Raw genomic sequence first — 71,196 nt, forward strand, 5'->3', positions numbered from 1 at the left:
ACAGCAGTATACACACACATACTAGCCCTATATATATATACACACACACACAGCAGTATACACACTAGCTCTATATACACACACAGCAGTATACACACATATACTAGCCCTATATATACACACACACACACAGCAGTATACACACTAGCTCTATATACACACACAGCAGTATACACACATATACTAGCCCTATATATACACACACACACAGCAGTATACACACTAGCTCTATATACACACACAGCAGTATACACACACATATACTAGCCCTATATATACACACACACAGCAGTATACACACTAGCTCTATATACACACACAGCAGTATACACACACATATACTAGCCCTATATATATATATACACACAGCAGTATACACACTAGCTCTATATACACACACAGCAGTATACACACACATATACTAGCCCTATATATACACACACACAGCAGTATACACACTAGCTCTATATACACACACAGCAGTATACACACACATATACTAGCCCTATATATACACACACACAGCAGTATACACACTAGCTCTATATATACACACAGCAGTATACACACACATACTAGCCCTATATATATACACACACACACAGCAGTATACACACTAGCTCTATATACACACACAGCAGTATACACATACATACTAGCCCTATATATACACACACACACAGCAGTATACACACTAGCTCTATATACACACACAGCAGTATACACACACATACTAGCCCTATATATACACACACACACAGCAGTATACACACTAGCTCTATATACACACACAGCAGTATACACACACATACTAGCCCTATATATACACACACACACAGCAGTATACACACATATACTAGCCCTATATATACACACTAGCTCTATATACACACACAGCAGTATACACATACATACTAGCCCTATATATACACACTAGCTCTATATACACACACAGCAGTATACACATACATACTAGCCCTATATATACACACACACACAGCAGTATACACACATATACTAGCCCTATATATACACACTAGCTCTATATACACACACACAGTATACACACATATACTAGCCCTATATATACACACTAGCTCTATATACACACACAGCAGTATACACACACATACTAGCCCTATATATACACACACACACAGCAGTATACACACTAGCTCTATATACACACACAGCAGTATACACACACATATACTAGCCCTATATATACACACACACACAGCAGTATACACACTAGCTCTATATACACACACAGCAGTATACACACATATACTAGCCCTATATATACACACACACACAGCAGTATACACACATATACTAGCCCTATATATACACACTAGCTCTATATACACACACAGCAGTATACACATACATACTAGCCCTATATATACACACTAGCTCTATATACACACACAGCAGTATACACATACATACTAGCCCTATATATACACACACACACAGCAGTATACACACATATACTAGCCCTATATATACACACTAGCTCTATATACACACACACACAGTATACACACATATACTAGCCCTATATATACACACTAGCTCTATATACACACACAGCAGTATACACATACATACTAGCCCTATATATACACACACACACAGCAGTATACACACTAGCTCTATATACACACACAGCAGTATACACACATATACTAGCCCTATATATACACACACAGCAGTATACACACTAGCTCTGTATACACACACAGCAGTATACACATACATACTAGCCCTATATATACACACACACACACAGCAGTATACACACACATACTAGCCCTATATACACACACACACACAGCAGTATACACACTAGCTCTATATACACACACAGCAGTATACACACACATACTAGCCCTATACAGACAGCAGAAATCACACACACTAGCAATATATACACACACAGCACTGCAGTATACACACACAGCAGTATACACACACATACTAGCCCTATATACACACACACACAGCAGTATACACACACATACTAGCCCTATATATACACACACACACACAGCAGTATACACACTAGCTCTATATACACACACAGCAGTATACACACACATACTAGCCCTATATATATATACACACACACACAGCAGTATACACACTAGCTCTATATACACACACAGCAGTATACACACATATACTAGCCCTATATATACACACACACACACAGCAGTATACACACTAGCTCTATATACACACACAGCAGTATACACACATATACTAGCCCTATATATACACACACACACAGCAGTATACACACTAGCTCTATATACACACACAGCAGTATACACACACATATACTAGCCCTATATATACACACACACAGCAGTATACACACTAGCTCTATATACACACACAGCAGTATACACACACATATACTAGCCCTATATATATATATACACACAGCAGTATACACACTAGCTCTATATACACACACAGCAGTATACACACACATATACTAGCCCTATATATACACACACACAGCAGTATACACACTAGCTCTATATACACACACAGCAGTATACACACACATATACTAGCCCTATATATACACACACACAGCAGTATACACACTAGCTCTATATATACACACAGCAGTATACACACACATACTAGCCCTATATATATACACACACACACAGCAGTATACACACTAGCTCTATATACACACACAGCAGTATACACATACATACTAGCCCTATATATACACACACACACAGCAGTATACACACATATACTAGCCCTATATATACACACTAGCTCTATATACACACACACACAGTATACACACATATACTAGCCCTATATATACACACTAGCTCTATATACACACACAGCAGTATACACACACATACTAGCCCTATATATACACACACACACAGCAGTATACACACTAGCTCTATATACACACACAGCAGTATACACACACATATACTAGCCCTATATATACACACACACACAGCAGTATACACACTAGCTCTATATACACACACAGCAGTATACACACATATACTAGCCCTATATATACACACACACACAGCAGTATACACACATATACTAGCCCTATATATACACACTAGCTCTATATACACACACAGCAGTATACACATACATACTAGCCCTATATATACACACTAGCTCTATATACACACACAGCAGTATACACATACATACTAGCCCTATATATACACACACACACAGCAGTATACACACATATACTAGCCCTATATATACACACTAGCTCTATATACACACACACACAGTATACACACATATACTAGCCCTATATATACACACTAGCTCTATATACACACACAGCAGTATACACATACATACTAGCCCTATATATACACACACACACAGCAGTATACACACTAGCTCTATATACACACACACACAGTATACACACATATACTAGCCCTATATATATATATACACACACACAGCAGTATACACACATATACTAGCCCTATATATACACACTAGCTCTATATACACACACAGCAGTATACACATACATACTAGCCCTATATATATACACACACACACACAGCAGTATACACACTAGCTCTATATACACACACAGCAGTATACACACATATACTAGCCCTATATATATATATACACACACACACAGTATACACACATATACTAGCCCTATATATACAGTATATACACACACACACACACACAGCAGTATACACACATATACTAGCCCTATATATACACACTAGCTCTATATACACACACAGCAGTATACACACACATACTAGCCCTATATATACACACACACACACACAGCAGTATACACACTAGCCCTATATACACGCACAACAGTATACACACGTACTAACCCTATATATATACACACACAGCAGTATACACACTAGCCGTATACACACACATATACTAGCCCTATACACAGACAGCAGTATACATACAGCAGAAATCACACATAGCAATATATACACACACAGCACTGAAGTATACACACACATCAGTATACACACACGTACTAACCCTATATATACACACACACAGCAGTATACACACTAGCCGTATACACACACAGCAGTAAACACACATATACTAGCCCTATATACACACACACACACTAGACAGATCAACATCCATCACATGGACTATGTACAGTACCTACAGAGAGTGCAGTTGCAGGGAGCTGGTCAGTCCCAGAACACAGCAAATGAGCAGGGGAGACATGGAGCCTGTCCAGACTGTCAGCTCTCATCCCTGCAGACTCCCGGCGGCCAGGCCTTCTCCTATCTCCTACCTAGAGTAGTAATTCCTCCTCCCCTCCCCCTATTTTCATGTGTATCCACTATCCCAGTCCTGCCGATCACTGGGGCTCTGGGTAGAATGTGCACCTGCACAGCAGCGAGTCAGAGACTCATCTTCAGTGACTCCCTCACTCGTCCTCTTCCAGCGTCTGCCGCCCCTCACCACACTGCACCAGTGACAGCCGGACAGCAGCGTAATGTCTGCTAACAGGAGAGGTCAGGCAGGGGGCCCCTTTTGACCATCATATCACGTGTGCAGCAGAGCGGGCCCCCTGCTTCTCCTGTTATCAGTATTCCTGCCGCCGGCTGTCATTCACCGCCCTGCTTTCTCGGTCCTTCAGGGGCCCCCTCCGGCTCTGGGCCCCGATGCAGTTGCACAGGTTGAACCGGCGGTATGTCCGCCCATGATAGTAACATAGTTAGCAAGGCGGAAAAAAAGACATTTGTCCATCCAGTTCAGCCTATATTCCATCATAATAAATCCCCAGATCTACGTCCTTCTACAGTACCTAATAATTGTATGATACAATATTGTTCTGCTCCAGGAAGACATCCAGGCCTCTCTTGAACCCCTCGACTGAGTTCGCCATCACCACCTCCTCAGGCAAGCAATTCCAGATTCTCACTGCCCTAACAGTAAAGAATCCTCTTCTATGTTGGTGGAAAAACCTTCTCTCCTCCAGACGCAAAGAATGCCCCCTTGTGCCCGTCACCTTCCTTGGTATAAACAGATCCTTAGCGAGATATTTGTATTGTCCCCTTATATACTTATACATGGTTATTACATCGCCCCTCAGTCGTCTTTTTTCTAGACTAAATAATCCTAATTTCGCTAATCTATCTGGGTATTGTAGTTCTCCCATCCCCTTTATTAATTTTGTTGCCCTCCTTTGTACTCTCTCTAGTTCCATTATATCCTTCCTGAGCACCGGTGCCCAAAACTGGACACAGTACTCCATGTGCGGTCTAACTAGGGATTTGTACAGAGGCAGTATAATGCTCTCATCATGTGTATCCAGACCTCTTTTAATGCACCCCATGATCCTGTTTGCCTTGGCAGCCGCTGCCTGGCACTGGCTGCTCCAGGTAAGTTTATCATTAACTAGGATCCCCAAGTCCTTCTCCCTGTCAGATTTACCCAGTGGTTTCCCGTTCAGTGTGTAATGGTGATATTGATTCCCTCTTCCCATGTGTATAACCTTACATTTATCATTGTTAAACCTCATCTGCCACCTTTCAGCCCAAGTTTCCAACTTATCCAGATCCATCTGTAGCAGAATACTATCTTCTCTTGTATTAACTGCTTTACATAGTTTTGTATCATCTGCAAATATCGATATGTTACTGTGTAAACCTTCTACCAGATCATTAATGAATATGTTGAAGAGAACAGGTCCCAATACTGACCCCTGCGGTCCCCACTGGTCACAGCGACCCAGTTAGAGACTATACCATTTATAACCACCCTCTGCTTTCTATCACTAAGCCAGTTACTAACCCATTTACACACATTTTCCCCCAGACCAAGCATTCTTATTTGTGTACCAACTTCCTGTGTGGCAAGTTGATCTTATTCACATTACCTTTAAATACTAAAGGAAACTTGTTAATTATAAAAAGAGGTGATATGTCTGTGTATAGAGAGACAGAGATTCAGCCAAGACATCCAGAGTCATTCAACAGGATGCCAGCTTAGGAGACCTCGGTCCGGCTGGAATACAGTTCTGCTCCATTGACCATGGTGAATCTATGGATACGTTTGGAGAAAGCCAAGATTGGGACCCGCCAGTCACCTGGCTCCATGGAGATGCTCTGAGAAGCCAGGTTGTGACCCTCCGGTCAACTGGCCTTGTACCTGAATTCACTGTCATCTTCCTAAGCTTGTCGTTGCCTTCGCTTTGTGCGTGCCACAGGTGTGGGTATTTGGCCCTGGAAGCAGCTCTAATCCCGGCGACCCAGCAAAAGGGTGAGACTCTGCAATTTGCACATTCTTGGGTATTTGTGGGGAACATCCAATACGATATTGTGTGTTGGTGGTTCAATAAAGTATTGCCACACTGTTTTACCCTCACCCTGTGTTGTCTGAGTAGCAATCCCTGGTCCATGCAGTTTCAACTAGCGGACCGGGGCGCCCACTGACCTGGCATGTCTCCACACTTCCTATACATCACACTGACTACACAGCTCCAGCACTTACCTATAATTCATAGTGAGTGACTATATATCACACTGAATGATTATACAGAGCCAGCACCTTCCGATACATCACACTGGACCTGTGTAGTCAGCATTTCCATATACGTCTCTTGAATTTTTGGATTATTCTTCACAAACTGAGACTACTACTCCCTTTTTCTATATGCTTGAGCACTGACGTAGTACATCACAACCAGATTGTGGGATGAGCTGTGTGCTCTGACCTCTTACCAGTCTCCATCTTTAATTCTGCCTGTGATAGTCCCCCCTGAGTGGATGTTCTTGAACATGTGATGCTTCAGGGCATTATAGAGAAGCCTGCGCTATTTTGGGGGCTGATCCTCTCTGGTTCAATCACAGAGTTTTCAAATTTGAGGGAAAATGTGCAGGAAATGTAACTGTAAATTGATCCTCCGAGGATCGATCCTCAAATCTCTAGGCTGCAGTGTAGGCTCCTTAGCTCACAGAGCATTATAGAAAATACGGGCACTATGACGGTCGGCATTATCAGGGCCACTCTGCCATTCTTGTCATGACGCAGCATCACTTTACTGCAGTTTATATTGTTAGAAAACATGCTAGCTTTCATCAGATGTAATTTATAGCAGCGGCTGGGTGGGTTTGGCGCCACTATCTTCGCTTTCCTGGCATCCACGCTTTTTTCTTGGTTTATTTTTAAGCAATATGAAGATATTTTTCATAAATAGGATGAGGCGAGACCACCCGGCGAGCGCTGAATTCCTCCACAGCCGCCGTTTTCTTAGAGAAGAAAGAATAAGACGATGATGGATTTTCTCTTTACAGTTCAAAGATCTGATCGACGTCCAAAAAAATAGAAGCATTTATTATATTCTCTGAAAATAGGATGTAACGTAATAAACCGAGCGGCCAAAAGATATACAAAAATAAGGTAATAAACAGAGCGGCCAAAAGACATGCAAAAATAAGGTAATAAACAGAGCGGCCAAAAGACATGCAAACGGAAAACTCGAGATGATTAAATCTTTTCTAATTCGAGTTCGCCAGTTTCACTGAATTTTTCTAATAAATTTGGTGCACAGTGAATCTCAAATAGTGGAGTCTCTGATTGCTCTGAAAACACAGAATGCTGAGGTCTTTGCGGAATTATCCAACACCTTTTGAAGCTTCTTAATACATTCTCAGCCTTAGTGATGTCCAATCGGCCTCAACATATAAACGTGTGGTTATCGGTGGCATCCAAAAGGTCCAAAAATTATCCTATCTTTTGCTTCCTGTAAGACCAGGAGAATGATTGGAATTTTATGGTCTCTGGTCCCGGCCACTTCTGATGGATCCCGCATTTTATTTACATTCAGGGGCCACAACTTCTCTCAGGGACCGGTCACTTTTGATGTTCCTGATCCTCTGCAGGGTTCTAGCAGGCGATTTTCACACCAGCTGAAACACAAAAATCACTGAAAATTGTAATAACGGACGGTTATGAATTTGTGTTTAGAATGTTTTCACCTTCTGTGCACGATGAAACTAAGGACACGTGCCGGGCAGCCAGAACGTTACTTTGCTCAAACACACGGCCGCCATTATGTTTGGGGCATTGTCACGAAGTTGCCCAGTTGTAGCTGACGAGGAGCAGTCCGAAGAGGCACACCACACAATGTTCGGCCCAGTTGCTCTTGGGGACCAGGAGACGTCCGGTGAAGAGGTGCATAAGTGCAGCAATGGTGGATCGCTGGAATTCCATCCATTGACCCAATGGTCCATGACAGAGATGGGATGTCACCGGCTGTGGCTGCTACTGTCGACGGTGGAGCGCAACTTGCAGCACTTTCTACAAGATATTATGACTGAAAGCAAGTCATTTTACAAAATGCAGTACAATCCAGGTGGTGCCGCAGCGACTGTGATGAACGTGGACATGTGGGAGTTGAGTTTCCACCAAACAGACGACTGAATGCATGTTCTTCATCATATGGATCACTGACAACGCTACGGAGGGAGCGGAGAAAGAGTGCAGAAAGCAGTGTATGAGGATGATGATGATTATGACGGGGCAGATATGGACGGTCCACCATGACTACAAGGAGGAGAACTTGTGGCTAGCTCTGACTGTGGCCGGCCTGCGTCTCTCACACGGGGAGGTGATGTATCTTCATCTGCTGATGGACGCCGCAGTCCTAGTGTACTCCAGCCTGCACCGCTGTTTAGTTTATTGCTGGAGAACCTGAAAGTTTCATCTGTTGCTGGATCGCCCCCAGACACAGGGCCACGCGTTCTCGGTACCGGGCCTCTCTGGTTCGGTTCTGAGGCTGTCACGGTGGCTAGACCCGGTCCGCGACCCTGCTAAGGGGCGTCCAATAAAGGTGGTGCAGTCTGTCAGGGGTTCGTGACGCCACCTGTGGTGTTCAGTCAGGGCGACCGACGCTGCTGTGGAGTCCGCTGGGGTGATGGAATGGCAGCTGGATGGTATACCTTCCCACAGGTGAAGTATGTCCCCAGGGCTTCCCAGTAAGGTGGATGGTGATGGTGTGAGGTGCAGATAATAACGAGGACACAGGGTTGCAGTCTCTTTACCTCTTTACCGAAGACTTCAGGATCCTCAATCCAGAGTACGTTTAACAGGGCTATCCGAGGCCGGCCAGTCCGACGGGCACTTCCAGAGTTTCCCTCGCAGATGGAAATCGTTGCCTACCACTAGCGCCTGTGTGTTGTAGTCCTACCCTGCTGAGCATTCGGAATAGTCCTCACAACTGCTGTTCTCATTCGTTGTTCTCTACAGCTCTCTCTTCTCTCTTTAGTTCCAGATATTGCTAATTTCTCGTCCCCCAGTATGTTTTGGCTAGGACGCACCCATATGACGAGAAGGCCTGGAGGTCTTCCGGGACCCTAGAGACGCCCCTCTCCCAATGTTGCCCCCTATGTTTTCTTAGTCAGTAGGATGTTGCCTCGGTCTCTCGGCACGACTCCTACTGGATCTCCTTTTTGCTTGATCTCGTTTACACTCTTCCACAATATCCTTCCCTTCGTGTCACTTTCTTAGGATACCGCCGCAGGGTGTGCAGGCGCGGCTCCGTTACGTTCTGTTCGCTAGGCACCTGCCAGGTTCCCACGCCTGACAGGGACCCCCCTGTGTCTTCTCCCTACAACACCCCCTGCCACGGGATGTTGCCTGAATCCAACCCAGTCAGCTTCTGACTAACTTTCTATCCAACCCCTAGTTTTACCAGTGTGAGGAGGGGCCCAATAAATAAAGCCTTTTGCTCCCCCTAGTGGCCGGAGTGTGAAGTGTAATGTGTGCTGGTGATACCTGGTCAGGAGAATTCCTTCAGTGCCATCAGACGTACCATCACTCCCCTTAGTGGCAGAGCATCATACTGCAACGACCAGGTCTCTGGGGCGCTGCATTGCCAACATGGAACTAAATCCCAATTCCAAGCTGCCTGATGTCCAGCATGTAGAGCTCGCCACCAGCAGAGCAATCAGGCACCATTCTGCCCCCTCCATAATATGGTAAAACATGCTCCTGAGGTTAGAGGCATATCTGGGGGAGACAGCCGGAATATGTACCCTAGGCGCAGGGCATATTCAGGCCGCCTAATGCGGTGGTCCGATGTGTTTCTCCCGGCGGTTGCAATCTGCCCACCCCCCGAACTGGCAGTTCTCTGAGCCGGCAGTCAATCCGACACCCAGAACACAGAAGCTGCAGCGCCAGCTCCCAAGAGATCAATTGTACTTGCATCTTACGGACATAAGTACAATTAAAGCTCTGACCGCCAGGTCACAGCGACGCCAGCAGAGTGATCAGGTCATGTGATCAGGTCATGTGCTGCTGATGCCACTCGCCGGCGCTGCAGAGGCGCACACTGGTGCTAAGTGTCAGTAGAGCTGAAGACACCGAAGATTAAGTGCATGGAGGGGATTTAGTGTGGGGATGGGGATAGTTAATGTGGGGGCGATTTACTGTAGTGGGATGGGAAAGATTTGAGGACACAGTTTGGGGAGCAAGGAAGGGACAGGTGCAGGCACAATATGGACAGCTGGAGAAATCTGAAGATACAAAATGAGGAGCAAGGGGTTGATGGAGGGCATGTATGAGGAAACAGTATGGGGAGATGGGTGCAGACACAGTATGGTGAGTGGGCGGATAGGTGCAGACACAGCATGGTGAGTGGGCGGATGGATGCAGACACAGTATGGTAAGTGGGCGGATAGGTGCAGACACAGTATGGTGAGTGGGCGGATAGGTGCAGACACAGTATAGTGAGTGGGCGGATGGCTGCAGACACAGTATTGTGAGTGGGCGGATGGGTGCAGACAGTATGGTGAGTGGGCAGATGGGTGCAGACAGTATGGTGAGTGGGCAGATGGGTGCAGACAGTATGGTGAGTGGGCAGATGGGTGCAGACACAGTATGAAGAGTAACGGGAAAAAATGTATGTGGACACAGGACACAGTATGGGGAGTGAGGGTGATGGGATGTGTACACAGTATGGGGAGTTGGGGGGATGTGTGAGCAGGCAGTATAGTGAGGGGCTAAATATATGTGGAGACTATTTGGTGAACAGGGGTTTGAGAGTTAAAAAGTGAGTGGGCACAGAATAGAGATTGAGTAGTGGGGGCGTAGCATGGGGGGACAGTATGCCAAGGAGGGGGAGTGTGATGAGGGGGCATAATATAGAGACTGGGCCCTATAGGGAGGACACAGTGTGAAGAGGGGGCCCAGTATGGAGAGGAGAGGGCAGTGTAGTGAGCATTTACCATAAGAGGGACAGCTTGGGGTCTTATTTTATGCAGGGAATATAGTGAGGGGCAGTTATTTTTTCAGGGGATCAGAGCAGGGCGGATATTTAGTCAGGAGCATTCTAATCACGCTGCTATCTCTAAGGGCGTTGTGTGGGGATGTGCTGCAGAAGACCGGAGAAGATGGAAGTCAGTAGAGACGTGCTGTGGATGAGAAAAGTCATCATCACTGCCCTATGACCCCGCAGCACTTCTTTTCCCTGAAAACCATCTCTCCCTGCAGCACTTCTTTCCCTGCAGTTTTCCTCTGCAGCACAACTCTCCCCGCAGTTCTTTCCCCTGCAGCTCATCTCTCAGCGCTTTTCCTCATCTCCCCCAGCACTTCTATCCTCTGCAGCACATCTCCTCCATTACTTCAATCCCCTGCAGCACATCTCCCCCAGCACTTCTATTCTCTGCAGCACATCTCCCCCCGCACTTCTATCCTCTGCAGCACATCTCCCCCAGCACTTCTATCCTCTGCAGCACATCTCCCCCAGCACTTCTATCCTCTGCAGCACATCTCCCCCAGCACTTCTATCCTCTGCAGCACATCTCCCCCAGCACTTCTATTCTCTGCAGCACATCTCCCCCCGCACTTCAATCCTCTGCAGCACATCTCCCCCAGCACTTCTATCCTCTGCAGCACATCTCCCCCAGCACTTCTATCCTCTGCAGCACATCTCCCCCAGCACTTCTATCCTCTGCAGCACATCTCCCCCAGCACTTCTATCCTCTGCAGCACATCTCTCCTAGCACTTCTATCCTCTGCAGCACATCTCTCCTAGCACTTCAATCCTCTGCAGCACATCTCTCCTAGCACTTCTATCCTCTGCAGCACATCTCCCCCAGCACTTCTATCCTCTGCAGCACATCTCCCCCAGCACTTCTATCCTCTGCAGCACATCTCCCCCAGCACTTGTATCCTCTGCAGCACATCTCCCCCAGCACTTCTATCCTCTGCAGCACATCTCCCCCAGCACTTCTATCCTTTGCAGCACATCTCCCCCAGCACTTCTATCCTCTGCAGCACATCTCCCCCAGCACTTTTATCCTCTGCAGCACATCTCCCCCAGCACTTCTATCCTCTGCAGCACATCTCCCCCAGCACTTCTATCCTTTGCAGCACATCTCCCCCAGCACTTCTATCCTCTGCAGCACATCTCCCCCAGCACTTCTATCCTCTGCAGCACATCTCCCCCAGCACTTCTATCCTCTGCAGCACATCTCCCCCAGCACTCCTCTCCTCTTGCAGGACATTAGTACACATTGTCTACTTCTTCCTTTCCTGTCTGCCCCTTCATGTTGCGTCAGGACAGCAGACATTCTCCCCACAATCCGTCCGACAATCTGTTCTCTCCTGGGAGCATCGTCCTGCGCTGTTCCATGATGTCTCTGCCCACAACCAACATGGCAGCCGCTGCTCTGTCAAGTGACCGGAAGCGGAAGTCACTGCGGGGGGCGGAGAAACATGGCGGCTCCGTGTGCGCTCCTGTCCTCTATCTCCCGGCGGCTGCTCCGAGCACCGGGAATCCTGAGAGCCCCGCAATGGGGGACAGCGGCGCCGGGGGCGCAGAGGAGAGGACTGCGGGAGTGTGAGTGCGGGAGAGAGAGAGATAGAGGGAGTGTGAGTGCGGGAGAGAGAGAGATAGAGGGAGTGTGAGTGCGGGAGAGAGAGAGATAGAGGAAGTGAGAGTGCGGGGGAGAGAGAGAGGGAGTGCGGGAGAGAGAGAGAGGGAGTGTGAGTGCGGGAGAGAGAGAGATAGAGGGAGTGTGAGTGCGGGAGTGTGAGAGATAGAGGGAGTGTGAGTGCGGGAGAGAGAGAGATAGAGGGAGTGTGAGTGCGGGAGAGAGAGAGAGATAGAGGGAGTGTGAGTGCGGGAGAGAGAGAGATAGAGGGAGTGTGAGTGCGGGAGAGAGAGAGATAGAGGGAGTGTGAGTGCGGGAGAGAGAGAGATAGAGGGAGTGTGAGTGCGGGAGAGAGAGAGATAGAGGGAGTGTGAGTGCGGGAGAGAGAGAGATAGAGGGAGTGTGAGTGCGGGAGAGAGAGAGATAGAGGGAGTGTGAGTGCGGGAGAGAGAGAGATAGAGGGAGTGTGAGTGCGGGAGAGAGAGAGATAGAGGGAGTGTGAGTGCGGGAGAGAGAGAGATAGAGGGAGTGTGAGTGCGGGAGAGAGAGAGATAGAGGGAGTGTGAGTGCGGGAGAGAGAGAGATAGAGGGAGTGTGAGTGCGGGAGAGAGAGAGATAGAGGGAGTGTGAGTGCGGGAGAGAGAGAGATAGAGGGAGTGTGAGTGCGGGAGAGAGAGAGATAGAGGGAGTGTGAGTGCGGGAGAGAGAGAGATAGAGGGAGTGTGAGTGCGGGAGAGAGAGAGATAGAGGAAGTGAGAGTGCGGGGGAGAGGGAGTGCGGGAGAGAGAGAGAGGGAGTGTGAGTGCGGGAGAGAGAGAGATAGAGGGAGTGTGAGTGCGGGAGTGTGAGAGATAGAGGGAGTGTGAGTGCGGGAGAGAGAGAGATAGAGGGAGTGTGAGTGCGGGAGAGAGAGAGAGATAGAGGGAGTGTGAGTGCGGGAGAGAGAGAGATAGAGGGAGTGTGAGTGCGGGAGAGAGAGAGATAGAGGGAGTGTGAGTGCGGGAGAGAGAGAGATAGAGGGAGTGTGAGTGCGGGAGAGAGAGAGATAGAGGGAGTGTGAGTGCGGGAGAGAGAGAGATAGAGGGAGTGTGAGTGCGGGAGAGAGAGAGATAGAGGGAGTGTGAGTGCGGGAGAGAGAGAGATAGAGGGAGTGTGAGTGCGGGAGAGAGAGAGATAGAGGGAGTGTGAGTGCGGGAGAGAGAGAGATAGAGGGAGTGTGAGTGCGGGAGAGAGAGAGATAGAGGGAGTGTGAGTGCGGGAGAGAGAGAGATAGAGGGAGTGTGAGTGCGGGAGAGAGAGAGATAGAGGGAGTGTGAGTGCGGGAGAGAGAGAGATAGAGGGAGTGTGAGTGCGGGAGAGAGAGAGATAGAGGGAGTGTGAGTGCGGGAGAGAGAGAGATAGAGGGAGTGTGAGTGCGGGAGAGAGAGAGATAGAGGGAGTGTGAGTGCGGGAGAGAGAGAGATAGAGGGAGTGTGAGTGCGGGAGAGAGAGAGATAGAGGGAGTGTGAGTGCGGGAGAGAGAGAGATAGAGGGAGTGTGAGTGCGGGAGAGAGAGAGATAGAGGGAGTGTGAGTGCGGGAGAGAGAGAGATAGAGGGAGTGTGAGTGCGGGAGAGAGAGAGATAGAGGGAGTGTGAGTGCGGGAGAGAGAGAGATAGAGGGAGTGTGAGTGCGGGAGAGAGAGAGATAGAGGGAGTGTGAGTGCGGGAGAGAGAGAGATAGAGGGAGTGTGAGTGCGGGAGAGAGAGAGATAGAGGGAGTGTGAGTGCGGGAGAGAGAGAGATAGAGGGAGTGTGAGTGCGGGAGAGAGAGAGATAGAGGGAGTGTGAGTGCGGGAGAGAGAGAGATAGAGGGAGTGTGAGTGCGGGAGAGAGAGAGATAGAGGGAGTGTGAGTGCGGGAGAGAGAGAGATAGAGGGAGTGTGAGTGCGGGAGAGAGAGAGATAGAGGGAGTGTGAGTGCGGGAGAGAGAGAGATAGAGGGAGTGTGAGTGCGGGAGAGAGAGAGATAGAGGGAGTGTGAGTGCGGGAGAGAGAGAGATAGAGGGAGTGTGAGTGCGGGAGAGAGAGAGATAGAGGGAGTGTGAGTGCGGGAGAGAGAGAGATAGAGGGAGTGTGAGTGCGGGAGAGAGAGAGATAGAGGGAGTGTGAGTGCGGGAGAGAGAGAGATAGAGGGAGTGTGAGTGCGGGAGAGAGAGAGATAGAGGGAGTGTGAGTGCGGGAGAGAGAGAGATAGAGGGAGTGTGAGTGCGGGAGAGAGAGAGATAGAGGGAGTGTGAGTGCGGGAGAGAGAGAGATAGAGGGAGTGTGAGTGCGGGAGAGAGAGAGATAGAGGGAGTGTGAGTGCGGGAGAGAGAGAGATAGAGGGAGTGTGAGTGCGGGAGAGAGAGAGATAGAGGGAGTGTGAGTGCGGGAGAGAGAGAGATAGAGGGAGTGTGAGTGCGGGAGAGAGAGAGATAGAGGGAGTGTGAGTGCGGGAGAGAGAGAGATAGAGGGAGTGTGAGTGCGGGAGAGAGAGAGATAGAGGGAGTGTGAGTGCGGGAGAGAGAGAGATAGAGGGAGTGTGAGTGCGGGAGAGAGAGAGATAGAGGGAGTGTGAGTGCGGGAGAGAGAGAGATAGAGGGAGTGTGAGTGCGGGAGAGAGAGAGATAGAGGGAGTGTGAGTGCGGGAGAGAGAGAGATAGAGGGAGTGTGAGTGCGGGAGAGAGAGAGATAGAGGGAGTGTGAGTGCGGGAGAGAGAGAGATAGAGGGAGTGTGAGTGCGGGAGAGAGAGAGATAGAGGGAGTGTGAGTGCGGGAGAGAGAGAGATAGAGGGAGTGTGAGTGCGGGAGAGAGAGAGATAGAGGGAGTGTGAGTGCGGGAGAGAGAGAGATAGAGGGAGTGTGAGTGCGGGAGAGAGAGAGATAGAGGGAGTGTGAGTGCGGGAGAGAGAGAGATAGAGGGAGTGTGAGTGCGGGAGAGAGAGAGATAGAGGGAGTGTGAGTGCGGGAGAGAGAGAGATAGAGGGAGTGTGAGTGCGGGAGAGAGAGAGATAGAGGGAGTGTGAGTGCGGGAGAGAGAGAGATAGAGGGAGTGTGAGTGCGGGAGAGAGAGAGATAGAGGGAGTGTGAGTGCGGGAGAGAGAGAGATAGAGGGAGTGTGAGTGCGGGAGAGAGAGAGATAGAGGGAGTGTGAGTGCGGGAGAGAGAGAGATAGAGGGAGTGTGAGTGCGGGAGAGAGAGAGATAGAGGGAGTGTGAGTGCGGGAGAGAGAGAGATAGAGGGAGTGTGAGTGCGGGAGAGAGAGAGATAGAGGGAGTGTGAGTGCGGGAGAGAGAGAGATAGAGGGAGTGTGAGTGCGGAGAGAGAGAGAGATAGAGGGAGTGTGAGTGCGGGAGAGAGAGAGATAGAGGGAGTGTGAGTGCGGGAGAGAGAGAGATAGAGGGAGTGTGAGTGCGGGAGAGAGAGAGATAGAGGGAGTGTGAGTGCGGGAGAGAGAGAGATAGAGGGAGTGTGAGTGCGGGAGAGAGAGAGATAGAGGGAGTGTGAGTGCGGGAGAGAGAGAGATAGAGGGAGTGTGAGTGCGGGAGAGAGAGAGATAGAGGGAGTGTGAGTGCGGGAGAGAGAGAGATAGAGGGAGTGTGAGTGCGGGAGAGAGAGAGATAGAGGGAGTGTGAGTGCGGGAGAGAGAGAGATAGAGGGAGTGTGAGTGCGGGAGAGAGAGAGATAGAGGGAGTGTGAGTGCGGGAGAGAGAGAGATAGAGGGAGTGTGAGTGCGGGAGAGAGAGAGATAGAGGGAGTGTGAGTGCGGGAGAGAGAGAGATAGAGGGAGTGTGAGTGCGGGAGAGAGAGAGATAGAGGGAGTGTGAGTGCGGGAGAGAGAGAGATAGAGGGAGTGTGAGTGCGGGAGAGAGAGAGATAGAGGGAGTGTGAGTGCGGGAGAGAGAGAGATAGAGGGAGTGTGAGTGCGGGAGAGAGAGAGATAGAGGGAGTGTGAGTGCGGGAGAGAGAGAGATAGAGGGAGTGTGAGTGCGGGAGAGAGAGAGATAGAGGGAGTGTGAGTGCGGGAGAGAGAGAGATAGAGGGAGTGTGAGTGCGGGAGAGAGAGAGATAGAGGGAGTGTGAGTGCGGGAGAGAGAGAGATAGAGGGAGTGTGAGTGCGGGAGAGAGAGAGATAGAGGGAGTGTGAGTGCGGGAGAGAGAGAGATAGAGGGAGTGTGAGTGCGGGAGAGAGAGAGATAGAGGGAGTGTGAGTGCGGGAGAGAGAGAGATAGAGGGAGTGTGAGTGCGGGAGAGAGAGAGATAGAGGGAGTGTGAGTGCGGGAGAGAGAGAGATAGAGGGAGTGTGAGTGCGGGAGAGAGAGAGATAGAGGGAGTGTGAGTGCGGGAGAGAGAGAGATAGAGGGAGTGTGAGTGCGGGAGAGAGAGAGATAGAGGGAGTGTGAGTGCGGGAGAGAGAGAGATAGAGGGAGTGTGAGTGCGGGAGAGAGAGAGATAGAGGGAGTGTGAGTGCGGGAGAGAGAGAGATAGAGGGAGTGTGAGTGCGGGAGAGAGAGAGATAGAGGGAGTGTGAGTGCGGGAGAGAGAGAGATAGAGGGAGTGTGAGTGCGGGAGAGAGAGAGATAGAGGGAGTGTGAGTGCGGGAGAGAGAGAGATAGAGGGAGTGTGAGTGCGGGAGAGAGAGAGATAGAGGGAGTGTGAGTGCGGGAGAGAGAGAGATAGAGGGAGTGTGAGTGCGGGAGAGAGAGAGATAGAGGGAGTGTGAGTGCGGGAGAGAGAGAGATAGAGGGAGTGTGAGTGCGGGAGAGAGAGAGATAGAGGGAGTGTGAGTGCGGGAGAGAGAGAGATAGAGGGAGTGTGAGTGCGGGAGAGAGAGAGATAGAGGGAGTGTGAGTGCGGGAGAGAGAGAGATAGAGGGAGTGTGAGTGCGGGAGAGAGAGAGATAGAGGGAGTGTGAGTGCGGGAGAGAGAGAGATAGAGGGAGTGTGAGTGCGGGAGAGAGAGAGATAGAGGGAGTGTGAGTGCGGGAGAGAGAGAGATAGAGGGAGTGTGAGTGCGGGAGAGAGAGAGATAGAGGGAGTGTGAGTGCGGGAGAGAGAGAGATAGAGGGAGTGTGAGTGCGGGAGAGAGAGAGATAGAGGGAGTGTGAGTGCGGGAGAGAGAGAGATAGAGGGAGTGTGAGTGCGGGAGAGAGAGAGATAGAGGGAGTGTGAGTGCGGGAGAGAGAGAGATAGAGGGAGTGTGAGTGCGGGAGAGAGAGAGATAGAGGGAGTGTGAGTGCGGGAGAGAGAGAGATAGAGGGAGTGTGAGTGCGGGAGAGAGAGAGATAGAGGGAGTGTGAGTGCGGGAGAGAGAGATAGAGGGAGTGTGAGTGCGGGAGTGAGAGAGATAGAGGGAGTGTGAGTGCGGGAGTGTGAGTGCGAGAGAGAGAGAGGGAGTGTGAGTGCGGGAGTGTGAGTGCGAGAGAGAGAGAGGGAGTGTGAGTGCGGGAGTGGGAGTGTGAGTGCGGGAGAGGGAGTGTGAGTGCGGGGGAGAGAGTGCGGGAGTGTGAGTGCGGGAGAGGGAGTGAGTGCGGGGGAGAGAGTGCGGGAGAGAGAGTTCGGGAGTGTGAGTGCGGGGGAGAGAGAGATAGAGGGAGTGTGAGTGCGGGGGAGAGAGACTGCGGGAGTGTGAGTGCGGGGGAGAGTGAGCGGGGGAGAGAGAGTGCGGGAGAGAGAGACTGCGGGAGTGTGAGTGCGGGAGAGAGAGAGTGCGGGAGTGTGAGTGCGGGAGATAGAGAGTGCGGGAGTGTGAGTGCGGGAGAGAGAGATAGAGGGAGTGTGAGTGCGGGAGAGAGAGAGACTGCGGGAGAGAGAGAGTGCGGGAGAGAGAGAGTGCGGGAGAGAGAGAGTGCGGGAGAGAGAGAGTGCGGGAGAGAGAGAGTGCGGGAGTGTGAGTGCGGGGGAGAGAGAGTGCGGGAGTGTGAGTGCGGGAGAGAGAGAGACTGCGGGAGTGTGAGTGCGGGAGAGACTGCGGGAGAGAGAGACTGCGGGAGTGTGAGTGCGGGGAGACAGGGAGTGTGAGTGCGCGGGAGTGTGAGTGCGGGAGAGAGAGAGTGCGGGAGTGTGAGTGCGGGAGAGAGAGAGATAGAGGGAGTGTGAGTGCGGGAGAGAGAGACTGCGGGAGTGTGAGTGCGGGGAGACAGGGAGAGTGCGGGAGTGAGTGCGGGGGAGAGAGATAGAGGGAGTGTGAGTGTAGGGAGACTGCGGGAGTGTGAGTGCGGGAGAGAGAGAGATAGAGGGAGTGTGAGTGCGGGGGAGGGAGTGCGGAGAGGACTGCAGTTGTGTGAGTGCGGGAGATAGATAGAGGGAGTGTGAGTGTGGGACAGAGAGAGTGAAGAGGGAGTGTGAGTGCGGAGAGGACTGCGGGAGTGTGAGTGCGGGAGAGAGGGAGGGAGTGCAGAGAAGACTGCGGGAGTGTGAGTGCGGAGAGGACTGCGGGACACAGATAGTGTGAGTGCGGGGGACAGAGCGGAGAGGACGGCGGGACACTGTGTGAGTGCGGAGTGTGGGGGACAGAGAGTGGAGAGGACGGCGGGACACTGTGTGAGTGCGGGGACAGAGTGCGGAGAGGACGGCGGGACACAGTGTGAGTGCGGGGAGAGAGTGCGGAGTGTGGGGGACAGAGAGCGGAGAGGACGGCGGGACACTGTGTGAGTGCGGAGTGTGGGGGACAGAGAGCGGAGAGGACGGCGGGACACTGTGTGAGTGCGGGGACAGAGTGCGGAGAGGACGGCGGGACACAGTGGGGGCGGGCTCTCCTCGTCACATGGTACCGTGGCCGGATGGTGCTGTGATGATTACTGCTCCCCGGTGACTCTTGTGTCTTTTCTCCGCAGTGATTGAGGTGAAGGTCGGGAAGGTGACGACGGTGAGTCCTGGTCACGTGAGCGGCGCCGGCAGAGCAGCGAGCACATACTGCAGTCACAGCCGGACTACAGCTTCGCCTGTGACCAGAGCGGCGACTGCAGCTTCGGCTGTGACCAGAGCGGCGACTGCAGCTTCGGCTGTGACCAGAGCGGCGACTGCAGCTTCGGCTGTGACCAGAGCGGCGACTGCAGCTTCGGCTGTGACCAGAGCGGCGACTGCAGCTTCGGCTGTGACCAGAGCGGCGACTGCAGCTTCGGCTGTGACCAGAGCGGCGACTGCAGCTTCGGCTGTGACCAGAGCGGCGACTGCAGCTTCGGCTGTGACCAGAGCGGCGACTGCAGCTTCGGCTGTGACCAGAGCGGCGACTGCAGCTTCGGCTGTGACCAGAGCGGCGACTGCAGCTTCGGCTGTGACCAGAGCGGCGACTGCAGCTTCGGCTGTGACCAGAGCGGCGACTGCAGCTTCGGCTGTGACCAGAGCGGCGACAGCAGCTGATGCTGGGGAGGAGTGAATGTGCTCGCATGAGGTGTTATCTCATATTTCAACCAATGCTGAAGACGCTCTGTGCGCACGAGCATGCTGAGATAACACCATTTACTCCATGGCACGTTACATGTGAGGAGGGGGCACATAATAATAAGTACAGTAATAATGAGCGGTACCGGAGGCGAGGGCACAGATGTATGGAGGACACAGGTTGTGGATGGCTTTGTACGTCATGGTTAGGGTTGTGACCTGGACTCTCTGGGTAATGAGGAGCCAGTGAAGGGATTGACAGAGGGGAGAGGCCGGGGAATAGCGGGGGGACAGGTGGATTAGTCGGGCAGCAGAGTTTAGAATAGATTGGAGGGGTGCGAGAGTGTTAGAGGGGAGGCCACAGAGCAGGAGGTTACAGTAGTCGAGGCGGGAGATGATGAGGGCATGGACTAGGGTTTTTGCAGATTCTTGGTTGAGGAATGAACGGATCCGGGAAACATTTTTGAGTTGCAGTCGGCAGGAAGTGGAAAGGGCTTGGATACCCCGAGACAGCGAGCTTGTGGGACCGGGGAGAGTGGGCAGCCGTTTACTGTAATGGATAGGTCCGTTGGGGGGGTCGCGTGAGATGGGGAAAGACGATGAATTCTGTTTTGTCCATGTTAAGTTTTAGAAATCTAGTGGAGAAGAAGGATGATGACATCACAGCGTCGGTGCAGAAGTATCCGGAGCTTGGGGTTTGTTACAATGTTTCTCCGCAGCTTCACAGATACATTGTAGCCGCAGTCAGGGAGCTCCGTATACTCTAGTGCAAAGTAACAAAACTGCAGCTGTGAGACCCGACCATGTCACGCATGTAAGAGAATGTTCACATCTAATGTCTGCACAATTCATAGCAAGAGCTGAAATCAAACTACGTCTCCTGCAGGTGGAAGGACGAATCCTGGAAGAGAAGCCGAGCGCCGTCCCCCCGAACCCCGAGGGGAGGTGTCCGATCTGCAGGTGGAACCTGAAACACAAGTACGACTACATGGTGAGACTGAGCGCTGTCTGCAGAATAGTGAGCGCAGCTCTGGGGTATAATACAGGATCAGTAATGTATGTACACAGTGACTGCACCAGCAGAATAGTGAGCGCAGCTCTGGAGTATAATACAGGAGGTAACTCAGGATCAGTAATGTATGTACACAGTGACTGCACCAGCAGAATAGTGAGTGCAGCTCTGGAGTATAATACAGGAGGTAACTCAGGATCAGTAATGTATGTACACAGTGACTGCACCAGCAGAATAGTGAGTGCAGCTCTGGAGTATAATACAGGATGTAACTCAGGATCAGTAATGTATTGTATGTACACAGTGACTGCACCAGCAGAATAGTGAGTGCAGCTCTGGAGTATAATACAGGATCTAACTCAGGATCAGTAATGTATTGTATGTACACAGTGACTGCACCAGCAGAATAGTGAGTGCAGCTCTGGAGTATAATACAGGATGTAACTCAGGATCAGTAATGTAATGTATGTACACAGTGACTGCACCAGCAGAATAGTGAGCGCAGCTCTGGAGTATAATACAGGAGGTAACTCAGGATCAGTAATGTATGTACACAGTGACTGCACCAGCAGAATAGTGAGTGCAGCTCTGGAGTATAATACAGAAGGTAACTCAGGATCAGTAATGTATGTACACAGTGACTGCACCAGCAGAATAGTGAGTGCAGCTCTGGAGTATAATACAGGATCTAACTCAGGATCAGTAATGTATTGTATGTACACAGTGACTGCACCAGCAGAATAGTGAGTGCAGCTCTGGAGTATAATACAGGATGTAACTCAGGATCAGTAATGTAATGTATGTACACAGTGACTGCACCAGCAGAATAGTGAGTGCAGCTCTGGAGTATAATACAGGAGGTAACCCAGGATCAGTAATGTAATGTATGTATACAGTGACTGCACCAGCAGAATAGTGAGTGCAGCTCTGGAGTATAATACAGGATGTAACTCAGGATCAGTAATGTAATGTACGTACACAGTGACTGCACCAGCAGAATAGTGAGTGCAGCTCTGGAGTATAATACAGGATGTAACTCAGGATCAGTAATGTAATGTATGTATACAGTGACTGCACCAGCAGAATAGTGAGTGCAGCTTTGGAGTATAATACAGGATGTAACTCAGGATCAGTAATGTAATGTACGTACACAGTGACTGCACCAGCAGAATAGTGAGTGCAGCTCTGGGGTATAATACAGGATGTAACTCAGGATCAGTAATGTAATGTATGTATACAGTGACTGCACCAGCAGAATAGTGAGTGCAGCTCTGGAGTATAATACAGGATGTAACTCAGGATCAGTAATGTAATGTATGTACACAGTGACTGCACCAGCAGAATAGTGAGTGCAGCTCTGGAGTATAATACAGGATGTAACTCAGGAACAGTAATGTATGTACACAGTGACTGCACCAGCAGAATAGTGAGTGCAGCTCTGGTGTATAATACAGGAGGTAACTCAGGATCAGTAATGTATGCACACAGTGACTGCACCAGCAGAATAGTGAGTGCAGCTCTGGGGTATAATACATGATGTAACTCAGGTTCAGTAATGTAATGTATGTACACAGTGACTGCACCAGCAGAATAGTGAGTGCAGCTCTGGGGTATAATACAGGATGTAACTCAGGATCAGTAATGTAATGTATGTACACAGTGACTGCACCAGCAGAATAGTGAGTGCAGCTCTGGGGTATAATACAGGATGTAACTCAGGATCAGTAATGTAATGTATGTACACAGTGACTGCACCAGCAGAATAGTGAGTGCAGCTCTGGAGTATGATACAGGATATAACTCAGGATCAGTAATGTAATGTATGTACACAGTGACTGCACCAGCAGAATAGTGAGTGCAGCTCTGGAGTATAATACAGGATGTAACTCAGGATCAGTAATGTGATGTACGTACACAGTGACTGCACCAGCAGAATAGTGAGTGCAGCTCTGGGGTATAATACATGATGTAACTCAGGATCAGTAATGTAATGTATGTACACAGTGACTGCACCAGCAGAATAGTGAGTGCAGCTCTGGAGTATAATACAGGATGTAACTCAGGATCAGTAATGTGATGTACGTACACAGTGACTGCACCAGCAGAATAGTGAGTGCAGCTCTGGGGTATAATACATGATGTAACTCAGGATCAGTAATGTAATGTATGTACACAGTGACTGCACCAGCAGAATAGTGAGTGCAGCTCTGGAGTATAATACAGGAGGTAACCCAGGATCAGTAATGTAATGTATGTATACAGTGACTGCACCAGCAGAATAGTGAGTGCAGCTCTGGAGTATAATACAGGATGTAACTCAGGATCAGTAATGTAATGTACGTACACAGTGACTGCACCAGCAGAATAGTGAGTGCAGCTCTGGAGTATAATACAGGATGTAACTCAGGATCAGTAATGTAATGTATGTATACAGTGACTGCACCAGCAGAATAGTGAGTGCAGCTTTGGAGTATAATACAGGATGTAACTCAGGATCAGTAATGTAATGTACGTACACAGTGACTGCACCAGCAGAATAGTGAGTGCAGCTCTGGGGTATAATACAGGATGTAACTCAGGATCAGTAATGTAATGTATGTATACAGTGACTGCACCAGCAGAATAGTGAGTGCAGCTCTGGAGTATAATACAGGATGTAACTCAGGATCAGTAATGTAATGTATGTACACAGTGACTGCACCAGCAGAATAGTGAGTGCAGCTCTGGAGTATAATACAGGATGTAACTCAGGAACAGTAATGTATGTACACAGTGACTGCACCAGCAGAATAGTGAGTGCAGCTCTGGTGTATAATACAGGAGGTAACTCAGGATCAGTAATGTATGCACACAGTGACTGCACCAGCAGAATAGTGAGTGCAGCTCTGGGGTATAATACATGATGTAACTCAGGTTCAGTAATGTAATGTATGTACACAGTGACTGCACCAGCAGAATAGTGAGTGCAGCTCTGGGGTATAATACAGGATGTAACTCAGGATCAGTAATGTAATGTATGTACACAGTGACTGCACCAGCAGAATAGTGAGTGCAGCTCTGGGGTATAATACAGGATGTAACTCAGGATCAGTAATGTAATGTATGTACACAGTGACTGCACCAGCAGAATAGTGAGTGCAGCTCTGGAGTATGATACAGGATATAACTCAGGATCAGTAATGTAATGTATGTACACAGTGACTGCACCAGCAGAATAGTGAGTGCAGCTCTGGAGTATAATACAGGATGTAACTCAGGATCAGTAATGTGATGTACGTACACAGTGACTGCACCAGCAGAATAGTGAGTGCAGCTCTGGGGTATAATACATGATGTAACTCAGGATCAGTAATGTAATGTATGTACACAGTGACTGCACCAGCAGAATAGTGAGCGCAGCTCTGGGGTATAATACAGGAGGTAACTCAGGATCAGTAATGTAATGTATGTACACAGTGACTTCACCAGCAGAATAGTGAGTGCAGCTCTGGAGTATAATACAGGAGGTAACTCCGGATCAGTAATGTATGTACACAGTGACTGCACCAGCAGAATGAGTGCAGCTCTGGAGTATAATACAGGAGGTAACTCAGGATCAGTAATGTATGTACACAGTGACTGCACCAGCAGAATAGTGAGTGCAGCTCTGGAGTATAATACAGGATGTAACTCAGGATCAGTAATGTGATGTACGTACACAGTGACTGCACCAGCAGAATAGTGAGTGCAGCTCTGGGGTATAATACATGATGTAACTCAGGATCAGTAATGTAATGTATGTACACAGTGACGGCACCAGCAGAATAGTGAGTGCAGCTCTGGGGTATAATACAGGATGTAACTCAGGATCAGTAATGTAATGTATGTATACAGTGACTGCACCAGCAGAATAGTGAGTGCAGCTCTGGAGGATAATACAGGATGTAACTCAGGATCAGTAATGTAATGTATGTATACAGTGACTGCACCAGCAGAATAGTGAGTGCAGCTCTGGAGTATAATACAGGATGTAACTCAGGATCAGTAATGTGATGTACGTACACAGTGACTGCACCAGCAGAATAGTGAGTGCAGCTCTGGAGTATAATACAGGATGTAACTCAGGAACAGTAATGTATGTACACAGTGACTGCACCAGCAGAATAGTGAGTGCAGCTCTGGAGTATAATACAGGATGTAACTCAGGAACAGTAATGTATGTACACAGTGACTGCACCAGCAGAATAGTGAGTGCAGCTCTGGAGTATAATACAGGATGTAACTCAGGATCAGTAATGTAATGTATGTACACAGTGACTGCACCAGCAGAATAGTGAGTGCAGCTCTGGGGTATAATACAGGATGTAACTCAGGATCAGTAATGTAATGTATGCACACAGTGACTGCACCAGCAGAATAGTGAGTGCAGCTCTGGATTATAATACAGGATGTAACTCAGGATCAGTAATGTAATGTATGTACACAGTGACTGCACCAGCAGAATAGTGAGTGCAGCTCTGGAGTATAATACAGGATGTAACTCAGGATCAGTAATGTACTGTATGTACACAGTGACTGCACCAGCAGAATAGTGAGTGCAGCTCTGGAGTATAATACAGGATGTGACTTTTTCTCTGGTCTGTGCTGTCAGGTGATGGTTATATGATCTGTCTCTGCAGGATGTCCTCGTTCTCAGTCAGTTCATTCGCTCAGACGGGGGTATGTTGTCTCGCAAGGTGACCGGACTTTGCACTGAGGAGCACAAGAAGGTGGAGGCCTGTGTGAAAATGGCGCACAGAGCAGGTGAGGGGGGACCGGCGCTTTGTTTCTGCTTTTTTTTCTTTCTCTCGGATCCCGTCCTCTTGTGATATTTACAGCTAAATAACATAAAATATGCAGATATAAATCTAGAATGGGGAATTTGGGGTCCCGGACCACCAATAATTTGCACCATATGGAACCGTATTCCATACTGTACAAATGTCCAAAGACTTAGTAAGATCAGCCATCTCCATATACAACAAAGCCTAACTAGAAATCTGGAGAATGCCTAAACTGGCCAATTCATGTGTGGCCAGCCGCCATGACAAGGCGATTGTCGCTGCTGGGAACCTTCCTGTGTAAATCCTCTCCTGGGCTGGAGCCTGCATTTATATGGGAAGGTAATTGACGGTGGATGATGGGTGCAGTGCTCCGTGAGCGAGCCAATGTATATAGATAGTTAAAGACTGACCGGACACGCAAGCATAAATCAGGTGTGAACAGGTGCTTACTAAGCGAGAAAATCTGGAAAATGGAGAACACTTGGCACATCAGTTGTCCATGAGTCCCATTAGGCCGGTTCCCGGCAGAGAGAATCGCTCTATCGCGGCTGCCGGGCACACAGGAATTGGCCAATTTATGCGGCAAGTATTCTCCATTTTTCCAGAGCAGTAATGCAGGTCGTACTTCATATATTTCATGTTTGCATGTTATAGCGCTGCAGAGCTACTTTGTCATTTCTGTCCATGCTATCACCGTTTCTGCTTGCTGTCAGTGAATGACATCGTTTTCATCCAGAGGCGGAGGATATTATTCCCGCTCGCTCCACTATATATATATATAGATGTGTCATTTCTACACCGATACACTGTAACAAGGCTTCAGCTGTGTGAGGATTATCATAGTGGCTCTCTGCAGAGTTTGGTGTCGTTGTCTGGTGATTATCTCTTCAATCTGCCATGTTGGGCTGAAGACCCTGGGACGGGAGGCCTTGATGAAATCACCATTTTAAGATAATCGATCTTTTAAATGAGTGTAAACTTTCTCCTCCTCGTCTGTCGGCAGGACTTCTCCCGAACCACCGGCCCAAACTGCCCGAAGGAAAGACGCCCAGAGCCCGGTTCCAGCTGAACAGGTGACGATTAGAGCTCGTGGTCACACCCGGGGGGACAGCACAGTCACATGGGGGTGGGCAGAGCTCGCAGCCATGTCTATGGGGGGGACAGGTCTATGGGGTCATGCAAAGGGTTTAGGGGACCCGAGTCGCACCCACTCCGAGGGGCAGGGGGCATGGATAGGGACAAAGGTCACGCCCAGGGGAAGAGGAGAGAGCGAACGGTCGGAGTGATGAATGGACGAACCGTCCCTCTCAGGGGTGACGTTGGGGAACTATCGGGGGTCTTATACACGACCCTATTGAATCGCTCGCCTTTCCTCTGCGCTCAGCAGTGTTGTGATGGGTGATATTATTTCTGCTCCTCTGTTACATACACACAGATGTGGAAACATTCAGTCTATTGTCCCCTGTTATCAGCCCTTCCGTACTCTGGATGATGGTCTTGTTTTCCATCTCTCCCCCTCAGGTACCTCACGTACCTCTCTGTGTCCACCGCTAAACCCATCCTGAGGAAAGGCCTGAAGTGGTGTAAGGTGAAAATGCCGGTCGGGGACCCCATAATGAAGGACAACATCCGCTACAGCCGTAAGCCGCTGGTCTACAGGCAGTGAGCGCCGCTGATCACGTGACTGTAATAGATGAATAAATGTGTTCTCCACACTCTCGGAGGGTTATAGAAGAGCCTTTATTCAGCGTGATCACTCAGTAATGTGGGGGCAGATGTCAGTCCCTTTCATCATCTCCGGGGAAGGCTGTGGATGTCCTGACGTTTGGTGCCGGTTGTCGCCGTCTCAGATCATGAAGGGCAGGTCGATATTCCGCTCTCCGTTCCCGATATATACATAGCCGTGCTGCGGGGTGAGGGGGACGTGGTAGAAGGTCATTCCCAGCCACAGCAGACTGCGCAGGACCACCACGCTGCTCCCCTGCTCGCACTGAAGGCTCCAGCAACCTGCGGGGACAGAACAGACACTTGTGATCTACCGCCAATATGGCTGCCGGTATGGCAGGACGGATCAGATACCGACATTCACAAACTAACTGACGTCTGGGGCTTGTCTGGCCAGGAACGGGTTAACCCTCCAATCTTCCCCACTGCTCTCGCTCAACACCGTCTACATCCTGGCACAGATGTGACCGCTGTGGACAGTGATTGGCTGCAGTGTCACTCTATCTGCACCATGAGGAAGTTTTCAATTTCTCCACAGGGCCTCATGAGATGTGAGTTTGCCAAGGGGGCGCAGAGTATCGCGGGTGTTTGGGTGACATGTGGGGTTGCATGATTTGCAGATATTAGAAAGCCACAAAACGTGGGGATTGCTGGATGAACCCGGGTAATCCCCACATGCTTTGTGGCTGTCACCTGCGATGCTCTGTGCACCCCGCGCTCCTACCGCATACTCCAGTGTGTACCGCTCGTGTTCACCAATAGTGATGCGTGCTCAGTAACCTCAGCGTCCCCGCGGGTGCCCGTCTCACACGGTTAGCTGCCACACATGCAGGAATCCGCTGCGAGTCGTGCACCCGCACACGACACCTCATCCGAGCACGGTCACTCATCACTAGCGAGCACCTATCGATCACCCAGCTTTCCTGAGACCATGAATGCAGTTGGCGCGGTCAGCCTCTAACAGCGGGGGGCAGCCCGGTGTCGGGGGCAGGAGGGGGATGGCAGGGTTTGCCAGCGGGGGACTCTCAGGATCTGCAGTGAGATCTCGTCTCCTCTGTGTAGAAATGTGGGAATATCCTTTGCAACTTTTCTCTTAACAATGAAAACCATATTTCACGTTCCTTGTGGAGCCGGGGCCCAGGAGCCGACACATGGGAAAGCTTAGAGGCTGCGTCCTGGTAGACGGGTGCTGGGCCGGAGGGGCCGATCGCCTACATCCACTGCCTGCGTCACTGCTGCCGGAGAAGGAGCGGCCGTCGCTCTACTGACCTCCCGATGTGACATGGCTCCATACCCGACTCCTGGGCAGACGAGCGGTCACATCTGAGGAAGACGTGCCTCCACCCTGGTGTTCCCCGAATATCTGGGGCGTGCGCCAGTCATGTATTCCTGTCCCCGTATGTGTTGTGGTTACTCGCGGACGCCTGAGATCCTCTGATGACATCTGCCCACGCTCATCACTAATCCTTACCATTACGGTGGTGTTACTGGCGAGCCCTGGCGTATGGAAGTACGGGGGAGACACCGCCATAACCACCACCAAGATTAGCAGCGCAGGATCGTACACGGTCCCCACTGCCGGGCTTTAGATGGGGGGCTCAACCTGCATCATCTCCTGCCACAAGAGCCATCTCTGCACTCGCCAGACCCCGGGTCCCTCCCGAATCTGCAGCTGTGCTCCAATGCAGACAGCCGGGACTAGGAGAGGAGGTCCGCACCTTCCACCCTGGTCACCGGGGCACACAGTGCACTATGGCTACACTGGGAGCCCCTGCTGTGCCCGGACCACCGTCCGTCGCTCACCTGTAGGGATATCCTGTGGTAAGGAGTCCAGGAAGTCGATGGCCGGGTCCTGGTCGGCCTTCTCCAGCAGAGACTTCTTCTTGGGAATCAGCGTTGGGGTGAAGTGGAAGAAGGAGCTCAGCTTTGTGGCTTCGCTAACTGTAAGACCTGGAGGGGCAAGAACACTGGGTCAGAGGTCATGACCCCACAGCAGGTACAGGTCGTGTCTACGAAGGACGGTAAATAAATATTCACGGCAGTCACAGGGGAACGAGACGACGAGGATCGCACCAAGACGAGCACGAGGCGGCAAATATGTCTTCAAAGATATTAAAACAATGAAACGTTGTATTCCGCTCACCGGAACAATTACTGAGGGGAGAAAACTCCTCCACCGAATACGGGAGAAGAGAGGGAACAGCCGGGGCGACATCCAGCAGCACAACGCAGGAAATGTTTGGGGACGTGCCCCTTCCTCAGCATGTGGGCCGATCTCACCCATCACCCCCAGGGCACTGACCCCGTGTACTCCGACTGATGAGGGACAGAAACCCGATAACGAGCATCGCTGCACAGAGCGGGACCCCCGACCAGGACTGACATCTACTGTACAAGGGGCAAAGCAGAATGCCATGTGACCGCTCCTGGACACAAGGGACCACCGCACTGCTGCATGGAGCGGACCCCTGACCAGGACTGACATCTACTGTACAAGGGGCAAAGCAGAATGTCATGTGACCGCTCCTGGACACAAGGGACCACCGTACTGCTGCATGGAGCGGACCCCCGACCAGGACTGACATCTACTGTACAAGGGGCGATGCAGAATGTCATGTGACCGCTCCTGGACACAAGGGACCACCGCACTGCTGCATGGAGCGGACCCCCGACCACGACTGACATCTACTGTACAAGGGGCAATGCAGAATGTCATGTGACCGCTCCTGGACATGAGGGACCACCGCACTGCTGCATGGAGCGGACCCCCGACCCGGACTGACATCTACTGTACAAGGGGCAATGCAGAATGTCATGTGACCGCTCCTGGACACAAGGGACCACCGCACTGCTGCATGGAGCGGGACCCCCAACCAGGACTGACATCTACTGTACAAGGGGCAATGCAGAATGTCATGTGACCGCTCCTGGACATGAGGGACCACCGCACTGCTGCATGGAGCGGACCCCCGACCAGGACTGACATCTACTGTACAAGGGGCAATGCAGAATGTCATGTGACCGCTCCTGGACATGAGGGACCACCGCACTGCTGCATGGAGCGGACCCCCGACCACGACTGACATCTACTGTACAAGGGGCAATGCAGAATGTCATGTGACCGCTCCTGGACACAAGGGACCACCGCACTGCTGCATGGAGCGGACCCTCGACCAGGACTGACATCTACTGTACAAGGGGCAATGCAGAATGCCATGTGACCGCTCCTGGACACGAGGGACCACCGCACTGCTGCATGGAGCGGACCCCCGACCAGGACTGACATCTACTGTACAAGGGGCAATGCAGAATGCCATGTGACCGCTCCTGGACACGAGGGACCACCACACTGCTGCATGGAGCGGACCCCCGACCAGGACTGACACATACTGTACAAGGGGCAATGCAGAATGCCATGTGACCGCTCCTGGACACGAGGGACCACCGCACTGCTGCATGGAGCGGACCCCCGACCACGACTGACATCTACTGTACAAGGGGCAATGCAGAATGTCATGTGACCGCTCCTGGACATGAGGGACCACCGCACTGCTGCATGGAGCGGACCCCCGACCAGGACTGACATCTACTGTACAAGGGACAATGCAGAATGTCATGTGACCGCTCCTGGACACAAGGGACCACCGCACTGCTGCATGGAGCGGACCCCCGACCCGGACTGACATCTACTGTACAAGGGGCAATGCAGAATGTCATGTGACCGCTCCTGGACACGAGGGACCACCGCACTGCTGCATGGAGCGGACCCCCGACCAGGACTGACATCTACTGTACAAGGGGCAATGCAGAATGCCATGTGACCGCTCCTGGACACAAGGGACCACTGCACTGCTGCATGGAGCGGACCCCCGACCAGGACTGACACATACTGTACAAGGGGCAATGCAGAATGTCATGTGACCGCTCCTGGACACGAGGGACCACCGCACTGCTGCATGGAGCGGACCCCCGACCAGGACTGACACATACTGTACAAGAGGCAATGCAGAATGCCATGTGACCGCTCCTGGACACGAGGGACCACCGCACTGCTGCATGGAGCGGACCCCCGACCACGACTGACATCTACTGTACAAGGGGCAATGCAGAATGTCATGTGACCGCTCCTGGACACAAGGGACCACCGCACTGCTGCATGGAGCGGACCCCCGACCAGGACTGACACATACTGTACAAGGGGCAATGCAGAATGTCATGTGACCGCTCCTGGACACGAGGGACCACCGCACTGCTGCATGGAGCGGACCCCCGACCAGGACTGACAACTACTGTACAAGGGGCAATGCAGAATGTCATGTGACCGCTCCTGGACATGAGGGACCACCGCACTGCTGCATGGAGCGGACCCCCGACCAGGACTGACATCTACTGTACAAGGGGCAATGCAGAATGTCATGTGACCGCTCCTGGACACGAGGGACCACCGCACTGCTGCATGGAGCGGACCCCCGACCAGGACTGACACATACTGTACAAGGGGCAATGCAGAATGCCATGTGACCGCTCCTGGACACAAGGGACCACCGCACTGCTGCATGGAGCGGACCCCCGACCAGGACTGACATCTACTGTACAAGGGGCAATGCAGAATGTCATGTGACCGCTCCTGGACACGAGGGACCACCGCACTGCTGCATGGAGCGGACCCCCGACCAGGACTGACATCTACTGTACAAGGGGCAATGCAGAATGTCATGTGACCGCTCCTGGACACGAGGGACCACCGCACTGCTGCATGGAGCGGACCCCCGACCAGGACTGACATCTACTGTACAAGGGGCAATGCAGAATGTCATGTGACCACTCCTGGACACGAGGGACCACCGCACTGCTGCATGGAGCGGACCCCCGACCAGGACTGACATCTACTGTACAAGGGGCAATGCAGAATGCCATGTGACCGCTCCTGGACACGAGGGACCACCGCACTGCTGCATGGAGCGGACCCCCGACCAGGACTGACATCTACTGTACAAGGGGCAATGCAGAATGTCATGTGACCGCTCCTGGACACAAGGGACCACCGCACTGCTGCATGGAGCGGACCCCCGACCAGGACTGACATCTACTGTACAAGGGGCAATGCAGAATGCCATGTGACCGCTCCTGGACACAAGGGACCACCGCACTGCTGCATGGAGCGGACCCCCGACCAGGACTGACATCTACTGTACAAGGGGCAATGCAGAATGCCATGTGACCGCTCCTGGACACAAGGGACCACCGCACTGCTGCATGGAGCGGACCCCCGACCAGGACTGACATCTACTGTACAAGGGGCAATGCAGAATGTCATGTGACCACTCCTGGACACGAGGGACCACCGCACTGCTGCATGGAGCGGACCCCCGACCACGACTGACATCTACTGTACAAGGGGCAATGCAGAATGCCATGTGACCGCTCCTGGACACGAGGGACCACCGCACTGCTGCATGGAGCGGACCCCCGACCCGGACTGACAACTACTGTACAAGGGGCAATGCAGAATGTCATATGACCGCTCCTGGACACGAGGGACCACCGCACTGCTGCATGGAGCGGACCCCCGACCAGTACTGACATCTACTGTACAAGGGGCAATGCAGAATGTCATGTGACCGCTTCTGGACACAAGGGACCACCGCACTGCTGCATGGAGCGGACCCCCGACCAGGACTGACAACTACTGTACAAGGGGCAATGCAGAATGCCATGTGACCGCTCCTGGACACGAGGGACCACCGCACTGCTGCATGGAGCGGGACCCCCGACCAGGACTGACAACTACTGTACAAGGGGCAATGCAGAATGTCATGTGACCGCTCCTGGACACAAGGGACCACCGCACTGCTGCATGGAGCGGACCCCCGACCAGGACTGACATCTACTGTACAAGGGGCAATGCAGAATGTCATGTGACCGCTCCTGGACACAAGGGACCACCGCACTGCTGCATGGAGCGGACCCCCGACCAGGACTGACATCTACTGTACAAGGGGCAATGCAGAATGTCATGTGACCGCTCCTGGACACAAGGGACCACCGCACTGCTGCATGGAGCGGACCCCCGACCACGACTGACATCTACTGTACAAGGGGCAATGCAGAATGTCATGTGACCGCTCCTGGACACAAGGGACCACCGCACTGCTGCATGGAGCGGACCCCCGACCACGACTGACATCTACTGTACAAGGGGCAATGCAGAATGTCATGTGACCGCTCCTGGACACGAGGGACCACCGCACTGCTGCATGGAGCGGACCCCCGACCAGGACTGACATCTACTGTACAAGGGGCAATGCAGAATGCCATGTGACCGCTCCTGGACACGAGGGACCACCGCACTGCTGCATGGAGCGCACCCCCGACCAGGACTGACATCTACTGTACAAGGGGCAATGCAGAATGTCATGTGACCGCTCCTGGACACGAGGGACCACCGCACTGCTGCATGGAGCGGACCCCCGACCAGGACTGACATCTACTGTACAAGGGGCAATGCAGAATGTCATGTGACCGCTCCTGGACACGAGGGACCACCGCACTGCTGCATGGAGCGGACCCCCGACCAGGACTGACATCTACTGTACAAGGGGCAATGCAGAATGTCATGTGACCGCTCCTGGACACAAGGGACCACCGCACTGCTGCATGGAGCGGACCCCCGACCAGGACTGACACATACTGTACAAGGGGCAATGCAGAATGCCATGTGACCGCTCCTGGACACAAGGGACCACCGCACTGCTGCATGGAGCGGACCCCCGACCAGGACTGACAACTACTGTACAAGGGGCAATGCAGAATGTCATGTGACCGCTCCTGGACACGAGGGACCACCGCACTGCTGCATGGAGCGGACCCCCGACCAGGACTGACATCTACTGTACAAGGGGCAATGCAGAATGCCATGTGACCGCTCCTGGACACGAGGGACCACCGCACTGCTGCATGGAGCGGACCCCCGACCAGGACTGACATCTACTGTACAAGGGGCAATGCAGAATGCCATGTGACCGCTCCTGGAAACAAGGGACCACCGCACTGCTGCATGGAGCGGACCCCCGACCAGGACTGACAACTACTGTACAAGGGGCAATGCAGAATGTCATGTGACCGCTCCTGGACACAAGGGACCACCGCACTGCTGCATGGAGCGGACCCCCGACCAGGACTGACATCTACTGTACAAGGGGCAATGCAGAATGTCATGTGACCGCTCCTGGACACGAGGGACCACCGCACTGCTGCATGGAGCGGACCCCCGACCAGGACTGACATCTACTGTACAAGGGGCAATGCAGAATGTCATGTGACCGCTCCTGGACATGAGGGACCACCGCACTGCTGCATGGAGCGGACCCCCGACCAGGACTGATACATACTGTACAAGGGGCAATGCAGAATGCCATGTGACCGCTCCTGGACACGAGGGACCACCGCACTGCTGCATGGAGCGGACCCCCGACCAGGACTGACATCTACTGTACAAGGGGCAATGCAGAATGTCATGTGACCGCTCCTGGACACGAGGGACCACCGCACTGCTGCATGGAGCGGACCCCCGACCAGGACTGACATCTACTGTACAAGGGGCAATGCAGAATGCCATGTGACCGCTCCTGGACACAAGGGACCACCGCACTGCTGCATGGAGCGGACCCCCGACCAGGACTGACAACTACTGTACAAGGGGCAATGCAGAATGTCATGTGACCGCTCCTGGACACGAGGGACCACCGCACTGCTGCATGGAGCGGACCCCCGACCAGGACTGACATCTACTGTACAAGGGGCAATGCAGAATGTCATGTGACCGCTCCTGGACACGAGGGACCACCGCACTGCTGCATGGAGCAGACCCCCGACCAGGACTGACATCTACTGTACAAGGGGCAATGCAGAATGCCATGTGACCGCTCCTGGACACGAGGGACCACCGCACTGCTGCATGGAGCAGACCCCCGACCAGGACTGACATCTACTGTACAAGGGGCAATGCAGAATGTCATGTGACCGCTCCTGGACACAAGGGACCACCGCACTGCTGCATGGAGCGGACCCCCGACCACGACTGACAACTACTGTACAAGGGGCAATGCAGAATGTCATGTGACCGCTCCTGGACACAAGGGACCACCGCACTGCTGCATGGAGCGGGACCCCCAACCAGGACTGACATCTACTGTACAAGGGGCAATGCAGAATGTCATGTGACCGCTCCTGGACACAAGGGACCACCGCACTGCTGCATGGAGCGGACCCCCGACCAGGACTGACAACTACTGTACAAGGGGCAATGCAGAATGTCATGTGACCGCTCCTGGACACGAGGGACCACCGCACTGCTGCATGGAGCGGACCCCCTGGGACACGAGGGACCACCGGCCCCATGAGGCGCTGCACCCCCTCGTCAGGCAGCCGGACTCCGCTTTACCTTGGAAGCTGTGGTTTATGTGGACCTGTCCCAGTGGGCTCTTGGTGAACGCCCCCCGGGGGGCCACAGCCGCCTCTCGATCGATCAGTGCGATTGTGCCGATCAGACGAGACTCCTCCTTAATGTGATTCTGTCAAAAAGAAAACAGCAAAAAATCAGCAGTCTCCGCCAGACGCCCCGAGATAGAGGACGCCCCGAAAATGCACAATTACCGTCACCTCCTCCTCGTACACCTCCGTCCCCTCCCCCGCCTTCCTGCGGACTGTGAGCTCATACTCATGGGCGGGATCTCCAATGAAACGCCCCTTAATGAGCCGCGCCTCCCTGATGATGTCATCTGTGGGCGGGGAAAGAAGGCACCAATCCAGACAATTCAGGCTGCAAGGAAAGGGGCGACACATCAGCACCCAAATTACCGCGCACCCCCGATGTGTGCCCCCCAGACGGATCAGTGAGTACAGGGCAATGCGGGGGATTATTTACAGTATACTGGAGGACCCCCGTGTGTCCTATGTGCCCTCAGTCTGAATAATGGGGCTCCCATGTCTCCTCAGTATCGGGGTCTCTCCTCAGTATCGGGGTCTCTCCTCAGTATTGGGGTCTCTCCTCAGTATCGGGGTCTCTCCTCAGTATTGGGGTCTCTCCTCAGTATTGGGGTCTCTCCTCAGTATTGGGGTCTCTCCTCAGTATTGGGGCCCCCACATCTCAGTATCGGGCCCCTGCGTCTCCTCAGTATTGGGGTCTCTTCAGTATTGGGGTCTCATTTTTGGGGCCTCTGCGTCTCAGTATCGGGGCCCCTGTGTCTCCTCAGTATCGGGGTCTCTCCTCAGTATCGGGGTCTCTCCTCAGTATCGGGGGTCTCTCCTCAGTATCGGGGGTCTCTCCTCAGTATCGGGGGGGTCTCTTCTCAGTATCGGGGCCCCCGTGTCTCCTCAGTATCGGGGTCTCTCCTCAGTATCGGGGTCTCTCCTCAGTATCGGGGTCTCTCCTCAGTATCGGGGGCCTCTCCTCAGTATTGGGGGCTCTCCTCAGTATCGGGGGCCTCTCCTCAGTATCGGGGTCTCTCCTCAGTATCGGGGGCCTCTCCTCAGTATTGGGGGCTCTCCTCAGTATCGGGGGCCTCTCCTCAGTATTGGGGTCTCTCCTCAGTATCGGGGGCCTCTCCTCAGTATTGGGGGCTCTCCTCAGTATCGGGGGCCTCTCCTCAGTATCGGGGTCTCAGTATCGGGGCCCCATGTCTCCTCAGTATCGGGGGGGGGGGGTCTCCTCAGTATCGGGGGCCTCTCCTCAGTATCGGTGTCTCTCCTCAGTATCGGGGGCCTCTCCTCAGTATCGGGGTCTCTCCTCAGTATCGGGGCCTCTCCTCAGTATCGGGGTCTCTCCTCAGTATCGGGGGCCTCTCCTCAGTATCGGGGCCTCTCCTCAGTATCGGGGTCTCTCCTCAGTATCGGGGGCCTCTCCTCAGTATCGGGGTCTCTCCTCAGTATCGGGGTCTCTCCTCAGTATCGGTGCCTCTCCTCAGTAACGGGGGTCTCTCCTCAGTATCGGGGGTCTCTCCTCAGTATCGGGGGTCTCTCCTCAGTATCGGGGGTCTCTCCTCAGTATCGGGGCCTCTCCTCAGTATCGGGGTCTCTCCTCAGTATCGGTGCCTCTCCTCAGTATCGGTGCCTCTCCTCAGTATCGGGGGCCTCTCCTCAGTATCGGGGGTCTCTCCTCAGTATCGGGGGTCTCTCCTCAGTATCGGTGCCTCTCCTCAGTAACGGGGGTCTCTCCTCAGTATCGGGGGTCTCTCCTCAGTATCGGGGGTCTCTCCTCAGTATCGGGGGTCTCTCCTCAGTATCGGGGCCTCTCCTCAGTATCGGGGTCTCTCCTCAGTATCGGGGGCCTCTCCTCAGTATCGGGGGTTCTCCTCAGTATCGGGGTCTCTCCTCAGTATCGAGGTCTCTCCTCAGTATCGGGGGCCTCTCCTCAGTATCTGGGGTCTCTCCTCAGTATCGGGGGCCTCTCCTCAGTATCGGGGGTCTCTCCTCAGTATCGGGGGTTCTCCTCAGTATCGGGGGCCTCTCCTCAGTATCGGGGGCCTTTCCTCAGTATCGGGGTCTCTCCTCAGTATCGGGGGCCTCTCCTCAGTATCGGGGGCCTCTCCTCAGTATCGGGGGCCTCTCCTCAGTATCGGGGGTCTCTCCTCAGTATCGGGGTCTCTCCTCAGTATCGGGGTCTCTCCTCAGTATCGAGGTCTCTCCTCAGTATCGGGGTCTCAGTATCGGGGTCTCTCCTCAGTATCAGGGTCTCTCCTCAGTATCGGGGTCTCAATATCGGGGCCCCCGTGTCTCCTCAGTATCGAGGTCTCTCCTCAGTATCGGGGTCTCTCCTCAGTATCGGGGTCTCTCCTCAGTATCGAGGTCTCTCCTCAGTATCGGGGTCTCAGTATCGGGGTCTCTCCTCAGTATCGGGGGTCTCTTCAGTATTCGGGTCTCTCCTCAGTATCGGGGTCTCTCCTCAGTATCGGGGCCTCTCCTCAGTATCGGGGCCTCTCCTCAGTATCGGGGCCTCTCCTCAGTATCGGGGGTCTCTCCTCAGTATCGGGGCCTCTCCTCAGTATCGGGGTCTCTCCTCAGTATCGGGGGTCTCTCCTCAGTATCGGGGGTCTCTCCTCAGTATCGGGGTCTCTCCTCAGTATCGGGGTCTCTCCTCAGTATCATAGTAACATAGTAACATAGTTAGTAAGGCCGAAAAAAGACATTTGTCCATCCAGTTCAGCCTATATTCCATCATAATAAATACCCAGATCTATGTCCTTCTACAGAACCTAATAATTGTATGATACAATATTGTTCTGCTCCAGGAAGACATCCAGGCCTCTCTTGAACCCCTCGACTGAGTTCGCCATCACCACCTCCTCAGGCAAGCAATTCCAGATTCTCACTGCCCTAACAGTAAAGAATCCTCTTCTATGTTGGTGGAAAAACCTTCTCTCCTCCAGACGCAAAGAATGCCCCCTTGTGCCCGTCACCTTCCTTGGTATAAACAGATCCTCAGCGAGATATTTGTATTGTCCCCTTATATACTTATACATGGTTATTAGATCGCCCCTCAGTCGTCTTTTTTCTAGACTAAATAATCCTAATTTCGCTAATCTATCTGGGTATTGTAGTTCTCCCATCCCCTTTATTAATTTTGTTGCCCTCCTTTGTACTCTCTCTAGTTCCATTATATCCTTCCTGAGCACCGGTGCCCAAAACTGGACACAGTACTCCATGTGCGGTCTAACTAGGGATTTGTACAGAGGCAGTATAATGCTCTCATCATGTGTATCCAGACCTCTTTTAATGCACCCCATGATCCTGTTTGCCTTGGCAGCTGCTGCCTGGCACTGGCTGCTCCAGGTAAGTTTATCGGGGTCTCAGTATCGGGGTCTCTCCTCAGTATCGGGGTCTCAGTATCAGGGTCTCTCCTCAGTATCGGGGTCTCTCCTCAGTATCAGGGTCTCAGTATCGGGGTCTCTCCTCAGTATCGGGGTCTCAGTATCGGGGTCTCTCCTCAGTATCGGGGTCTCAGTATCGGTGCCTCTCCTCAGTATCGGGGTCTCTCCTCACTATCGGGGTCTCTCTTCAGTATCGGGGTCTCTCCTCAGTATCGGGGTCTCAGTATCAGGGTCTCTCCTCAGTATCGGGGTCTCAGTATCGGGGCCTCTCCTCAGTATCGGGGTCTCAGTATCGGTGCCTCTACTCAGTATCGGGGTCTCTCTTCAGTATCGGGGGGCTCTCCTCAGTATCGGGGTCTCAGTATCGGGGTCTCAGTATCGGGGTCTCTCCTCAGTATCGGGGTCTCAGTATCGGTGCCTCTCCTCAGTATCGGAGTCTCTCCTCAGTATCGGGGTCTCTCCTCAGTATCGGGGGCCTCTCCTCAGTATCGGGGGCCTCTCCTCAGTATCGGGGGGCTCTCCTCAGTATCGGGGGCCTCTCCTCAGTATCGGGGTCTCAGTATCGGGGCCCCCATGTCTCCTCAGTATCGGGGGGCTCTCCTCAGTATCGGTGCCTCTCCTCAGTATCGGGGTCTCTCCTCAGTATCGGGGGTCTCTCCTCAGTATCGGGGGTCTCTCCTCAGTATCGGGGGTTCTCCTCAGTATCGGGGCCCTCTCCTCAGTATCGGGGGCCTCTCCTCAGTATCGGGGGCCTCTCCTCAGTATCGGGGGCCTCTCCTCAGTATCGGGGGCCTTTCCTCAGTATCGGGGGTCTCTCCTCAGTATCGAGGTCTCTCCTCAGTATCGGGGGCCTCTCCTCAGTATCGGGGTCTCTCCTCAGTATCGAGGTCTCTCCTCAGTATCGGGGTCTCAGTATCGGGGTCTCTCCTCAGTATCGGGGCCTCTCCTCAGTATCGGGGGTCTCTCTTCAGTATTCGGGTCTCTCCTCAGTATCGGGGTCTCTCCTCAGTATCGGGGCCTCTCCTCAGTATCGGGGCCTCCTCAGTATCGGGGGTCTCTCCTCAGTATCGGGGTCTCAGTATCGGGGTCTCTCCTCAGTATCGGGGTCTCAGTATCGGGGTCTCTCCTCAGTATCGGGGTCTCAGTATCGGGGTCTCAGTATCGGTGCCTCTCCTCAGTATCGGGGTCTCTCCTCAGTATCGGGGGTCTCTCCTCAGTATCGGGGGCCTCTCCTCAGTATCGGAGGCCTCTCCTCAGTATCGGGGGCCTCTCCTCAGTATCGGGGGCCTCTCCTCAGTATCGGGGTCTCGCCTCAGTATCGGGGTCTCTCCTCAGTATCTGTGCCTCTCCTCAGTATCGGGGTCTCTCCTCAGTATCGGTGCCTCTCCTCAGTATGGGGGTCTCACCTCAGTATGGGGGCCTCTTCTCAGTATCGGTGCCTCTCCTCAGTATCGGGGGCCTCTCCTCAGTATCGGGGTCTCTCCTCAGTATCGGGGTCTCTCCTCAGTATCGAGGTCTCTCCTCAGTATCGAGGTCTCTCCTCAGTATCGGGGGCCTCTCCTCAGTATCGGGGGCTCTCCTCAGTATCGGGGGCCTCTCCTCAGTATCGGGGGCCTCTCCTCAGTATCGGGGGCCTTTCCTCAGTATCGGGGGTCTCTCCTCAGTATCGGGGGTCTCTCCTCAATATCGAGGTCTCTCCTCAGTATCGGGGTCTCTCCTCAGTATCGAGGTCTCTCCTCAGTATCGAGGTCTCTCCTCAGTATCGGGGTCTCTCCTCAGTATCGAGGTCTCTCCTCAGTATCGGGGGTCTCTCCTCAATATCGAGGTCTCTCCTCAGTATCGGGGTCTCTCCTCAGTATCGAGGTCTCTCCTCAGTATCGAGGTCTCTCCTCAGTATCGGGGTCTCTCCTCAGTATCGAGGTCTCTCCTCAGTATCGGGGTCTCTCCTCAGTATCGGGGTCTCTCCTCAGTATCGGGGTCTCAGTATCGGGGTCTCTCCTCAGTATCGGGGCCTCTCCTCAGTATCGGGGGTCTCTCTTCAGTATTCGGGTCTCTCCTCAGTATCGGGGTCTCTCAGTATCGGGGCCTCTCCTCAGTATCGGGGCCTCCTCAGTATCGGGGGTCTCTCCTCAGTATCGGGGGCCTCTCCTCAGTATCGGGGGCCTCTCCTCAGTATCGGGGGCCTCTCCTCAGTATCGGGGGCCTCTCCTCAGTATCGGGGTCTCGCCTCAGTATCGGGGTCTCTCCTCAGTATCTGTGCCTCTCCTCAGTATCGGGGTCTCTCCTCAGTATCGGTGCCTCTCCTCAGTATGGGGGCCTCTTCTCAGTATCGGTGCCTCTCCTCAGTATCAGGGGCCTCTCCTCAGTATCGGGGGTTCTCCTCAGTATCGGGGTCTCTCCTCAGTATCGGGGTCTCTCCTCAGTATCGAGGCCTCTCCTCAGTATCGAGGTCTCTCCTCAGTATCGGGGTCTCTCCTCAGTATCGAGGCCTCTCCTCAGTATCGGGGTCTCTCCTCAGTATCGGGGTCTCTCCTCAGTATCGATGTCTCTCCTCAGTATCGGGGCCTCTCCTCAGTATCGGGGGCCTCTCCTCAGTATCGGGGGCCTCTCCTCAGTATCGGGGGCCTCTCCTCAGTATCGGGGCCCTCTCCTCAGTATCGGGGGCCTCTCCTCAGTATCGGGGGTTCTCCTCAGTATCGGGGGCCTCTCCTCAGTATCGGGGGTCTCTCCTCAGTATCGAGGTCTCTCCTCAGTATCGAGGTCTCTCCTCAGTATCGGGGGGCTCTCCTCAGTATCGGGGGCCTCTCCTCAGTATCGGGGGCCTCTCCTCAGTATCGGGGGCCTTTCCTCAGTATCGGGGGTCTCTCCTCAGTATCGAGGTCTCTCCTCAGTATCGGGGTCTCTCCTCAGTATCGAGGTCTCTCCTCAGTATCGAGGTCTCTCCTCAGTATCGAGGTCTCTCCTCAGTATCGGGGTCTCTCCTCAGTATCGGGGTCTCTCCTCAGTATCGAGGTCTCTCCTCAGTATCAGGGTCTCAGTATCGGGGCCCCCGTGTCTCCTCAGTATCGGGGTCTCTCCTCAGTATCGGGGTCTCTCCTCAGTATCGGGGTCTCTCCTCAGTATCGAGGTCTCTCCTCAGTATCGGGGTCTCAGTATCGGGGTCTCTCCTCAGTATCGGGGTCTCAGTATCGGGGTCTCTCCTCAGTATCGGGGCCTCTCCTCAGTATCGGGGGTCTCTCCTCAGTATTCGGGTCTCTCCTCAGTATCGGGGCCTCTCCTCAGTATCGGGGGTCTCTCCTCAGTATCGGGGTCTCAGTATCGGGGTCTCTCCTCAGTATCGGGGTCTCAGTATCGGGGTCTCTCCTCAGTATCGGGGTCTCAGTATCGGGGCCTCTCCTCAGTATCGGGGTCTCAGTATCGGGGTCTCTCCTCAGTATCGGGGTCTCTCCTCAGTATCGGGGGTCTCTCCTCAGTATCGGGGGTCTCTCCTCAGTATCGGGGCCTCTCCTCAGTATCGGGGGCCTCTCCTCAGTATCGGGGGCCTCTCCTCAGTATCGGGGTCTCGCCTCAGTATCGGGGTCTCTCCTCAGTATCTGTGCCTCTCCTCAGTATCGGGGGCTCTCCTCAGTATGGGGGTCTCTCCTCAGTATGGGGGCCTCTTCTCAGTATCGGTGCCTCTCCTCAGTATCGGGGGCCTCTCCTCAGTATCGGGGGCCTCTCCTCAGTATCGGGGGCCTCTCCTCAGTATCGGGGGCCTCTCCTCAGTATGGGGGTCTCTCCTCAGTATTGAGGTCTCTCCTCAGTATCGTGGTCTCTCCTCAGTATCGAGGTCTCTCCTCAGTATCGGGGTCTCTCCTCAGTATCGGGGTCTCTCCTCAGTATCGGGGGCCTCTCCTCAGTATCGGGGGCCTCTCCTCAGTATGGGGGCCTCTCCTCAGTATGGGGGTCTCTCCTCAGTATGGGGGCCTCTTCTCAGTATCGGGGTCTCTCCTCAGTATCGGGGTCTCGGTATCGGGGCCTCTCCTCAGTATCGGGGTCTCAGTATCGGTGCCTCTCCTCAGTATCGGGGTCTCTCCTCAGTATCGGGGGTCTCTCCTCAGTATCGGGGGTCTCTCCTCAGTATCGGGGGTCTCTCCTCAGTATCGGGGCCTCTCCTCAGTATCGGGGGCCTCTCCTCAGTATCGGGGGCCTCTCCTCAGTATCGGGGTCTCGCCTCAGTATCGGTGCCTCTCCTCAGTATCTGTGCCTCTCCTCAGTATCGGGGGCCTCTCCTCAGTATCGGTGCCTCTCCTCAGTATGGGGGTCTCTCCTCAGTATGGGGGCCTCTTCTCAGTATCGGCGCCTCTCCTCAGTATCGGGGGCCTCTCCTCAGTATCGGGGGTCTCTCCTCAGTATCGGGGGTCTCTCCTCAGTATCGGGGGCCTCTCCTCAGTATCGGGGGTTCTCCTCAGTATCGGGGTCTCTCCTCAGTATCGGGGTCTCTCCTCAGTATCGAGGTCTCTCCTCAGTATCGGGGTCTCTCCTCAGTATCGGGGGCCTCTCCTCAGTATCGGGGGCCTCTCCTCAGTATCGGGGGCCTCTCCTCAGTATCGGGGGCCTCTCCTCAGTATGGGGGTCTCTCCTCAGTATGGGGGCCTCTTCTCAGTATCGGTGCCTCTCCTCAGTATCGGGGCCTCTCCTCAGTATCGGGGTCTCTCCTCAGTATCGGGGTCTCTCCTCAGTATCGGGGTCTCTCCTCAGTATCGGGGTCTCTCCTCAGTATCGAGGTCTCTCCTCAGTATCGGGGTCTCTCCTCAGTATCGAGGTCTCTCCTCAGTATCGGGGTCTCTCCTCAGTATCGAGGTCTCTCCTCAGTATCGGGGTCTCAGTATCGGGGTCTCTCCTCAGTATCGGGGTCTCTCCTCAGTATCGGGGTCTCTCCTCAGTATCGGGGTCTCTCCTCAGTATCGAGGTCTCTCCTCAGTATCGGGGTCTCTCCTCAGTATCGAGGTCTCTCCTCAGTATCGGGGTCTCTCCTCAGTATCGGGGTCTCTCCTCAGTATCGAGGTCTCTCCTCAGTATCGGGGTCTCAGTATCGGGGTCTCTCCTCAGTATCGGGGCCTCTCCTCAGTATCGGGGGTCTCTCTTCAGTATTCGAGTCTCTCCTCAGTATCGGGGTCTCTCAGTATCGGGGCCTCTCCTCAGTATCGGGGGTCTCTCCTCAGTATCGGGGTCTCTCCTCAGTATCGGGGTCTCAGTATCGGGGTCTCTCCTCAGTATCGGGGTCTCAGTATCGGGGCCTCTCCTCAGTATCGGGGTCTCAGTATCGGTGCCTCTCCTCAGTATCGGGGTCTCTCCTCAGTATCGGGGGCCTCTCCTCAGTATCGGGGTCTCGCCTCAGTATCGGTGCCTCTCCTCAGTATCGGGGGCCTTTCCTCAGTATCGGGGGTTCTCCTCAGTATCGGGGTCTCTCCTCAGTATCGAGGTCTCTCCTCAGTATCGAGGTCTCTCCTCAGTATCGGGGTCTCTCCTCAGTATCGAGGTCTCTCCTCAGTATCGGGGGCCTCTCCTCAGTATCGGGGGCCTCTCCTCAGTATCGGGGGCCTCTCCTCAGTATCGGGGGCCTCTCCTCAGTATCGGGGGCCTCTCCTCAGTATCGGGGTCTCGCCTCAGTATCGGGGTCTCTCCTCAGTATCTGTGCCTCTCCTCAGTATCGGGGTCTCTCCTCAGTATCGGGGGCCTCTCCTCAGTATCGGGGGTCTCTCCTCAGTATGGGGGCCTCTTCTCAGTATCGGTGCCTCTCCTCAGTATCGGGGGTTCTCCTCAGTATCGGGGTCTCTCCTCAGTATCGGGGTCTCTCCTCAGTATCGAGGTCTCTCCTCAGTATCGAGGTCTCTCCTCAGTATCGGGGTCTCTCCTCAGTATCGAGGTCTCTCCTCAGTATCGGGGTCTCTCCTCAGTATCGGGGCCTCTCTTCAGTATCGGGGGCCTCTCCTCATTATCGAGGTCTCTCCTCAGTATCGGGGTCTCAGTATCGGAGTCTCTCCTCAGTATCGGGGGTCTCTCCTCAGTATCAGGGTCTCAGTATCGGGGCTCCCGTGTCTCCAGTATCGGGGTCTCTCCTCAGTATCGGGGTCTCTCCTCAGTATCGAGGTCTCTCCTCAGTATCGGGGGCCTTTCCTCAGTATCGGGGGTCTCTCCTCAGTATCGAGGTCTCTCCTCAGTATCGGGGTCTCTCCTCAGTATCGAGGTCTCTCCTCAGTATCGAGGTCTCTCCTCAGTATCGAGGTCTCTCCTCAGTATCGGGGTCTCTCCTCAGTATCGAGGTCTCTCCTCAGTATCGGGGTCTCGCCTCAGTATCGGGGTCTCTCCTCAGTATCGAGGTCTCTCCTCAGTATCGGGGTCTCTCCTCAGTATCGGGGGTCTCTCCTCAGTATCGGGGTCTCGCCTCAGTATCGGGGTCTCTCCTCAGTATCTGTGCCTCTCCTCAGTATCGGGGTCTCTCCTCAGTATCGGGGGCCTCTCCTCAGTATGGGGGTCTCTCCTCAGTATGGGGGCCTCTTCTCAGTATCGGTGCCTCTCCTCAGTATCGGGGGCCTCTCCTCAGTATCGGGGGTTCTCCTCAGTATCGGGGTCTCTCCTCAGTATCGGGGTCTCTCCTCAGTATCGGGGTCTCTCCTCAGTATCGGGGGCCTCTCCTCAGTATCGGGGGTTCTCCTCAGTATCGGGGTCTCTCCTCAGTATCGAGGTCTCTCCTCAGTATCGGGGGCCTTTCCTCAGTATCGGGGGTCTCTCCTCAGTATCGAGGTCTCTCCTCAGTATCGAGGTCTCTCCTCAGTATCGGGGCCTCCTCAGTATCGGGGGTCTCTCCTCAGTATCGGGGTCTCAGTATCGGGGTCTCTCCTCAGTATCGGGGTCTCAGTATCGGAGTCTCTCCTCAGTATCGGGGGCCTTTCCTCAGTATCGAGGTCTCTCCTCAGTATCGAGGTCTCTCCTCAGTATCGGGGTCTCTCCTCAGTATCGGGGCCTCCTCAGTATCGGGGGTCTCTCCTCAGTATCGGGGTCTCAGTATCGGGGTCTCTCCTCAGTATCGGGGTCTCAGTATCGGAGTCTCTCCTCAGTATCGGGGGCCTTTCCTCAGTATCGAGGTCTCTCCTCAGTATCGAGGTCTCTCCTCAGTATCGGGGTCTCTCCTCAGTATCGAGGTCTCTCCTCAGTATCGGGGTCTCTCCTCAGTATCGGGGTCTCAGTATCGGAGTCTCTCCTCAGTATCGGGGGCCTTTCCTCAGTATCGAGGTCTCTCCTCAGTATCGAGGTCTCTCCTCAGTATCGGGGTCTCTCCTCAGTATCGAGGTCTCTCCTCAGTATCGGGGTCTCTCCTCAGTATCGGGGTCTCTCCTCAGTATCGAGGTCTGTCCTCAGTATCGGGGTCTCAGTATCGGGGTCTCTCCTCAGTATCGGGGTCTCAGTATCGGGGTCTCTCCTCAGTATCGGGGCCTCTCCTCAGTATCGGGGGTCTCTCTTCAGTATCGGGGTCTCTCCTCAGTATCGGGGCCTCCTCAGTATCGGGGGTCTCTCCTCAGTATCGGGGTCTCAGTATCGGGGTCTCTCCTCAGTATCGGGGTCTCTCCTCAGTAGCGGGGTCTCTCCTCAGTATCGGGGTCTCAGTATCGGGGCCTCTCCTCAGTATCGGGGTCTCAGTATCGGTGCCTCTCCTCAGTATCGGGGTCTCTCCTCAGTATAGGGGGTCTCTCCTCAGTATCGGGGGCCTCTCCTCAGTATCGGGGGCCTCTCCTCAGTATCGGGGGCCTCTCCTCAGTATCGGGGGCCTCTCCTCAGTATCGGGGTCTCTCCTCAGTATCTGTGCCTCTCCTCAGTATCGGGGTCTCTCCTCAGTATCGGGGGCCTCTCCTCAGTATCGGGGGCCTCTCCTCAGTATGGGGGTCTCTCCTCAGTATCGGGGGCCTCTCCTCAGTATCGGGGGCCTCTCCTCAGTATCGGTGCCTCTCCTCAGTATCGGTGCCTCTCCTCAGTATCGGGGGTTCTCCTCAGTATCGGGGTCTCTCCTCAGTATCGAGGTCTCTCCTCAGTATCGGGGTCTCTCCTCAGTATCGAGGTCTCTCCTCAGTATCGGGGGCCTCTCCTCAGTATCGGGGGCCTCTCCTCAGTATCGGGGGCCTCTCCTCAGTATCGGGGGCCTCTCCTCAGTATCGGGGTCTCGCCTCAGTATCGGGGTCTCTCCTCAGTATCTGTGCCTCTCCTCAGTATCGGGGTCCTCTCCTCAGTATGGGGGTCTCTCCTCAGTATGGGGGCCTCTTCTCAGTATCGGGGGCCTCTCCTCAGTATCGGGGTCCTCTCCTCAGTATGGGGGTCTCTCCTCAGTATGGGGGCCTCTTCTCAGTATCGGGGGTTCTCCTCAGTATCGGGGTCTCTCCTCAGTATCGGGGTCTCTCCTCAGTATCGAGGTCTCTCCTCAGTATCGAGGTCTCTCCTCAGTATCGGGGTCTCTCCTCAGTATCGAGGTCTCTCCTCAGTATCGGGGTCTCTCCTCAGTATCGGAGTCTCTCCTCAGTATCGGGGGTCTCTCCTCAGTATCAGGGTCTCAGTATCGGGGCCCCCGTGTCTCCAGTATCGGGGTCTCTCCTCAGTATCGAGGTCTCTCCTCAGTATCGGGGTCTCTCCTCAGTATCGGGGGTCTCTCTTCAGTATTCGGGTCTCTCCTCAGTATCGGGGCCTCCTCAGTATCGGGGGTCTCTCCTCAGTATCGGGGTCTCAATATCGGGGGGGCCGCTCCTCAGTATCAGGGTCTCTCCTCCGTATCGGGGTCTCAGTATCGGGGCCCCCGTGTCTCCTCAGTATCGGGGTCTCAGTATCGGTGCCTCTCCTCAGTATCGGGGTCTCTCCTCAGTATCGGGGTCTCAGTATCGGGGTCTCTCCTCAGTATCGGGGTCTCAGTATCGGGGCCTCTCCTCAGTATCGGGGTCTCAGTATCGGTGCCTCTCCTCAGTATCGGTGCCTCTCCTCAGTATCGGGGTCTCTCATCAGTATCGGGGTCTCTCCTCAGTATCGGGGTCTCTCCTCAGTATCGGGGGCCTCTCCTCAGTATCGGGGGCCTCTCCTCAGTATCGAGGTCTCTCCTCAGTATCAGGGTCTCAGTATCGGGGTCTCTCCTCAGTATCGGGGTCTCTCCTCAGTATCGGGGTCTCTCCTCAGTATCGGGGTCTCTCCTCAGTATCGGGGTCTCAGTATCGGGGTCTCTCCTCAGTATCGGGGCCTCTCCTCAGTATCGGGGGTCTCTCTTCAGTATTCGGGTCTCTCCTCAGTATCGGGGCCTCCTCAGTATCGGGGTCTCTCCTCAGTATCGGGGTCTCTCCTCAGTATCGGGGTCTCAGTATCGGGGTCTCTCCTCAGTATCGGGGTCTCAGTATCAGGGTCTCTCCTCAGTATCGGGGTCTCTCCTCAGTATCGGGGTCTCAGTATCGGGGTCTCTCCTCAGTATCGGGGTCTCAGTATCGGGGCCTCTCCTCAGTATCGGGGTCTCAGTATCGGTGCCTCTTCTCAGTATCGGGGTCTCTCCTCAGTATCGGGGGTCTCTCCTCAGTATCGGGGGCCTCTCCTCAGTATCGGGGGGCCTCTCCTCAGTATCGGGGTCTCAGTATCGGGGCCCCCGTGTCTCCTCAGTATCGAGGTCTCGCCTCAGTATCGGGGTCTCTCCTCAGTATCGAGATCTCTCCTCAGTATCGGGGTCTCTCCTCAGTATCGGAGTCTCTCCTCAGTATCGGGGGTCTCTCCTCAGTATCAGGGTCTCAGTATCGGGGCCCCCGTGTCTCCAGTATCGGGGTCTCTCCTCAGTATCGGGGTCTCTCCTCAGTATCGAGGTCTCTCCTCAGTATCGGGGTCTCTCCTCAGTATCGGGGTCTCAATATCGGGGGGGCCTCTCCTCAGTATCAGGGTCTCTCCTCCGTATCGGGGTCTCAGTATCGGGGCCCCCGTGTCTCCTCAGTATCGGGGTCTCAGTATCGGTGCCTCTCCTCAGTATCGGGGTCTCTCCTCAGTATCGGGGTCTCAGTATCGGGGTCTCAGTATCGGGGTCTCTCCTCAGTATCGGGGTCTCAGTATCGGGGCCTCTCCTCAGTATCGGGGTCTCAGTATCGGTGCCTCTCCTCAGTATCGGTGCCTCTCCTCAGTATCGGTGCCTCTCCTCAGTATCGGGGTCTCTCCTCAGTATCGGGGTCTCTCCTCAGTATCGGGGTCTCTCCTCAGTATCGGGGTCTCTCCTCAGTATCGGGGTCTCTCCTCAGTATCAGGGTCTCAGTATCGGGGTCTCTCCTCAGTATCGGGGTCTCAGTATCGGGGTCTCAGTATCGGGGCCTCTCCTCAGTATCAGGGCCTCTCCTCAGTATCGGGGCCTCTCCTCAGTATCGGGGGTCTCTCTTCAGTATTCGGGTCTCTCCTCAGTATCGGGGCCTCCTCAGTATCGGGGGTCTCTCCTCAGTATCGGGGTCTCTCCTCAGTATCGGGGTCTCTCCTCAGTATCGGGGTCTCAGTATCGGGGCCTCTCCTCAGTATCGGGGTCTCAGTATCGGTGCCTCTTCTCAGTATCGGGGTCTCTCCTCAGTATCGGAGGTCTCTCCTCAGTATCGGGGGTCTCTCCTCAGTATCGGGGGCCTCTCCTCAGTATCGGGGGGCCTCTCCTCAGTATCGGGGTCTCAGTATCGGGGCCCCCGTGTCTCCTCAGTATCGAGGTCTCGCCTCAGTATCGGGGTCTCTCCTCAGTATCTGTGCCTCTCCTCAGTATCGGTGCCTCTCCTCAGTATCGGGGGCCTCTCCTCAGTATCGGGGGTTCTCCTCAGTATCGGGGGTCTCTCCTCAGTATCGAGGTCTCTCCTCAGTATCGGGGTCTCTCCTCAGTATCGAGGTCTCTCCTCAGTATCGGGGTCTCTCCTCAGTATCGGGGTCTCTCCTCAGTAACGGGGCCTCTCCTCAGTATCGGGGGCCTCTCCTCATTATCGAGGTCTCTCCTCAGTATCGGGGTCTCAGTATCGGGGTCTCAGTATCGGGGTCTCTCCTCAGTATCGGGGTCTTTCCTCAGTATCGGGGTCTCTCCTCACTATCGGGGGCCTCTCCTCAGTATCGGGGGTCTCTCCTCAGTATCAGGGTCTCAGTATCGGGGCCCCCGTCTCTCCTCAGTATCGGGGGTCTCTCCTCAGTATCGGGGGTCTCTCCTCAGTATCGGGGTCTCAGTATCGGGGCCCCCGTGTCTCCTCAGTATCGGGGTCTCTCCTCAGTATCGGGGTCTCTCCTCAGTATCGGGGGCCTCTCCTCAGTATCGAGGTCTCTCCTCAGTATCGGGGGGTCTCTCCTCAGTATCGGGGGTCTCTCCTCAGTATCGGGGTCTCAATATCGGGGGGGGGGCCTCTTCTCAGTATCAGGGTCTCATCGTGGCCCCCGTGTCTCCTCAGTATCGGGGTCTCTCCTCAGTATCGGGGTCTCAGTATCGGGGGCCTCTCCTCAGTATCGGGGTCACTCCTCAGTATCGGGGGTCTCTCCTCAGTATCGGGGTCTCTCCTCAGTATCGGGGTCTCCTCAGTATCGGGGGTCTCTCCTCAGTATCGGGGGTCTCTCCTCAGTATCGGGGGTCTCTCCTCAGTATAGAGGTCTCTCCTCAGTATCGGGGTCTCCTCAGTATCGGGGTCTCTCCTCAGTATCGGGGGCCTCTCCTCAGTATCGGGGTCTCGCCTCAGTATCGGGGTCTCTCCTCAGTATCTGTGCCTCTCCTCAGTATCGGGGTCTCTCCTCAGTATCGGGGGCCTCTCCTCAGTATCGGTGCCTCTCCTCAGTATGGGGGTCTCTCCTCAGTATTGGGGGCCTCTCCTCAGTATCGGGGTCTCTCCTCAGTATCGGGGGTCTCTCCTCAGTATCGGGGGTCTCTCCTCAGTATCGGGGGTCTCTCCTCAGTATCGGGGTCTCTCCTCAGTATAGAGGTCTCTCCTCAGTATCGGGGTCTCAGTATCGGGGTCTCTCCTCAGTATCGGGGTCTCTCCTCAGTATCGGGGGCCTCTCCTCAGTATCGGGGTCTCGCCTCAGTATCGGGGTCTCTCCTCAGTATCTGTGCCTCTCCTCAGTATCGGGGTCTCTCCTCAGTATCGGGGGCCTCTCCTCAGTATCGGTGCCTCTCCTCAGTATGGGGGTCTCTCCTCAGTATTGGGGGCCTCTCCTCAGTATCTGTGCCTCTCCTCAGTATCGGGGTCTCTCCTCAGTATCGGGGGCCTCTCCTCAGTATCTGTGCCTCTCCTCAGTATCGGGGGTTCTCCTCAGTATCGGGGTCTCTCCTCAGTATCGAGGTCTCTCCTCAGTATCGAGGTCTCTCCTCAGTATCGGGGTCTCTCCTCAGTATCGAGGTCTCTCCTCAGTATCGGGGGCCTCTCCTCAGTATCGAGGTCTCTCCTCAGTATCGGGGCCTCTCCTCAGTATCGGGGTCTCAGTATCGGAGTCTCTCCTCAGTATCGGGGTCTCTCCTCAGTATCGAGGTCTCTCCTCAGTATCGAGGTCTCTCCTCAGTATCGGGGTCTCTCCTCAGTATCGAGGTCTCTCCTCAGTATCGGGGGTCTCTCCTCAGTATCGAGGTCTCTCCTCAGTATCGAGGTCTCTCCTCAGTATCGGGGTCTCTCCTCAGTATCGAGGTCTCTCCTCAGTATCTGTGCCTCTTCTCAGTATCGGTGCCTCTCCTCAGTATCGGGGGCCTCTCCTCAGTATGGGGGCCTCTCCTCAGTATCGGGGGCCTCTCATCAGTATCGGGGGTTCTCAGTATCGGGGTCTCTCCTCAGTATCGAGGTCTCTCCTCAGTATCGGGGTCTCTCCTCAGTATCGAGGTCTCTCCTCAGTATCGGGGGCCTCTCCTCAGTATCGGGGTCTCTCCTCAGTATCGGGGGTCTCTCCTCAGTATCGGGGTCTCTCCTCAGTATCGGGGTCTCTCCTCAGTATCGAGGTCTCTCCTCAGTATCGAGGTCTCTCCTCAGTATCGGGGTCTCTCTTCAGTATCGGGGGCCTCTCCTCATTATCGAGGTCTCTCCTCAGTATCGGGGTCTCAGTATCGGAGTCTCTCCTCAGTATCGGGGGTCTCTCCTCAGTATCAGGGTCTCAGTATCGGGGCCCCCGTGTCTCCAGTATCGGGGTCTCTCCTCAGTATCGGGGTCTCTCCTCAGTATCGAGGTCTCTCCTCAGTATCGGGGGCCTTTCCTCAGTATCGGGGGTCTCTCCTCAGTATCGAGGTCTCTCCTCAGTATCGGGGTCTCTCCTCAGTATCGAGGTCTCTCCTCAGTATCGAGGTCTCTCCTCAGTATCGGGGTCTCTCCTCAGTATCGAGGTCTCTCCTCAGTATCGGGGTCTCTCCTCAGTATCGAGGTCTCTCCTGATTATCGAGGTCTCTCCTCAGTATCGGAGTCTCTCCTCAGTATCGGGGGTCTCTCCTCAGTATCAGGGTCTCAGTATCGGGGCCCCCGTGTCTCCAGTATCGGGGTCTCTCCTCAGTATCGGGTCTCTCCTCAGTATCGGGGTCTCTCCTCAGTATCGAGGTCTCTCCTCAGTATCAGGGTCTCTCCTCAGTATCGAGGTCTCTCCTCAGTATCGAGGTCTCTCCTCAGTATCGGGGTCTCTCCTCAGTATCGGGGTCTCTCCTCAGTATCGGGGGCCTCTTCTCAGTATCGGTGCCTCTCCTCAGTATCAGGGGCCTCTCCTCAGTATCGGGGGCCTCTCCTCAGTATCGGGGGTTCTCCTCAGTATCGGGGTCTCTCCTCAGTATCGGGGTCTCTCCTCAGTATCGAGGTCTCTCCTCAGTATCGAGGTCTCTCCTCAGTATCGGGGGCCTCTCCTCAGTATCGGGGGCCTCTCCTCAGTATCGGGGTCTCTCCTCAGTATCGGGGTCTCTCCTCAGTATCGAGGTCTCTCCTCAGTATCGGGGTCTCAGTATCGGGGTCTCTCCTCAGTATCGGGGCCTCTCCTCAGTATCGGGGCCTCACCTCAGTATCGGGGGTCTCTCTTCAGTATCGGGGTCTCTCCTCAGTATCGAGGTCTCTCCTCAGTATCGGGGTCTCAGTATCGGGGTCTCTCCTCAGTATCGAGGTCTCTCCTCAGTATCGGGGTCTCAGTATCGGGGTCTCTCCTCAGTATCGAGGTCTCTCCTCAGTATCGAGGTCTCTCCTCAGTATCGGGGTCTCTCCTCAGTATCGAGGTCTCTCCTCAGTATCGGGGTCTCAGTATCGGGGTCTCTCCTCAGTATCGGGGTCTCTCCTCAGTATCGGGGTCTCTCCTCAGTATCGGGGCCTCTCCTCAGTATCGGGGCCTCTCCTCAGTATCGGGGGTCTCTCTTCAGTATCGGGGTCTCTCCTCAGTATCGGGGCCTCCTCAGTATCGGGGGTCTCTCCTCAGTATCGGGGTCTCAGTATCGGGGTCTCTCCTCAGTATCGGGGTCTCAGTATCAGGGTCTCTCCTCAGTATCGGGGTCTCTCCTCAGTATCGGGGTCTCTCCTCAGTATCGGGGTCTCAGTATCGGGGCCTCTCCTCAGTATCGGGGTCTCAGTATCGGTGCCTCTTCTCAGTATCGGTGCCTCTTCTCAGTATCGGGGGCCTCTCCTCAGTATCGGGGGCCTCTCCTCAGTATCGGGGGCCTCTCCTCAGTATCGGGGGCCTCTCCTCAGTATCGGGGTCTCGCCTCAGTATCTGTGCCTCTCCTCAGTATCGGGGTCTCTCCTCAGTATCGGGGGCCTCTCCTCAGTATCGGTGCCTCTCCTCAGTATGGGGGTCTCTCCTCAGTATCGGGGGCCTCTCCTCAGTATCGGTGCCTCTCCTCAGTATCGGTGCCTCTCCTCAGTATCGGGGGTTCTCCTCAGTATCGGGGTCTCTCCTCAGTATCGGGGTCTCTCCTCAGTATCGAGGTCTCTCCTCAGTATCGGGGTCTCTCCTCAGTATCGGGGTCTCTCCTCAGTATCGGGGTCTCTCCTCAGTATCGGGGCCTCTCTTCAGTATCGGGGGCCTCTCCTCAGTATCGGGGTCTCAGTATCGGAGTCTCTCCTCAGTATCGGGGGTCTCTCCTCAGTATCAGGGTCTCAGTATCGGGGCCCCCGTGTCTCCAGTATCGGGGTCTCTCCTCAGTATCGGGGTCTCTCCTCAGTATCGGGGTCTCTCCTCAGTATCGGGGTCTCTCCTCAGTATCGGGGTCTCTCCTCAGTATCGGGGGTCTCTCCTCAGTATCGGGGCCTCCTCAGTATCGGGGGTCTCTCCTCAGTATCGGGGTCTCAATATCGGGGGGGCCTCTCCTCAGTATCAGGGTCTCTCCTCCGTATCGGGGTCTCAGTATCGGGGCCCCCGTGTCTCCTCAGTATCGGGGTCTCAGTATCGGTGCCTCTCCTCAGTATCGGGGTCTCTCCTCAGTATCGGGGTCTCAGTATCGGGGTCTCTCCTCAGTATCGGGGTCTCAGTATCGGTGCCTCTCCTCAGTATCGGTGCCTCTCCTCAGTATCGGGGTCTCTCCTCAGTATCGGGGGCCTCTCCTCAGTATCGGGGTCTCTCCTCAGTATCGAGGTCTCTCCTCGGTATCGGGGTCTCAGTATCGGGGTCTCTCCTCAGTATCGGGGCCTCTCCTCAGTATCGGGGGTCTCTCTTCAGTATTCGGGTCTCTCCTCAGTATCGGGGCCTCCTCAGTATCGGGGTCTCTCCTCAGTATCTGGGTCTCAGTATCAGGGTCTCTCCTCAGTATCGGGGTCTCAGTATCGGGGTCTCTCCTCAGTATCGGGGTCTCAGTATCGGGGCCTCTCCTCAGTATCGGGGTCTCAGTATCGGTGCCTCTCCTCAGTATCGGGGTCTCTCCTCAGTATCGGGGGTCTCTCCTCAGTATCGGGGGGCCTCTCCTCAGTATCGGGGTCTCAGTATCGGGGCCCCCGTGTCTCCTCAGTATCGAGGTCTCGCCTCAGTATCGGGGTCTCTCCTCAGTATCTGTGCCTCTCCTCAGTATCGGTGCCTCTCCTCAGTATCGGGGGCCTCTCCTCAGTATCGGGGGTTCTCCTCAGTATCGGGGGTCTCTCCTCAGTATCGAGGTCTCTCCTCAGTATCGAGGTCTCTCCTCAGTATCGGGGTCTCTCCTCAGTATCGGGGTCTCTCCTCAGTAACGGGGCCTCTCCTCAGTATCGGGGGCCTCTCCTCATTATCGAGGTCTCTCCTCAGTATCGGGGTCTCAGTATCGGGGTCTCTCCTCAGTATCGGGGTCTCTCCTCAGTATCGGGGTCTCTCCTCAGTATCGGGGTCTCTCCTCAGTATCGGGGTCTCTCCTCAGTATCGGGGTCTCTCCTCAGTATCGAGGTCTCTCCTCACTATCGGGGGCCTCTCCTCAGTATCGGGGGTCTCTCCTCAGTATCAGGGTCTCAGTATCGGGGTCTCTCCTCAGTATCGAGGTCTCTCCTCAGTATCGGGGTCTCTCCTCAGTATCGGGGGTCTCTCCTCAGTATCGGGGGGGGGGTCTCTCCTCAGTATCGGGGGTCTCTCCTCAGTATCGGGGTCTCTCCTCAGTATCGGGGCCTCCTCAGTATCGGGGGTCTCTCCTCAGTATCGGGGGGGGGTCTCTCCTCACTATCGGGGGCCTCTCCTCAGTATCGGGGGTCTCTCCTCAGTATCAGGGTCTCAGTATCGGGGTCTCTCCTCAGTATCGAGGTCTCTCCTCAGTATCGGGGTCTCTCCTCAGTATCGGGGGTCTCTCCTCAGTATCGGGGGGGGGGTCTCTCCTCAGTATCGGGGGTCTCTCCTCAGTATCGGGGTCTCTCCTCAGTATCGGGGCCTCCTCAGTATCGGGGGTCTCTCCTCAGTATCGGGGGGGGGTCTCTCCTCAGTATCGGGGGTCTCTCCTCAGTATCGAGGTCTCTCCTCAGTATCGGGGCCTCCTCAGTATCGGGGTCTCAATATCGGGGGGGCCTCTCCTCAGTATCAGGGTCTCTCCTCCGTATCGGGGTCTCAGTATCGGGGCCCCCGTGTCTCCTCAGTATCGGGGTCTCAGTATCGGTGCCTCTCCTCAGTATCGGGGTCTCTCCTCAGTATCGGGGTCTCAGTATCGGGGTCTCTCCTCAGTATCGGGGTCTCAGTATCGGTGCCTCTCCTCAGTATCGGTGCCTCTCCTCAGTATCGGGGTCTCTCCTCAGTATCGGGGGCCTCTCCTCAGTATCGGGGTCTCTCCTCAGTATCGAGGTCTCTCCTCGGTATCGGGGTCTCAGTATCGGGGTCTCTCCTCAGTATCGGGGCCTCTCCTCAGTATCGGGGGTCTCTCTTCAGTATTCGGGTCTCTCCTCAGTATCGGGGCCTCCTCAGTATCGGGGTCTCTCCTCAGTATCTGGGTCTCAGTATCAGGGTCTCTCCTCAGTATCGGGGTCTCTCCTCAGTATCGGGGTCTCAGTATCGGGGCCTCTCCTCAGTATCGGTGCCTCTCCTCAGTATCGGGGTCTCTCCTCAGTATCGGGGGTCTCTCCTCAGTATCGGGGGCCTCTCCTCAGTATCGGGGGGCCTCTCCTCAGTATCGGGGTCTCAGTATCGGGGCCCCCGTGTCTCCTCAGTATCGAGGTCTCGCCTCAGTATCGGGGTCTCTCCTCAGTATCTGTGCCTCTCCTCAGTATCGGTGCCTCTCCTCAGTATCGGGGGTTCTCCTCAGTATCGGGGGTCTCTCCTCAGTATCGAGGTCTCTCCTCAGTGTCGAGGTCTCTCCTCAGTATCGAGGTCTCTCCTCAGTATCGAGGTCTCTCCTCAGTATCGAGGTCTCTCCTCAGTATCGGGGTCTCTCCTCAGTAACGGGGCCTCTCCTCAGTATCGGGGGCCTCTCCTCATTATCGAGGTCTCTCCTCATTATCGAGGTCTCTCCTCAGTATCGGGGTCTCAGTATCGGGGTCTCTCCTCAGTATCGGGGTCTCTCCTCAGTATCGGGGTCTCTCCTCAGTATCGAGGTCTCTCCTCACTATCGGGGGCCTCTCCTCAGTATCGGGGGTCTCTCCTCAGTATCAGGGTCTCTCCTCAGTATCGGGGGGGGTCTCTCCTCAGTATCGGGGGTCTCTCCTCAGTATCAGGGTCTCAGTATCGGGGCCCCCGTGTCTCCTCAGTATCGGGGTTTCTCCTCAGTATCGGGGTCTCTCCTCAGTATCGGGGGCCTCTCCTCAGTATCGAGGTCTCTCCTCAGTATCGGGGGTCTCTCCTCAGTATCGGGGGGTCTCTCCTCAGTATCGGGGGTCTCTCCTCAGTATCGGGGTCTCATCGTGGCCCCCGTGTCTCCTCAGTATCGGGGTTTCTCCTCAGTATCGGGGTCTCTCCTCAGTATCGGGGGCCTCTCCTCAGTATCGAGGTCTCTCCTCAGTATCGGGGGTCTCTCCTCAGTATCGGGGGGTCTCTCCTCAGTATCGGGGTCTCTCCTCAGTATCGGGGTCTCAGTATCGGGGGCCTCTCCTCAGTATCGGGGTCTCAGTATCGGGGTCACTCCTCAGTATCGGGGTCACTCCTCAGTATCGGGGGTCTCTCCTCAGTATCGGGGTCTCTCCTCAGTATCGGGGGTCTCTCCTCAGTATCGGGGGTCTCTCCTCAGTATCGGGGTCTTTCCTCAGTATCGGGGTCTCAGTATCGGGGTCTCAGTATCGGGGTCTCAGTATCGGGGGTCTCTCCTCAGTATCGGGGTCTCTCCTCAGTATCGGGGGCTCTCCTCAGTATCGGGGGTCTCTCCTCAGTATCGAGGTCTCTCCTCAGTATCGGGGGTCTCTCCTCAGTATCGAGGTCTCTCCTCAGTATCGGGGGTCTCTCCTCAGTATCGGGGGCCTCTCCTCAGTATCGGGGTCTCTCCTCAGTATCGGGGGTCTCTGCACAGTATCGGGGGTCTCTCCTCAGTATCGGGGGTCTCTCCTCAGTATCGGGGGTCTCTCCTCAGTATCGAGGTCTCTCCTCAGTATCGGGGGTCTCTCCTCAGTATCGGGGGCCTCTCCTCAGTATCGGGGCCTCTCCTCAGTATCGGGGGTCTCTCCTCAGTATCGGGGGTCTCTCCTCAGTATCGGGGGTCTCTCCTCAGTATCGGGGTCTCTCCTCAGTATCGGGGGCCTCTCCTCAGTAACGGGGGTCTCTGCACAGTATCGGGGTCTCTCCTCAGTATCGGGGGCCTCTCCTCAGTATCGGGGGCTCTCCTCAGTATCGGGGTCTCTCCTCAGTATCGGGGTCTCTCCTCAGTATCGGGGTCTCTCCTCAGTATCGGGGTCTCTCCTCAGTAACGGGGGTCTCTGCACAGTATTGGGGGTCTCTCCTCAGTATCGGGGGCCTTTCCTCAGTATCGGGGGCCTCTCTTCAGTATCGGGGGTCTCTCCTCAGTATCGGGGGTTCTCCTCAGTATCGGGGGCCTCTCCTCAGTATCGGGGTCTCTCCTCAGTATCGGGGGCCTCTCCTCAGTATCGGGGTCTCTCCTCAGTATCGAGGTCTCTCCTCAGTATCGGGGGCCTCTCCTCAGTATCGGGGGCCTCTCCTCAGTATCGGGGGTCTCTCCTCAGTATCGGGGTCTCTCCTCAGTATCGGGGGCCTCTCCTCAGTATCGGGGTCTCTCCTCAGTATCGGGGTCTCTCCTCAGTATCGGGGGCCTCTCCTCAGTATCGGGGTCTCTCCTCAGTATCGGGGGCCTCTCCTCAGTATCGGGGGTCTCTCCTCAGTATCGGGGGCCTCTCCTCAGTATCGGGGTATCCGGCCGTGTTCCCCGCTCACCTGTAGAACGTCCTCCGGCCCCGCAGCTCCTCGCCGGCCTCCGTGCCCTGTGCGATGTAGTAATCCCCCCGGACCCCCAGGATCTTGCCCCAGAAGAAGGCCCGGCACAGCCGCATATCTCTCCGCAGCAGCCGCAGGGAGGTGCTCAGGGCCGCGCTCTGCTCGGGGCTCAGGCCGCAGCCGGACACCAGATCCAGGGACGTCTGCAGCCTCTCGGCGTCCATCCCGCCCGTCTCCTGGAAACAGGACAGGAAATGCTCCGGTCTCCACAGCAACGCGTTCTGTAGCCAGGAAGTGACGCCCTTGACAACAGGTCGTATGAACCGCCCACAAATGACGTCACTGATTGTAGGGGCGCCCTGGCGTCTGGAAGTGCGGGGGAGACACCGCCATAACCGAGCAGATGAGCAGCGCAGGATCGTGCACGGCCACAGCAGCAGCCTCTCTGCACTCCCGTATCACGGTGTGACACACGGCGTACTGCAGGGGCCGTGCTCAGCGACCAGGCGGCACACACTGAGGCAATGGCTCCAGAGCAGCGCTCCTGATCCTGACCACTGAGCCACCTGCCTGCAGCGTCCATCATGTGACCCCCGTCACCACGCGACCCCCGTCACCACGCGACCCCCGTCACCTGATGGAATCTGCAGCTGTGCTCCAATGCAGACAGCCGGGACTAGGAGAGGAGATCCGCGGGGGGCACACACTGCACCGGGGGGCACACACTGCATCGGGGGTCACACACTGCACCGGGGGTCACACACTGCACCGGGGGGCACACACTGCATCGGGGGTCACACACTGCACCAGGGGGGCACACACTGCACCGGGGGTCACACACTGCACCAGGGGGGCACACACTGCACCGGGGGGCACACACTGCACCGGGGGGGCACACACTGCACCGGGGGTCACACACTGCACCAGGGGGGCACACACTGCACCGGGGGGCACACACTGCACCGGGGGTCACACACTGCACCAGGGGGGCACACACTGCACCGGGGGGCACACACTGCACCGGGGGTCACACACTGCACCAGGGGGGCACACACTGCACCGGGGGGCACACACTGCACCGGGGGGGCACACACTGCACCGGGGGTCACACACTGCACCAGGGGGGCACACACTGCACCGGGGGGCACACACTGCACCGGGGGTCACACACTGCACCAGGGGGGCACACACTGCACCGGGGGGCACACACTGCACCGGGGGGGCACACACTGCACCGGGGGGGCACACACTGCACCGGGGGGGCACACACTGCACCGGGGGGGCACACACTGCACCGGGGGGGCACACACTGCACCGGGGGGGCACACACTGCACCGGGGGGGCACACACTGCACCGGGGGGGCACACACTGCACCGGGGGGGCACACACTGCACCGGGGGGGCACACACTGCACCGGGGGTCACACACTGCACCGGGGGGCACACACTGCACCGGGGGTCACACACTGCACCGGGGGTCACACACTGCACCAGGGGGGCACACACTGCACCGGGGGTCACACACTGCACCAGGGGGGCACACACTGCACCGGGGGGCACACACTGCACCGGGGGGCACACACTGCACCGGGGGGGCACACACTGCACCGGGGGGCACACACTGCACCGGGGGGGCACACACTGCACCGGGGGGCACACACTGCACCGGGGGGGCACACACTGCACCGGGGGGCACACACTGCACCGGGCACTATGACTACACTGCACCGGGGGGGGCACACTGCACCGGGGGGCCACACACTGCACCGGGGGGCCACACACTGCACCGGGGGGCCACACACTGCACCGGGGGGCACACACTGCACCGGAGGGGGGGGGGGCCACACACTGCACCGGGGGGCACACACTGCATCGGGCACTATGACTACACTGCACCGGGGGGCCACACACTGCACCGGGGGGCCACACACTGCACCGGGGGGCCACACACTGCACCGGGGGGCCACACACTGCACCGGGGGGCCACACACTGCACCGGGGGTCACACACTGCACCGGGGGGCACACACTGCACCGGGGGGCACACACTGCACCGGGGGTCACACACTGCACCGGGGGGCACACACTGCACCGGGGGGCACACACTGCACCGGGGGGCACACACTGCACCGGGCACTATGACTACACTGCACCGGGGGGCACACACTGCACCGGGGGGCACACACTGCACCGGGCACTATGACTACACTGCACCGGGGGGCCACACACTGCACCGGGGGGCCACACACTGCATCGGGGGGCCACACACTGCATCGGGGGGCCACACACTGCATCGGGGGGCCACACTGCATCGGGCACTATGACTACACTGCACCGGGGGGGCCACACTGCATCGGGGGGGGGGGGCACACACTTCACCGGGCACTATGACTACACTGCACCGGGGGGCCACACACTGCACCGCGGGGCCACACACTGCACCGCGGGGCCACACACTGCACCGCGGGACCACACACTGCACCGGGCACTATGACTACACTGCACCGGGGGGCCACACACTGCACCGGGGGGGGGGCCACACACTGCACGGGGGGCCACACACTGCACCGGGGGGCACACACTGCACGGGGGGTCACACACTGCAACGGGCACTATGACTAGACTGCACGGGGGGCCACACACTGCATCGGGGGGGCACACTGCACGCCACACACTGCATCGGGGGGACCACACACTGCACCGGGGAGCCACACACTGCACCGGGCACTATGACTAGACTGCACGGGGGGGCACACACTGCATCGGGGGGGGGCACACACTGCACCGGGCACTATGACTACACTGCATTGGGGGGCCACACACTGCACCGGGCACTATGACTACACTGCACCGGGGGGGGGGGGGGGGCACACACTGCACCGGGGGCCACACACTGCACCCGGGGGGGCCACACACTGCACCGGGCACTATGACTACACTGCACCGGGGTGCCACACACTGCACTGGGGGGCCACACACTGCACCGGGGGGCCACACACTGCACCGGGCACTATGACTACACTGCACCGGGGGGCCACACACTGCACCGGGGGGCCACACACTGCACCGGGGGGGGTCACACACTGCACCGGGGGGCACACACTGCACCGGGCACTATGACTACACTGCACAGGGGGCCACACACTGCACGGGGGGGCACACAATGCACCGGGGGGGGGGGCACAAAGCATCGGGGGCCACACACTGCACCGGGGAGCACACACTGCATCGGGGGGAGGCACACAATGCACCGGGGAGCACACACTGCATCGGGGGGGCCACACACTGCATCGGGGGGGCCACACACTGCACCGGGGGGGGGCACACAATGCATCGGGGAGCACACACTGCATCAGGGGGCACTCAATGCATCGGGGGGCACACACTGCCCCCCGTGCAGTGGTGGCCCCGGGACACTGTTATATTTATTATGTATATATATACGGTCTCAGTGGTGGCCCCAGGACACTGTTATATTTGTTATGTGTATATACAGTTAGGTCCATATATATTTGGACAAAGACAACATTTTTCTAATTTTGGTTATAGACATTACCACAATGAATTTTAAACAAAACAATTCAGATGCAGTTGAAGTTCAGACTTTCAGCTTTCATTTGAGGGTATCCACATTAAAATTGGATGAAGGGTTTAGGAGTTTTAGTTCCTTAACATGTGCCACCCTGTTTTTTAAGGGACCAAAAGTAATTGGACAATTGACTCCAAGGCTATTTCCTGGACAGGTGTGGGCAATCCCTTCGTTATGTCATTCTCAATTAAGCAGATAAAAGGCCTGGAGTTGATTTGAGGTGCGGTGCTGCATTTGGAAGGTTTTGCTGTGAAGTAAACATGCGATAAAGGTGCTCTCCATACAGGTGAAACAAGACATCATTAAGCTGTGAAAACAGAAAAAAAAAAACATCCGAGAAATTGCTACAATATTAGGAGCGGCAAAATCTATAGTTTGGTACATCCTGAGAAAGAAAGAAAGCACTGGTGAACTCATCACTGCAAAAAGACCTGGGCGCCCACGGAAGACAACAGTGGTGGATGATCGCAGAATAATCTCCACGGTGAAGAGAAACCCCTTCACAACAGCCGACCAAGTGACCAACACTCTCCAGGAGGTCGGCGTATCAATATCCAAATCTACCATAAAGAGAAGATTGCATGAAAGTAACTACAGAGGGTTCACTGCTCGGTGCAGCCACTCATAAGCATCAAGAATAAAAAGGCTAAAAAACATCTAAAAAAGCCGCACAGTTCTGGAAGAACATTCTTTGGACAGATGAAACCAAGATCAACCTCTACCAGAGTGATGGAAAGAGAAAAGTATGGTGAAGGCGCGGTACAGCTCATGATCCAAAGCATACCACATCATCTGTAAACCCGGCGGAGGCAGTGTGATGGCGCGGGCATGCATAAACCCGGCGGAGGCAGTGTGATGGCGCGGGCATGCATAAACCCAGCGGAGGCAGTGTGATGGCGCGGGCATGCATAAACCCGGCGGAGGCAGTGTGATGGCGCGGGCATGCATAAACCCGACGGAGGCAGTGTGATGGCGCGGGCATGCATAAACCCGGCGGAGGCAGTGTGATGGCGCGGGCATGCATAAACCCGGCGGAGGCAGTGTGATGGCGCGGGCATGCATAAACCCGACAGAGGCAGTGTGATGGCGCGGGCATGCATAAACCCGGTGGAGGCAGTGTGATGGCGCGGGCATGCATAAACCCGGCGGAGGCAGTGTGATGGCGCGGGCATGCATAAACCCGGCGGAGGCAGTGTGATGGCGCGGGCATGCATAAACCCGACAGAGGCAGTGTGATGGCGCGGGCATGCATAAACCCGGCGGAGGCAGTGTGATGGCGCGGGCATGCATGGCTGCCAGTGGCACTGGGTCACTAGTGTTTATTGACGATGGGACACAGGACAGAAGAATGAATTCTGAGGTCTTCAGAGACATACTGTGTGCTCAGATCCAGCCAAATGCAGCATAACTGATTGGTCGTCGTTTCACACTACAGATGGACAATGACCCAAAACATAAAGCCAAAGCAATCCAGGAGTTTATTAAAGCAAAGAAGTGGAATATTCTGGAATGGCCAAGTCAGTCACCTGATCTCAGCCCAATTGAGCAGCATTTCACTTGTTAAAGACTAAACTTCAGACAGAAAGGCCACAAACAAACAGCAACTGAAAACCACCGCAGTGAAGGCCTGGCAGAGCATCAAAAAGGAGGAAACACAGCGTCTGGTGATGTCCATGAGTTCAAGACTTCAGGCAGTCATTGCCAACAAAGGGTTTTCAACCAAGTACTAGAAATGAACATTTTATTTAAAATTATTGAATCTGTCCAATTACTTTTGGTCCCTTTAAAAACAGGGTGGCACATGTGAAGGAGCTGAAACTCCTAAACCCTTCATCCAATTTTAATGTGGATTCCCTCAAATGAAAGCTGAAAGTCTGAACTTCAACTGCATCTGAATTGTTTTGTTTAAAATTCATTGTGGTAATGTCTATAACCAAAATTAGCAAAATGTTGTCTCTGTCCAAATATATATGGACCTAACTGTATATACGGTGTCAGTGGTGGCCCCGGGACACTGTTATATTTGTTATATATATACAGTGGGGCAAAAAAGTATTTAGTCAGTCAGCAATAGTGCAAGTTCCACCACTTAAAAAGATGAGAGGCGTCTGTAATTTACATCATAGGTAGACCTCAACTATGGGAGACAAACTAAGAAAAAAAAATCCAGAAAATCACATTGTCTGTTTTTTTAACATTTTATTTGCATATTATGGTGGAAAATAAGTATTTGGTCAGAAACAAAATTTCATCTCAATACTTTGTAATATATCCTTTGTTGGCAATGACAGAGGTCAAACGTTTTCTGTAAGTCTTCACAAGGTTGCCACACACTGTTGTTGGTATGTTGGCCCATTCCTCCATGCAGATCTCCTCTAGAGCAGTGATGTTTTTGGCTTTTCGCTTGGCAACACGGACTTTCAACTCCCTCCAAAGGTTTTCTATAGGGCTGAGATCTGGAGACTGGCTAGGCCACTCCAGGACCTTGAAATGCTTCTTACGAAGCCACTCCTTCGTTGCCCTGGCGGTGTGCTTTGGATCATTGTCATGTTGAAAGACCCAGCCACGTTTCATCTTCAATGCCCTTGCTGATGGAAGGAGGTTTGCACTCAAAATCTCACGATACATGGCCCCATTCATTCTTTCATGTACCCGGATCAGTCGTCCTGGCCCCTTTGCAGAGAAACAGCCCCAAAGCATGATGTTTCCACCACCATGCTTTACAGTAGGTATGGTGTTTGATGGATGCAACTCAGTATTCTTTTTCCTCCAAACACGACAAGTTGTGTTTCTACCAAACAGTTCCAGTTTGGTTTCATCAGACCATAGGACATTCTCCCAAAACTCCTCTGGATCATCCAAATGCTCTCTAGCAAACTTCAGACGGGCCCGGACATGTACTGGCTTAAGCAGTGGGACACGTCTGGCACTGCAGGATCTGAGTCCATGGTGGCGTAGTGTGTTACTTATGGTAGGCCTTGTTACATTGGTCCCAGCTCTCTGCAGTTCATTCACTAGGTCCCCCCGTGTGGTTCTGGGATTTTTGCTCACCGTTCTTGTGATCATTCTGACCCCACGGGGTGGGATTTTGCGTGGAGCCCCAGATCGAGGGAGATTATCAGTGGTCTTGTATGTCTTCCATTTTCTAATTATTGCTCCCACTGTTGATTTTTTCACTCCAAGCTGGTTGGCTATTGCAGATTCAGTCTTCCCAGCCTGGTGCAGGGCTACAATTTTGTTTCTGGTGTCCTTTGACAGCTCTTTGGTCTTCACCATAGTGGAGTTTGGAGTCAGACTGTTTGAGGGTGTGCACAGGTGTCTTTTTATATTGATAACAAGTTTAAACAGGTGCCATTACTACAGGTAATGAGTGGAGGAAAGAGGAGACTCTTAAAGAAGAAGTTACAGGTTTGTGAGAGCCAGAAATCTTGATTGTTTGTTTCTGACCAAATACTTATTTTCCACCATAATATGCAAATAAAATGATAAAAAAACAGACAATGTGATTTTCTGGATTTTTTTTTCTCAGTTTGTCTCCCATAGTTGAGGTCTACCTATGATGTAAATTACAGACGCCTCTCATCTTTTTAAGTGGTGGAACTTGCACTATTGCTGACTGACTAAATACTTTTTTGCCCCACTGTATATATACGCTGTCAGTGGTGGCCCCGGGACACTGTTATATTTGTTATGTATATATATACGCTGTCAGTGGTGGCCCCGGGACACTGCTATATTTGTTATGTATATATATATGCTGTCAGTGGTGGCCCCGGGACACTGCTATATTTGTTATGTATATATATAAACGGTGTCAGTGGTGGCCCCGGGACACTGTTATATTTGTTATTTATATATATACCGTGTCAGTGGTGGCCCCGGGACACTGTTATATTTGTTATGTGTAACCTTTGGATCTAAAACAAAGGACCCTGACTTCATACAAAGTATGAAAAATATAGACATTCAGATCCTCCTGGAAACATGGACCAGAGCCGAAAACGAATCCCTGGTGCCTATTGGATACAAGGAATTCTTGGTCCATGCCCAGAAAAATAAAAACATCAAACAGGGCCGGGGCTCAGGAGGAGTAGCGATCTGGTATAAAGAGCAGCTCCACCAGTACATCAAACCGGTGAAGAAAGGAGACAGCCACATATGGATCAGAATCAGCAGCTCCATCCTCACCTGTCAGTCTGATGTCCACCTCTGTGTCACCTATATACCACCGCCAGAGTCCCCCTACTTCAATCCAGACTGCTTCGAGATCTTACAAAGAGAAGCCGCCCATTATCAGGCCCTGGGCAAAGTTCTCATCTTTGGAGACCTCAATGCAAGAACAGGGAGAGAGAGAGACTTCCTGACCACGGATGGAAACATCTACATACTTGGAGCAGAGAATGATGGCCAAGACCCTGTACACACTGAGAAAAACAGCTATGACAGTACAGTCAACAAAAGTGGTGTCGGGGTCGTCACGACAATACCCTTCATCCACCAGTCATTCCAAATCAGATTTAAAGCAGTGGTACCGAAGTGAAGAATGAGTCAGACACAATGCTGGTTCAAACTCAGAGTCTGCTTATGCTTCCACACGTAGTGGTAACCTCACAGCAACTGAACTCTTTATTTCATATACATAACATTACATGATCTATTGGGGGAAGGTGTGCAGAGGGCAGGGTTAGGTGGGGTTTAGGCAATTTATCTAGTATTCAGTCCTTCTGATTGGCTCTGATGTCATATGATGAATCTTCCTTTGTCCACATCTTGTTAAGTTTCCATTTCTCCAGAAACGATACTTTAGCTTCAGAAACGAAAGTAGATTCTTGGCAAGAACGAAAACTAAGGCAAAAGTGAATACTGGCAGCCATCTTAAATACAATTACACATGCATTAGCAAGCGAAGGGAAAAACTTATTGTTTCACAGCATAAGAATATATAAAAGTACAAAAGTGTATAAAGACATATATTTTTACCTTGACAATCCCCCCTAAACACTAAGTTTTTCCCTAAAAAGAAAGATCCTTCGAGACTGTCCATGTGATGGGGAAAGGGGAGGTGGATTTCTTCATCCAGACACCTCAGAAGCTCTCCCCTTGTGAGAGGCCTCCAGGCAGCTGAACCCTTCACTAGCTTCACATGGAGTTCTCCCGCTGTCCCTAAACTAAATCTCTTTGCAACATCTGAGAGTAAAGGGTATTCTCTATCTTCTTGAGGGGGACATACTTGGGGATCTCCCCTGGATCAGTGCCATTGTACTCTGATGGGTCTACTTCTTGGTTGAGGAAGGTGCCAGTTGGAGTTGCCTCAGTGATAACCTTTTTATACAGGGGAATAACACAACAGAGGATTATCGATCTAACTACAAGAAGGGCAATCAGTACCAGACAAGCTTGTTGAAAGAATCCTTTGAGCCCACCCAACCAACCGGAAAAGAAAGATGTGTCTATTCCAGCATTAGTTTTTAACCCCTTCCCGACCCATGACGCCACGTAGGCGTCATGAAAGTCGGTGCCATTCCGACCCATGACGCCTATGCGGCGTCATGGAAAGATCGCGTCCCTGCAGATCGGGTGAAAGGGTTAACTCCCATTTCACCCGATCTGCAGGGACAGGGGGAGTGGTAGTTTAGCCCAGGGGGGGTGGCTTCACCCCCTCGTGGCTACGATCGCTCTGATTGGCTGTTGAAAGTGAAACTGCCAATCAGAGCGATTTGTAATATTTCACCCATTATAACGGGTGAAATATTACAATCCAGCCATGGCCGATGCTGAAATATCATCGGCCATGGCTGGAAATACTAGTGTGCCCCCACCCCACCCCTCCGATCGCCCCCCCACCCCCCCGATCTGGCCGGTACACTGCTCCGGCTCCCCTCCGCCCTGTGCTCCGCTCCCCCCCGTGCTCGTGTCCGCTCCCCCCGTGCTCCAATCACCCCCCCGTGCTCCAATCACTCCCCCTGCACTCCGATCCACCCCCCCCGTGCTCCGTTCCACCCCCCCGTGCTCCATTCCAGCCCCCCCGTGCTCCGTTCCACGCCCCCCGCGCTCCGTTCCACCCCTCCGATCGCCCCCCCACCCCCCCGATCTGGCCGGTACACTGCTCCGGCTCCCCTCCGCCCTGTGCTCCGCTCCCCCCCGTGCTCGTGTCCGCTCCCCCCGTGCTCCAATCACCCCCCCGTGCTCCAATCACCCCCCCTGCACTCCGATCCACCCCCCCCGTGCTCCGTTCCACCCCCCCGTGCTCCATTCCAGCCCCCCCGTGCTCCGTTCCACGCCCCCCGCGCTCCGTTCCACCCCTCCCGCGCTCCGATTCCCCCCCCGTGCTCCGATTCCCCCCCCCGTGGTCCCCCCCCACCCTATCATACTTACCGATCCAGCCGTGGTCCCGTCCGTCTTCTCCCGGGCGCCGCCATCTTCCAAAATGGCGGGCGCATGCGCAGTGCGCCCGCCGAATCTGCCGGCCGGCAAATTCGTTCCAAAGTGCATTTTGATCACTGAGATATAATCTATCTCAGTGATCAAAATAAAAAAAATAATAAATGACCCCCCCCCTTTGTCACCCCCATAGGTAGGGACAATAAAAAAATAAAGAAATTTTTTTTTTCCACTAATGTTAGGGTAGGGTTAGGGTTAAGGTTAGGGGTAGGGGTAGGGTTAGGGGTAGGGGTAGGGTTAGGGCTAGGGTTAGGGTTAGGAATGTGCACACGTATTCTGGTCCTCTGCGGATTTTTCCGCTGCGGATTTGATAAATCCGCAGTGCTAAACCGCTGCGGATTTATGGCGGATTTACCGCGTTTTTTTCTGCGCATTTCACTGCGGTTTTACAATTGCGATTTTCTATTGGAGCAGTTGTAAAACCGCTGCGGAATCCGCACAAAGAAGTGACATGCTGCGGAATGTAAACCGCTGCGTTTCCGTGCAGTTTTTCCGCAGCATGTGCACAGCGATTTTTGTTTCCCATAGGTTTACATTGAACTGTACACTCATGGGAAACTGCTGTGGATCCGCAGCGTTTTCCGCAGCGTGTGCACATACCTTTAGAATTAGGCCATGTGCACACGGTGCGGATTTGGCTGCGGATTCGCAGCAGTGTTCCATCAGGTTTACAGTACCATGTAAACATATGAAAAACCAAATCCGCTGTGCCCATGGTGCGGAAAATACCGCGCGGAAACGCTGCGTTGTATTTTCCGCAGCATGTCAATTCTTTGTGCGGATTCCGCAGCGTTTTACACCTGTTCCTCAATAGGAATCCGCAGGTGAAATCCGCACAAAAAACACTGGAAATCCGCAGGTAAAACACAGTGCCTTTTACCCGCAGATTTTTCAAAAATGGTGCGGAAATTTCTCACACGAATCCGCAACGTGGGCACATAGCCTTAGGGTTAGGGTTGGAATTAGGGTTGTGGTTAGGGTTAGGGGTGTGTTGGGGTTAGTGTTGTGGTTAGGGGTGTGTTGGGGTTAGGGTTGTGATTAGGATTATGGCTACAGTTGGGATTAGGGTTAGGGGTGTGTTGGGGTTAGTGTTGGAGTTAGAATTGAGGGGTTTCCACTGTTTAGGCACATCAGGGGTCTCCAAACGCAACATGGCGCCACCATTGATTCCAGCCAATCTCGTATTCAAAAAGTCAAATGGTGCTCCCTCACTTCCGAGCCCTGACGTGTGCCCAAACAGTGGTTTACCCCCACATATGGGGTACCAGCATACTCAGGACAAACTGCGCAACAATTACTGGGGTCCAATTTCTCCTGTTACCCTTGTGAATCTAAAAAAATGCTTGCTAAAACATAATTTTTGAGGAAAGAAAAATGATTTTTATTTTCACGGCTCTGCGTTGTAAACGTCTGTGAAGCACTTGGGGGTTCAAAGTGCTCACCACATATCTAGATAAGTTCCTTGGGGGTCTAGTTTCTAAAATGGGGTCACTTGTGGGGGGTTTCTACTGTTTAGGCACACCAGGGGCTCTGCAAACGCAACGTGACACCCGCAGACCATTCCATCAAAGTCTGCATTTCAAAAGTCACTACTTCCCTTCTGAGCCCCGACGTGTGCCCAAACAGTGGTTTACCCCCACATATGGGGTATCGGCGTACTCAGGAGAAACTGGACAACAACTTTTGGGGTCCAATTTC

The 71,196-nt window shown here is 54.1% G+C and overlaps 2 protein-coding genes across 3 annotated transcripts; one reads left to right on the forward strand and one right to left on the reverse strand.

Moving 5' to 3' along the window:
- The first annotated feature begins 12,740 nt into the window (after window positions 1-12,740).
- Window positions 12,741-27,861, forward strand: MRPS18A (mitochondrial ribosomal protein S18A). Its single transcript, XM_069768274.1, has 6 exons — window positions 12,741-12,895; window positions 19,783-19,814; window positions 21,216-21,320; window positions 26,000-26,123; window positions 27,147-27,216; window positions 27,665-27,861. Exons 1-6 carry the CDS (start codon window positions 12,772-12,774, stop codon window positions 27,807-27,809), a joined length of 600 nt encoding a protein of 199 aa, XP_069624375.1. The 5' UTR covers window positions 12,741-12,771; the 3' UTR covers window positions 27,810-27,861.
- A 3-nt stretch (window positions 27,862-27,864) lies between these two features.
- Window positions 27,865-60,070, reverse strand: RSPH9 (radial spoke head component 9). Of its 2 annotated transcripts, none has more exons than XM_069768272.1 (5): window positions 59,470-60,070; window positions 36,524-36,689; window positions 36,312-36,441; window positions 29,672-29,818; window positions 27,865-28,150 (listed from the first exon to the last, which is right to left on the reverse strand). In XM_069768272.1, the coding sequence occupies exons 1-5, from the start codon at window positions 59,691-59,693 to the stop codon at window positions 27,990-27,992; spliced, it is 828 nt and encodes a 275-aa protein (XP_069624373.1). In that variant the 5' UTR covers window positions 59,694-60,070; the 3' UTR covers window positions 27,865-27,989. The 2 variants fall into 2 exon arrangements, with proteins under 2 accessions (XP_069624373.1, XP_069624374.1); XM_069768273.1 differs by having other exon boundaries at window positions 36,530-36,689; window positions 59,470-60,036.
- Between the last annotated feature and the right edge of the window lie 11,126 nt (window positions 60,071-71,196).

This window comes from Ranitomeya imitator, chromosome 5, assembly GCF_032444005.1.
Source record: "Ranitomeya imitator isolate aRanImi1 chromosome 5, aRanImi1.pri, whole genome shotgun sequence".
Taxonomy (NCBI): domain Eukaryota; kingdom Metazoa; phylum Chordata; class Amphibia; order Anura; family Dendrobatidae; genus Ranitomeya; species Ranitomeya imitator.

What these genes read in the sequence shown, in the direction of transcription:
- MRPS18A (XM_069768274.1), top strand. Translation starts at nt 12,772, where the DNA reads ATGGCGGCTCCGTGTGCGCTCCTGTCCTCTATCTCCCGGCGGCTGCTC. An exon ending in AGGTCGGGAAGGTGACGACG is followed by an intron (nt 19,815 to 21,215) that starts GTGAGTCCTGGT and finishes CGTCTCCTGCAG; the next exon opens with GTGGAAGGACGAATCCTGGA. An exon ending in GCCCGGTTCCAGCTGAACAG is followed by an intron (nt 27,217 to 27,664) that starts GTGACGATTAGA and finishes TCTCCCCCTCAG; the next exon opens with GTACCTCACGTACCTCTCTG.
- RSPH9 (XM_069768272.1), bottom strand. Translation starts at nt 59,693, where the DNA reads ATGGACGCCGAGAGGCTGCAGACGTCCCTGGATCTGGTGTCCGGCTGC. An exon ending in GGCCGGAGGACGTTCTACAG is followed by an intron (nt 36,690 to 59,469) that starts GTGAGCGGGGAA and finishes CTTTCCTTGCAG; the next exon opens with CCTGAATTGTCTGGATTGGT. An exon ending in CATAAACCACAGCTTCCAAG is followed by an intron (nt 29,819 to 36,311) that starts GTAAAGCGGAGT and finishes TTGCCCCTCCAG; the next exon opens with GTCTTACAGTTAGCGAAGCC.